The sequence below is a fragment of the Coffea eugenioides genome, chromosome 3, assembly GCF_003713205.1.
Source record: "Coffea eugenioides isolate CCC68of chromosome 3, Ceug_1.0, whole genome shotgun sequence".
NCBI classification, from domain to species: domain Eukaryota; kingdom Viridiplantae; phylum Streptophyta; class Magnoliopsida; order Gentianales; family Rubiaceae; genus Coffea; species Coffea eugenioides.
In genome coordinates this window covers 11524262-11596350 of record NC_040037.1, presented here as the reverse complement: position 1 = coordinate 11596350, position 72089 = coordinate 11524262, and positions in this window count along the sequence as shown.

Sequence of the window (72089 nt, the reverse complement as noted above, 5' to 3'; positions counted from 1 at the left end):
GGCCAGAAGCCGTGCAAATTCCTTATATTTTTCTTAAAAATTCCCTTTTCTTTGACAAATACCACTTTATAATGGCCCTACTACTCAATCACCCCACAATAAGTGCCAATGAACCTAGAAAGTAGGGTTTCACTTTTGGTTTCAAGATTGGAGCAAAATTAAGGTTTTCGCGATTTTCGCCGGATGAATTTTCGGTACGGAACAAGGATCAAATTTGGCGATAAAAGTGAATTTTAAGTGAGAAATAATATGTGACTAGTAGCAATGATATAAGGTTAGTGAATGGGAAGTAAAAACCCTAATACGTGTGTTTTTAAGAAAAACGGCGCGAACCGGCGGGTCCCGCGCACTTCCGATTGAACGCACCACTTGACCACCATTTTTCTTACCATACAAGCTTATTGACTTTTGAGCAAAATATCTTCTTACTTGGCAGCTGCTTTGACCGAAAATTGAGGCTTAAAATAGCAAGGAAAAGAAAGAGAAAAATGAAAGGTGGTGGTGGTGGTGGCGACAAGTGTCGCCACCCTAGAGTTTCTTGACCAAGACTTGGTCTTTCTATTTAACTCCAAAATTTTTCACTTTCCTCTTCATTTCTGCACTCCTTGGCCGAGAGAAAGAAGGGAAAAACACCAAGGGAAGATTTCTTCATTTCTTCTTGAATTCAACTACAAAGTGAGAAAACAAAAGAAATAAACCGATTAAACTCACCTTTGAGTGTTTAGTTAGTGAAGTGTTGGTGAGTTTGTGAAGGGGAAAGCTAAGGCTACACTTGGTGGACACTAATCAAGGTAAGGATGATGAGTTTCCTAATTTTTACTTTCAATCTTGTGTAAATTAGCTTGGTAACTCAAATTTATGGTGAATCATGGATGCTATCATGTTTTGAGGGTTTTTCCCCTTTTGATTATATGAACTAGGGTTTGAGGGCTTGCTGGAAAATTGATGTATGATTCATATATGTTGTAATTAAGGTTATATAAGGAGTTTTGGTAGTGTTGGAAGTAAGAAATCAAGGAAGGTTGCATTGAAAACTGAAAATTCCAGATTTCTGGAAAATTTTTCTTCCTTTCTGCCCGGTTTTTCTACTGCATGTTAGAGGCCGAATTGGCCTTAGGTCAAAACATAAAAGTTGTAGAGAATGATATTTTATAGGTGCCTACAAAATTTAAGCTCAATCGGAGCAACTTAGGTCATGAAAATACCAAAATACCCTTACTATTTTAAGGTTTTTCCCAGTAGTCCGTTTGGTCAGTTTATCCAGTTTATCACGTTTATTCACTAGGATCCGTACTGATTTAGCTTTTTTCCAAAACATGAAAGTTTTAGTATTCTGACTTAGCTTTTAAACGCCTCCAAGAACACCTTAATCGGACCTTTGTAACCTGAGATATGACCATTCCAGTGCAGAGCGGTTAAGTAGCCGACTAGTTAGATTTTGGTTCTGTAAATTGAGGATTTGACTAGGTTGCATTGGAAACTGGACTAAGTGATCTTCATGAAAATTGTATCCCTGTGTCTTAGCTTCGAAACGGTATAAGTTGCGCCTCAATCCAATAAGCGTAGCCTCGGATGTGTTCTTTCCGCAACCACACGTCAAATCTGTCTTTTGCTAGGTTACATTTCCGCACTTGTTATCACTTTGATTTTTGTTCTTATGTTGTTATGAGCCTATGGAATGGCTATTTACTTGAATCTATGATATGTATGACTTGGGATTGGTTGTGGAAAAATAATGAGGCCATAAATGGCTGGAAAATTAGGTAAACACAAGGGGCATGCTGCCAAATTTTCACGAGAAAGATAAACTAGCCTTTGGAGTTCTAGTTCTATATTTGGCAAATTTGACTTGGATACACTGAAAACTAGGTTGAGGTGTCTTCATGAAAGTTGTAACTCTTTGTCTAAGCTTCGAGACCCTACCTAGTACATTTTGATCTGATAACCACAGCTCCAGTTATGGGCAAAATCGTGTAACCCGTTTTGTACCATTTTCATTTCCGCGCACGCCCGATGCATTCCTTTACTGTTTTTCCGCTTTGATCGTTTTAGTCCTTATTTCCATTTGTGATCTAGGGCTTGGACTTGAGCAAGACAATAATAAATGATGGATGAGGTTCGTGAGTCGTGGTTGGTGAGTGATCCCTCAACTATTTCCAAAGTTACTTTTGAACTAATTCTTGCATTTATTACTCCATTGCATATCATTTGGGTTTGGGTGTGTGCCATGACATAATTTGGCTCCAATGAGATCCTGGAAAGTCTTGTGCTTAGAACCAATGTCTCCACTACTGTTTACACATTCTTTGGAGCACGATGGCTCCTTACTTCTGTTTCCCGGTTACCTGATCTAAACGAGCGTTGGATATTTAAGTACAAGAACTTCACTGGCTCACATGAGCAATAAATGAACATTTGATTACTGCATCATGACATCATATCAATGCTTTATTGTGAAATATACTTGGCTGTTGATTTTACTGGTCACTCACTGAGCTTCTAGCTCACCCCCTATTATCTTCTTCTCCCCACAGGGATCGAAGTAAAGGAAGAACTTGTATTTGGATCTTTGTGTGGCTGGATGGCGTACATCTTGTATAGTTTAGATTTGGTTTTGGTTTATGTACTTTTGGACCTGTATAAATATTTGGAATTGAATCGGATGTATATCTACATTCGACGCTTAGACCTAGTTTCCGCTTCGCTTATGATATGTAATTTTTGGAGAATTGGATGTATTATTCGAGTTGTACCTTGTAATTTACTTGAGGAATGTAGTAGTGAGTGAGTCCCGGCGAGAGCTGGGCAGGCGGTCCGCTAAACCCTTTGGTTCGCCTTAGGGGGAGGTGGGGTCGTCACACACAACTTAACCTAATTGGCCGAATTGTATCAAACTTACCGCACTAGCGGGTCCCACGCCCGGTATCCACTTCTAAATTTGTAACGACCCCACCTCCCCCTAAGGCGAACCAAAGGGTTTAGCGGACCGCCTGCCCAGCTCTCGCCGGGACTCACTCACTTACTACATTCCTCAAATAAATTACAAGGTACAACTCAAATAATACATCCAATTCTCCCAAAATTACATATCATAAGCGAAGCGGAAACCAATTCTAAGCGTAAAATATAGATTTACAACTTATTCAATTCCAAATATTTATACAAGCCCAAAAGTACATAAACCAAAACCAAAACTAAACTATACAAGATGTACGCCATCCAGCCACACAAAGATCCAAAAACAAGTTCTTCCTTTACTTCGATCCCTGTGGGGAGAAAAAGATAGTAGGGGGTGAGCTAGAAGCTCAGCGAGTGACCAGTAAAATCAACAGCCAAGTATATTTCACAATAAAGCATTGATATGATGTCATGATGCAGTAATCAAATGTTCATTTATTGCTCATGTGAGCCAGTGAAGTTCTTGTACTTAAATACCCAATGCTCGTTTAGATCAAGTAACCATGAAACAAAAGTAAGGAGCCATCGTGCTCCAAAGAATGTGTAAACAATAGTGGAGACATTGGTTCTAAGCACAAGACTTTCCAGGAACTCATTGGAGCCAAATTATGTCATGGCACACACACAAACACAATGATATGCAATGGTGCAATCAATGCAAGAATCATTTCAAAAGTAATCTTTGAGAAGTAGTGGAGAGATCACTCACTCAAACTATAGTGCTTCAAGTAGTCACGTTCAATTATACTCCAGGTTTGGAGTCCAGATCTGCGATAGAAATCCAATTTGAGAACTTTGAAACACGAGTAAGATTTGAAACTTAAACGTTCCGTTTATTAAGAATCAACCAATTGAAATTCATTTGAAAGACATTCGTGAAACACTTGCTCGCTTTTCAAATCGTAAGGTTTTTGCAGCATATATACTTGGAAACAATACTTGAGTTGAAAGTACAAGGAAATACAAGTTTACATTGGCCATTATATCTTTTCCTCAAGAGTACAAGTTCGTTTAGGTTTTTAACGTATAACCATCGATAACAAAGTAGCAAAAGTTCTCGCTAGTTCAAGTGGTAATCACTTAACCTTCACTCAAGTTGCAAATATAGTTTTCTAGTTCTCGAGTAAAAATTCGGGCAGCATGCCCTTTGTGTTTACCTAATTTTCCAGCCTTTTAGGCTTCATTGTTTTTCTCAAACACAACCCAACATTATACATCTCAGCAATTCATGTCAAGAGCCGTTCCATAGGCTCACAATATCATAATAACAAGAATCGTATGAAGTACAAGTGCAGAAATTCAATTTAGTTCAAGACAGATTTGACGTACAAATGCGGAAATAACATATCCGAGGCTACGCTTATCGGATTAAAACGAAACCTATTCCGTTTCGAAGCTAAGACACAGAGCTACAACATTCATGAAGGTCACTTAGTCCAGTTCCTACTGTAACTTAGTCAAATTCTCGAATTACTACTCCAGAAACCAATTCAGCGGCTGTTTAAACGCAGAACACTGTAATGGACATAACTCAGTATACACAAGTCCGAATCAGGTTTTCTTTGAGGCATTTTAAAGCTACTTCAGAACACTACAACTTTCATGTTTTGGCCCAGAGCTAAATCAGAATGGATCCTGGTCAAAAATCGTGATAAACTGGACTGAACTGAAGAAACGGACTGCTGGGAAATACTTAGAACAGTAGGGGTATTTTGGACTTTTCACGTCCTACGTTGCTCCGATTGAGTTGAAATTTTGTAGACACCTATAAAATTCCATTCTATACAACTTTTATTCTTTGACCTAAGGCCAAAACAGCCTCTAACATATAGATAAAAATTCGGACAGAATGTAAGCTAAAATTTCCAGAAATCTGAAATTTGTAGTTTCTAGTGCAACTTTCCCCAATTTCTCACTTCTCACACTACCAAAACATCTCATACAACATTAATTGTAACATACAAGCATCATACAACAAGTTGGGCAGAATTTCCCAAACCATAGTTCATCACATAAAGAGGGAAAAAAAACTTCCAATCATGCTAGCATCCATGATTCCACTACTACTCAAGTTACTAGACTTAATTTCACCAAGATTGAAAGAAAAATTTAGAGAGATATCATCCTCCTTACCTTGATTTGAGTTCTCCAAGTGTAGTCCAAGCTTTCTCTCTCCAAAATTTCACCACCAATCACTAGCTAATCACCCAAGGAGAAGTTTAATCGGTTTAGTTCTTTGGATTTCTCACTTTGTAGCTTGCATCAAGAAGAAATGAAGAAATTTCTCCCTTGTTCTTCTTCTCTCTCTCTCTCGGCTCCCTTGGCAGAAAATGAAGAGAAATGGAGCTAAGTTTGTCTTATGATAAAGCCAAAAGGATTAGAACTAATGGTGTCCACAAGTTGCCCAACACTTGGCCCAATCTTGGACACTAATTTTTCTCTTTCTTTCCCTTGCTTTCTAGCCACTAATTTCGGTCCCCTTAGCTGTAATATAAGAAGATATTATGTACAAAAGTCAACAAACTTGTTGGGTAAGAAAAATGGTGGTCAAGCAGTGCGTTTAATCGGTAATGCGCGGGTCCCGCCGGATCGCGCCGTTTTTCTTAAAAACTCACGTACTAGGTTTTTCACTTCCCATTCACAAACCTTATATCATTGCCACTAGTCACATCTTATTTCTCACTTAAAAGTCACTTTTAATCCCCAAATTAATTCTTACTCTGTACCGAAAATTCATCCGGCGAAAAATCGCGAAAACCCTAACTTTGCTCCAAACTTGAAACCGAAGTGTAAAACCCTATTTTCTAGGTTTATTTACACTTATGTGAAATAATTGGGTAGTGGGCTTTGATAAATAATAATTTTCAAATAAAAGGGTATTTTAGTCCTTATCGGAAAGCCTTAAAGAGCTGGCTCTTTAAGCTGTTTATGTGGACCGAATTTCTTCCAGATTTATGTGGGCCGGATTCCTCACAAAACTCTATTCACCAGAAATTTTTCCTTTTCTTCTGCCTCGGGGCGTTACAAAATTCTCATAAGCTAACTAATACTCGGAAAAATGATTTCAAAACCATCTTTACTCATAAAATTTATTTTCACAATTTTTGAATAAATAAAATATGGAAAAGCGTGCAATTAGTAGAAAGAAAAACCTATTTGTGTGTATTTAAGTGGATTTGGATGATTGGGGTTGATGTATTTAAGTCAGGGTTTGAATAATTTCCTTCTCATATTTGTTGTATGGATGATATATGATGTATATAAGCATGTATAGGAGGTAGTAGGGGTGTTTCAAGTTCAATTTGTGAGGATTAGCACTTATATGCTTGGAATCCAGATTTCTGAAATTTTAGGTTCCAGTTCTGCCTGTTTCTGTTTGACAATGTTAGAGGCCGGATTGGCATTAGAAAAAAAAATAAAAGTTGTAGAGAATAACATTTTATGGTTTCCTACAAAATTTCAGCTCAATCGGAGCAACTTAGCCTATGAAAAGACTGAAATACCCCTGTTGCCCTGTATTTACCCGAAACTGATAATTAGCTTCTGTAATTGGTTGTTTCGACTGGGAATACTACTGATTTGGGTGCCAACGTCTCCTTAAGAATTATAGCCCTATATCTGAGCTTTCAAATGGATTTGGAATCACTTGAATTGAAGTTGTATGTGCTGAGATATGACTGAATGAATCAGGACTGCCACAGTAAACTTTGAACTGGAAAATCTGGGGTTGTTTTGGTAAATTTGACCAAGATACATTGTAAACTGGACTGAGTAGTCTTCAACAAAGTTGTAGCTCTCTGCCTTATCTTCGAAACAGTATAAGTTTCACCTCAATCCGATAAGCGTAGCTTCAGTTGTGTCCGTTACGAAAAAATACATCAAATCTGTCTTTTGTTAAACTTCATTTCCGCACATGTCGTTAGCTTGATTTTTATACTTGTATTACCTTGAGCCTATTGAATGGCTATCGAAATGAGATTATTTTGTATGTAACTTTGGGTTTGTTTGAGAAAAATATTGAAGTCATAATGGCTGGAAAATGGGTAAACACAAGGGGCATGCCGCCAAATTTTCACGAGAAAGATAAACTAGCCTTTGGAGTTCTAGTTCTGTATTTTGCAAATTTAACTTGGATGCACTGAAAAATGGGGTGAGGTATCTTCATGGAAGTTGTAACCTTTTGTCTAAGGTTCGAGACACCATCTAGTACATTTTGATCCGATAACCACAACTCCAGTTATGGGCAAAATCGTGTAACCCGTTTTGTACCATTTTCATTTTCACGGACGTGCACGTGCATTCTCAACCGTTTTTGCTGTTTTGGACCGTTTAGGTCTACTTTTGGTATTTTGTTACCATTTCGGCCAATTTCGACATTCTTTTGGCCTTAACGTCATTTTTGACCGTTTTTTATTATTTTGACCGTTTTCGACCGTATTCGATCGTTTAAGTTATAAACTGCTATTGTGTGGCCATTTCACTTATGTGTGTATATAATTTGTCAATACAGATTGTGAGGCTTTTGACGGTGACGGTCAAACTCAGTGAATTGTATCGTTTTTCGTGTCAAGCTTTATCAAGTGAGTAATTGGGTTGTTTATTGATGTGAAATTGTTAAAGTGCTTTGTATATGTTAAATGGGTACTTAGGCGAGGGTGTACTTTATCTCACTCGACCTAACCCATCCTTTGTTTTGATTCCCTATGTGAGAATACATGACTTATGTTGAGTATCACCCTTTTGCTGTGTGCTGATGAGGGTGATTACATGACTTGAGTATCACCCTTTTGCAGTGTGCTGATGGGGGGTGATTACATGACTTGAATTAAACCCTATTTGTTGTGTTCTATTTGGGGTAAGTACTTTGTTATGTACTTTGTTGAGAGATACCATCTATTGAGAGATCGAATATCTCAGGGCCTGGTTCCAGCCCGGTTCCAAGGGTTAGATGAACTATTCGAGCCAGCTGGGGTTTGGTCGAAGATAGTTCCATGCTAAACTTGGGATTTAGTTCCTTGTTAAAGCTTTGACGAAAGCTAAGTTATTTTGGTTCGCTCGAGCTGCTGTGTGCTGTTGACTGGCCAGCGGGGGTTGATAAGGTGAACGGGGGAAGTTAAGTGGAGTCTACGGACCATGAGTACTTTGGTTGACGGAGTGTTAACAGGCATTCAAGCTTGGGGAACTGAACTGGCTTTGGAGCCACCCGTATCCTAACCTTGTGATGTTACTTTTCTGTTATTGATGTGAATTATCCTGATTTACTTGTTTAATGATGTGAGTTTACATTTTTACCCCTGATTACTCACTAAGCATATAGCTTACCTCATTCCATTTGTTTACCTTAGTAGGGGGCCGACGCGGGGATCGCTCGGAAAGGTGTTTAGTCTTTTGATTAGAGAATAGTTGAATTTATCCTTGTTATAAGTTGACTAGTAAGATGTATATAGTTATCATGGTGGTTGTACTTATCAGCTTTTCTAGGGCTTACTTTCTGATACTCGTGGTATGTATGACTTGATGTACTAGTTTATGCAACTTTTGAAGCTATTATAGAGTACATAGAACTTACTTTTGGCGGGAACTTTATTTTCTTACATTTTGAGTGAGTGAGTCCTGGCGAGAGTTGGGCAGGCGACCCGCCGAAACCTGGGGTACGCCCTAGGGCGAGGTGGGGCCGTCACAATTTGTCCAGGGCCTGAGCGTAGAAATCCAGAAGGACCTCGCGGTAGCCCAAATTAACGCTTTCAGCGATGCAGTGGAGAAGGCGCAACGAGTAGAGAATGCTAGGCTACAGGTGAGAAACTTCCAGGCGAAAAAATGAGGATTTCCTGGAAGTAGTTTGGGGCAGGGGGATGAGAGTACCCCTTCCAAGTTTGGGCGGGAAACGGGAGGAGAAAGGATGCAGGAAGTGTCACGAGAGGGCCCGTCACGAGGCGGCCAAGTGGGGAGAGGCCAGAGAGGAGGCTCGGCTTCTGCAGCACGCGGACCTTGCGGGTATTGCGAAAAGTCAAACCACGCGGAGGACAATTGCTAGAAGAAGGAGGGAAAATGTTTGCGCTGTGGAAGTGCAAACCATCAGCTCGCTACTTGTCCAGTCCTATCACGAGATGGAAAGGGGAGTCAGAAATCGACGAGGACTAATTCCGAACCGGCCAAGGTGGAAGGGACCAAACCTAAGGTAGCGGCTCGAGTGTATTCACTGGAGCCACAACAGGTCCCCGATTTTTCTGAAATTGAGGAAGGTACGATTTCGGTATTTCATCGATTTACGAAAATCTTAGTAGATCCCGGTGTTACTCATTCATTTGTCATCCCCAATTTTATGTACGGAATAGATACAAAACCTGCTCATCTACCCTACGACCTGAAAGTAGTACTCCTATGGGGAAACATCATTTGAGCACTGGTATGGTTTGTAAGGATTGCCGCGTTTGGGTAGGAGAGAAGGTTTGGGGCATGTGTTGACGCAAAACCAGAATGTGAAATCTTTTGCCTCTAAGAAATTGAAACCCCACGAACAAAAACTATCCAACCCACGATCTGGAGTTAGTCGCAATTGCTTTCGCTCGGGAAAAGTGGAGAAATCATGGGATAGAAGAAACTACCTGGGAGGTGGAAGAAGAAATGCAAAAGAAATATCCTGAACTGTTCGTGAATTAAGGTGAGAAAATTTCGAGGGCGAAATTCTTTTAAGGGGGAGAGAGTGTGAGAACCCGTAAATTTTCTTATTTCTAAGCCTTATTTTAATTATTTGCACGCCTTTTATGCATTTTCTTTATTAGAAATTTTCTAAATAATTTTTATGAGTAAATATAGTTTTTAGAAGATTTTTCTAGTATCGGTTAATTTTTGAGAAATTAAGAGCGTATACTGGACGTGGGACCCCCTAGTGCGAAAAGTTTGAAAAAATTCGACCAACTAGGTTAAGTTTTGGATACTGGGTTTAAATTATCGGGTGCTAAGAGATAATTAGAGATTACCAAGTGGATTGGTGTGAGAGGAAACAAAGTGATATGCATGCATTAAATAGGGTGACAAGTGTCACCATATGATTAAATCTTGCATTTTGACTACTATTCACCTTTTTACCATTTTACTAAATAAACCCAAAAATTGACCAAAAACTCTTCATTTCCAAGCTTCTTGTGGCCGGCCACTCCAAACAAAAAGAAAGGGAAAAGCTCTCCAAATTCTTGCTCCAATCTTGCTCAAATTCAACACACCAACCGTTTAATCTTGCTTTTACTCCATAAAAACCCTAAAGTGAGTGGGTGTGAGGTGGTTAGTGAAGTTGTTTGGAAGCTTAAGGTGCTAAGTGGTCTCTTTTCTTTGGTTACTAAGGTGAGTAGTGAAGGAACCCCTCTCATCTATCTAATGATGTTTAATTAATGACTTGTGGTAGCCTAAGGGATGAGATTAGGTGTTATTTCATGATTTTGGTTGAGATTGATGACATTTTCTATTTAATCATGATTTTTCTGATTTAATATGATTCATATGTTGTGGCCATGGATGATGATTGGAAATGATCTGGAATGAAACCTTAGTGTGTCAATTGTAGTTATTTGCGGAAAATTTCCGCATTGAACAGAAATTTCGGAAGTTAGGGTTTCGATTACCCCCTTTCTGCCAGGTACTTTTCATCATAGTTAGAGGCCGAATTAGCCTTGGGTTAAAAAATGAAAGTTGTAGGGAATGATATTTTAGAGATGCTTACAAAATTTCAGGCCAATCGGAGTAGCGTAGCTTATGAAAAGACTGAAATACCCCTGCTTCCCTGTTTCTACCCGAACTTGATAATTGCTTCTGTAATTGGTTAATTTGGTTGGGAATACTTCTGATTTGGTTATTGACACCTTCGTAAGAAATGTAGCCTGGTGTCTTAGCTTTCGTATGGATTTGGAATCACTTGATTTGGACTTAGGTAGCCTGAATTACGGTTCGTTAACCAGAATGCGGTTTGTTAACCTGTTTTTGCGGTTCTGGTTTAGTATATTGAATTTTTGACCTGGTTGCACTAGAAACTGGACTGAGTAGCCTTCTTCAACATTGTAGCCCTACCTCTTAGCTTCAAAACGGTGTGTATTGCACCTCCATCCGATAATCGTAGTGCCAATGGTGTCAAAACCGCAAAATGATGTCAAAAACTGTTTTTATGGTTTAGAGCTTAATTCCATTTCCGGATTTCCCTGGTTTACTCTAGTGCTTATACATTCTTATGGAGCCCTATTTTGGTAGTATTTGGAATTGGTTTATGACCTGTAATCGAGTCTTATTGTGCTTATTTGAATGTTTTAGGACGTGACGGTGGTCCAAGGCGCTCTTTGGGCGGAAGTTTATGAAATATCATTTGCTTGCTTGGTGAGTATACTACTCACTTGTTTGTTTACAATGTGGCTTTATTATATTGAACTTGATGCCTTGAAGGCTTATTTGCACTGTTGAAACTGATTAAAGTGAGGGTGTACTTGATCGCCCTCACCTCTTTTTTATTATATACGACTGTCTACTGTTTCACTGTGGTACTTGAAATGTACATGGAAAACTGGATTTGGTGTCGTTTGGGCGAGGATCCAACGGCTTTTACTGTTACTACTGAGCTCAACCCCATTGGTAGCCGATTGAATCGAGCCAGCGAGAGCTTGGTCGTGAAAGTTGACGAGCCATGGGGACTGTTATATGGAATCTTGTAGTAGTGAGACTCTTGATTCCGGTATACTCGAGTATTACCAAATTTCTACTGTTTGGAGTTCGGGCCCGGTAGGGGTATATTGGGTGGAAGGAATGGATGTAAAGTGGAGCCTACGGTTGGTTATTCTTAAACATTGACGGAGGGTCAATGAGGTCCGATCAAGAATGCAAGCGAGGAAAGGGGCTTTTGAGAGCCGCCCGTATCCTTTTATCAACACTATTGATGTGTGCCTTTGTTTACTTTTGATGTATTGGAATGAGAAGCTTGATGCTTATATGAACTTTGATGCTTGAGTGATAGTATATCACTGGGCGTAAGCTCACTCTGTTCCTTTTGTTTTCCTTACAGGAAATTGATTACTTTTGGAAAGGTTGTACATGTTGGTTGCCGAGTTGAGCTTATGTAAATGTATTTTTGAGTAGCTCCTTTTGGGCAAAACCCTAACTGTATTTTGATCTAATTATCTCGCTTTTGTTTTGTCAATTACAAACGTATGTATATAACACTGCTTAACCCTGTTTATGGGTCTTATTTGGTTTGGAAATATTTTTTCGAGTTATATGACATGGCACCCACTACTCACCGACGATTTGATTTGCGTTTGGCTATCTTGCGATTCCAGCTTGTGTGAGCACGTTTTATTTTCCCGGAACGTTTTAGATCGCGTTTGTCTGCAACGTTAGTCCTGGCGAGAGTTGGGCAGGCAGTCCGCTAACCTCTTTGGTTCGCCTTAGGGGAAGGTGGGGCTGTCACAGCTTCTTATGAACTGAATGGTTTACAACTGTTGAGTCGACTGTGTACTTTATCGCACTCATTCTCTTTTAACTGATTGTACAACTGAACTGCTTATAACTAAACTGTATTTGTATGACTGGATGTCGTTGGAGTGAATCTCCTCGACTTATAACTGAACTGTGGGGATGCCCAAATCTCAATTGGCCGACCTTGCGACTCGAGCCAGCAAGGGCTTGGTCAAGGAGCTTGGTGAACCATGAGATAACGGTAAGCTTGATCTATTGAGAGATCTTACTTGGCCTACTCACGTAGTAGTGCCTTTTATAGAAGTTCGGGCCCGATGTGGTGTATGGTGGATGGAATTGATGTTAAGTGGAGTTCTATGGACTTAAATGCCGACCCGGTTGATGGAGTGTCATCGCAGGAAGGTATTCGATCAAGCCTTGACGAAGCAAGTGGAACCTAGCTCCTGAGAGCTCCTGTATCCTCATTCAATGTGTTTAATTGAAACTGTGAATTGTTTGAATGTTACAGCTTTATTTGTTGCTTAAATGTTATTGCTATATGAACTATGTGTTTTGCATGTTTTCTTGGCCTTACTGAGCGTTAGCTCATCCCATTAGATTTGTTTTCCTTAGCAGGGGCCGAGATGGCAAAAGTTATGGAGAAGCCGACTTGAGGCACTTTTGATTAGGGTTTTGAATGTATTGGACTAGACATCTTTTGGAAGTTGTGTATTTTGAGAAAGTGGTTGTATTTTGAAACTTGTGATCTAAGATGGAATATTCATGTATGAAAATGACTTCTTGTCCTTATTTCGACTTTCGTTATTAGTCGTTATTCTTTAAGCTTGAACTGGAAGTGTACTGAGTCCTGGCCAGAGCTAGGCAAACGTCTCGCTGATACCCTTTGGTTCACCTTAGGGAGAAGTGGGGGCATCACACATTTGACTATAGTAAATCTCGGAGAAATTTCGCTAGTTTTATACTCAAAACTTGGAGCCTTAGCCTTGACATTTACTATGAAAATGAACGGAGTTTTGGATGGATTTTGACTCCATTAGTTTGGGAAAATGTGAATGTTCTTTATATTTTGACTTTTGGGACATGAGATTTGAAGTTTTAGGAGATAAACCATCTACCATTTTTCCTCGATTTTCATGTCGAAAGTGAAAGCGGTACTTTCTTTTGGAATTGAGATTTCTTACCACGACTCGAATAAAAAATGACCTCCGAGCTCTCTTTGAGCATTATTCCAATGTTTGACCTAGAAAAGCTTCTTTAACTTGACTCAAACTTGTGACCTTGAGAGTGGGTAGTGAAAAAATATTTTTCTTTTTAAGCTTGGTCGAGCATCTAGGTAATTATGATTGTACATGTCTCAGGTGGTCACGAGGACGCCGAAGAGCTCGTCTGACTTATCACTTCACTCTTATTTTTGCCCTTGACTTGTGGTGAGTGTTAAGTGCATGTTAAATGCTTATATGTTTGAAATGATATGCGTACAAGTACTATACATGATACGTGAACTTGCCAAGACGAGGGTGTACTTTATCGCCCTCATCCTCTCTCTCTCCTGATTACATGATTCTTGTTAAATAAATATATGTGACCTGTACTTGTACATGAACATGCTTAACTCGTGAGCACCGAGCGGAAGCATGTACCATACCCTGTTCGGGTGGGAGGTACCTCTCATACCGACTTAGAGCCATAAACAATTCTATGTCGATTGGAGCGATGTCTCATCAACCACTTCTACTTCTGGGGGGCACCCCAACCCATCGGCTAACCTTGTAACTCGAGCTAGCAAGGGTTTGGTCGAGGAGCTTGGTGAACCTTGGGAAATATTATAGTTTGATCTATTGGAGAGATCTCACTAGGCATACTCGAATAATATCACCACCTCTTACATGTTTGGTTCCGGATCCAAGTGGGTGTTATGTTGGATGGATGAAGTAAGTGGAGCACTACGGTCATGTTACTATATGGGTTGATGGAGGGTCAACCCCCAAAGGCTCAATTGATCGAGACGTGGAAATAGCTCCTGAGAGCTCCTGTATCCTTCTTGTGTGTTAAATTCCTACTTGTGCACTTAAATGAAACATCATGTTTAAAGTTGCTTTTAAGCATGTTATTTGATTGATTGGTGTTACTTGCTTGCCTGTTTATTTTCTTGGCCTCACTGAGCGTTTGCTCATTTCTTTAAGTTTGTTTTCCTTAACAGGCTTTGGAGGTGGATTGAAGGACCTAGACTAGCGATTTGGTGGAAGCTAGTATCTTTGTATGAACTTTTGGTGACTCTTAAAGTGTAAATTTGTTACTTCTGGTTGATGAATTGTAATGATAACTTTTACCTCAGAAGTTGTGACTTGTAGATTCGAAGTACTCCTTATTTAGTTGTTGCATGTCTCGTGGCTCTATATTAAGCATGAACGAATGCGTGAGTCCTGACGAGAGTTGGGCAGGCGTCCCGCTGATACCTTAGGGTTCGCCCTAAGGAGAGGTGGGGGCATCATAGAAAAAGGGGAAAGAAAAGGAAAAAACCAGAAAGGGAGAACCTGTGGGAAATCTGGGGAAATCTGGGGAAGGTTAGGAAGGAAAACAACAAAACAAACAAAAGGAAAAAGAAAGACAAAAGAGGGAAGAGAGAATTTTTGCAAAATTTTTTTCAGAATCAGGCTATTTTTTCGTCACATTGAAATGCCATTTTCTCAACTGAATCGATCTCTTCTTGGATATTTGAAATGATCTGGGATATCTATGAAGTGAGGGGAAGAACTTTTGTTCAGCAATTTTTTCGAGATAACATCAGGAAGACATTCAAATCGCAGCTCAAATTGACGAGCTCATCATTGCTGCAATTTTCTGCAACGAAGTTCTTGGCTTCGTTCTTGGAATCAGCACACATTTTTGGGCATATCTCACGTTCAATCGACCATGTAAGCATCTCAGGGTAAATAAGAGAAATTTCGTTTCATTAGGTCACCAATTCAAGAGAGATACACTCTACTCCTTTATTTTGGTTTTACTTGATCCTATGTGAATCTATGTGTGTAATTGTATGTTCTTTGAATGTTTTTTTATTATTTATTTTGTTTTGTTTATTTATTCACTTTATTTGTTTTTGTAATTTTGTATATTTACTTTAATTTAATTTTTTATTATTTGAGAGGCATTTAAATGCCAAATTGTAATAGTTAGGGGGTTCAAGACATGTATTTAGATAGAATATGTAATAGTTAGGTGGTTATTTTATTGTTTTATTCTTTGCCCCTTAGATTGTAGTTAGGGTCACCAAATATAATAATTAGGTCTCTATTTGCTCTTATTTGCTTTGTGTGCTTGCATGCTTGTATGTTTATGTGTTTACTCATTTTCTTAGGATCTTTGCATCTAGATATCATGCTTATGTGCTATGTGCTATATGTGATTTATGTGTTTATTTGCTTTTGTTATGTTTTATATGATTTATTTGATTATAATAAATGCATAATGTCACCACAATAGTCCAAAGCTAGTTGTGGCCCCTTTTTTCCGTCTTTTTCGCTAGTCCAACGCTAGTGAGAATTCATAGACATGGGTTAATCCAACGCTAGACCCTTAGGAACCTTCCATGCGCTAGATCATGTTTGTGTGACAAATCATTACATTTCATGCATATTTTTCGACTTTTTAGGATCCTTATCATTTTGCATGATATTTCCCCTATCTATATCCCTTATCCCTATGTGTGAGACATGACATTAGACTTGCATTTTATTTAAGAAAAGTTAGAAATAGGGTAGATCATTTGCTTGATTAGATTAGGAAAAAACCCTTTAAATATGGGATATGAACGAGTATGGCTTCTTAGCCTCAGCACGCTCGTATTCCCTCTATAAAAGGGAAAATTGAAGTCACGAATGTTAGGCCCCCGCACCCGTTATGATGCATTCTTTTAGGTCATGTATATTTGTATATTATTATTTTCTTTTCTTTTCTTCAAGTATCATATTTTGCATATTCATGACCTCTCCAAAGAGCCACTCTTGGGCATCGCAATTAATGCGATTTACGCCATTTAAACTTTGAAGAGACATCTCGACCCTCCCAATAGCCATTAGGTTTATGTGAGGATCCAAAAATTTTCTTATTTTATCGTATATTATTGGCTTATTTAAATAACTAATTGCCCGTTTTCTTCGAATAATTTATTTCAACTATTTAAACCCATTTACATGGAACTATGACTTACGTATATTTTTAAAATATCTCATTAATAAATTTAAGTTTTGGAAGCTCGTTTAGCGAGATTTAGTGAATACGCGTATGGAGGCAATAGTCGATTTAAGAGTACAATGACCTTGGAAATTTGAGGACTCATGCGTTAGTCTTAAAATAGGTATTTTTATGATTAATTACCCAAGCATTAGTTAGTTGTATTATCGTTACAAGAATTTCTTAGAAATTTCGCATTATCGCGCACAAGTCGAAAGTTCGCGTTTTCGCGCTCGTGACTAATTGAAGGACTTTGGACATTTATTTTTAGACTATTAAGAGTGAATAATAATAGTGATAAAGGAAGTGCATTAGAGATTTAGTACACAAGTGAAACAAACCCAAGAGGAAACGGGCACGAAATGCTCGCATACGCACACTATTGGAGAGTTGACTTTTATGTACAAAAGCTACCAACCATCAAGCTTCTTGAAGAAGCTCCACCATCAGCCTTTCACTCTCTCTCACCTCACTCATGCTGGCCAAAAGTCCATAGGAGGAAGAAGACCAAAACCTTTCACTATATCACTTCATTTCTTCCACCAAATCCACTCCAAATTCATACCACAACTTGCAAACAACTTGGAGATCATCTTGGACTAGGAAGAGGGCTTCATTCTCATGGTTTTCTTGGAGCTCTAGTGACCGAAATTTTCTGGAAAAACATCATCTAGGAGGTAATCATCATCCAACCTTTGAATCTTAGTTTTAGAAATCTTAGTTTTAGTGAGTTAAATTACATTTAGAAGCTTGTAGCTTCATGTGGGTAGCTTTGGTTGGTTGAAAATCATGTGAGTGGGCTCTATGAAATCCCACAATGGACTTGTTGGACTGATATGATGATTTTGGATGTTATTTATGTTGATTAAGTGTTAAACTAGTGGTTAGATGTTGGAAAAGTGGAAAGAAACTCAAAGGAAACCAAAGGGAGGAAGGGGCCGAATCTGCCCTGTTCTTGCCGCAACCTTAGTTCAAAATTTTTGTGATCAAATTGCCTTGATTTTGATATGGATATGTTGTATATGTTGTGTGGAAAGTTTCCACGAAAAATAACTTGATTTGGTTGGCTAAAGGTTGCATTTTCGAAAATTCTTCGAACCTGGAAAACGTGTACAGAGATGCTCTGGCAGCGAACTTTAAATGATCATAACTCTTTGCTCCGATGTCGAAATCGAGTGTCGTTTGCAGCATTTGAAACTAGACACTTCCATTTTTCTAACGGTATGAAATGTATCCCCTGATTCAACTTGAGTGAACCATACTAGCTTTTCAAAATTACCTGTTCTGTTTTGTTACTCTGCTAGAAAGTCAATGAGGTGCTGGGGATTGTTGCTTAAATTTGAGCTAGCTATGGACAGAATTTTAGAACAATTCCTTCTGATGAATTGTATCTATATGAATCTAGTTTCTAACTACACCAACCATGCTTAATTTTAAGTTGAATTGACAGAGTTATGGCCAAATTACAGACCTGCACGAGAGAAAGAAAAACCTAATTTTGGGCTAGCCAATGGCTTATTTCGAATTGGGACTTGTTATTTTGAAACTTTTGGAGTCAATCACCTACCAAATGTATTTTGGATGTTTCTTAGACCTCGTCTTCATAAATGAACTGGATTTGAGTCAATTTCATTGGCCAAAGGTTCGAAAAAAAAGGAAAATGGAAGCATAAGGCAGAATAGCCTTGTATATTCCTAGACCTTTAGTGGTCTTGATAAATGACTTCCCGTATGAATTTTTGCATGAAATTTCACAGAGGAGTAGCCCTTATATGGTAGGGTAATATTACCAAATTTGGTTCCATTCCAAGTCTATTTCAATGCCCAACTGAAGTCCCAAAGTTCATGTTTCAAATCTGGAAATTCTTGATCAATGAGGAATTTTTAGCCAACTTTGAGCTACTATATCTTGGCGCTCAAAACTCTGATTTTAGTTCTGCTTGTTGTTTTTTTAACCATGATTGTAACTCTAATTGAGTTTCAAATTTGAGAGCCTAGTTCACATTTTGTGAATTTTGCCGAATTTCCAAAGTTTGCCAAAAACCAACCCCGAATCTGTCTTGGGAGTCCAAATCAGCAACTTTAAGCCAAAATTTGAGTGTCTTCCGTTTTGAATCATGGAAAAGTGCCTTCTAGGAACCTTTAGTACTTTGGAAGTTGTTTCCAACGGTATCAAGTTTTCCAATTTTGGACCTACGGAGAGTGAGATATGATTTTTCAAAGAATGCACCTCAAATATGGACTTCTGATCTTGAAGGGAATTGAGTTTTTAGAAACTCTCCCTTTCCCCCCGATATTGCTTGACCATTTTACACTTGATTTCAAAGATGAAAATCAGTTTTTCTTGTATTATTAAACCCCACTTTTGAGTCTCGATTTACGAGTAATTAAGGCTCTCTTTCATGATATTTTCTTAGATTGTACAAGGGTACAATCTCTCTCTTGTTAATAAGGGGTTTAAAAGTGATAGTGTGTAATTCTAAATTATTTGCTCAGGCACTCAAGGAGACCTTCAAGAGGATCTCACAAGGAATGCCTAAATACTTGATTGTGCACTACTCTTATTTTGACTAGGTGAGTGTCAAGTGCATGACTTGATGTATTTACTTGATCTATCTTGCTTATATGCATGAATGTTACTTGATGAGACGAGTGTGTACTTTATCGCACTCGCTCTCCTTTACTCGAACTTTACTTGCATTGAACTTGATTTTTTTTTAAGTCGATTGGAGTGAATCTCATCGGCAAAATATACTTGTTTTCATGTGCATGTCGTGTTATCGTGTGTGTCGTGTGTGTCGAGTGTGTCGAGTGGAGTGAACTTCCTAGACTTATGGGGACACCCAATTCTCTTAGCCAATCTTGTAACTCGAGCCGGCATGGGCTTGGTCGAGAAGCTTGATAAACTAAGAGAATAACAAAAGACAACTTGATCTTTTGAGATCTTGTTTGGCATACTCGTGGAGTATCGCCCTTTTCGTGCGTGTTCTTAAAACAAAACTGGATCTCTTGAGGTCTTGTTTGGCATACTCGTCGAGTATCGCCCTTTTCGTGCGCGTTTGGTTACGGATCCGAGAGGGTGGAATGATGGATGGAGGAAGTAATAAGTGAAGTTTTCTACGGACATAATACCTACCCGAATGACGGAGTGTCATCACGAGGGAGTATCGGATCGAGCCGTGGCGAAGCAAGTGGAAATTAGCTCCTGAGAGCTCCTGTATCCTACTCAAGTGTGTTTAATTGTTACTCGTGAATTACTTGACTTTATTGCTTTATTTATGGTATAAATGTTATTGATACTTGAACTACATGCTTGCATGATTTTCTTGGCCTCATTGAGTATTGGGTCATCCCATTAGTTTGTTTTCCTTAATAGGAACTGAAATGGAAGAAGTTAAGGAAGTGCCGACTTGGGGCACTTTTGTATTAATATTTTGATTGTAATCGACTATTCACTTTTAGATGTTGTATATTTTGGAAAAAGTGATTGTAAGTTTGAAATTGTGATGTAAGATTGAACATTTATGTATGGAAATGACTTCGTACCTTTATTCCGATTTTCATTGTTAGTATTAGACTTTAAGTTTGAATTGGAATTGTCTCGAGTCCTGGCGAAAGCTGGGCAGGCGTCCCGCGGATACCCTTGGGTTCGCCTTTGGGAGAAGTGGGGGCGTCACAGTTTAGATTTGCATTCATATAGTGACATCCAAATGTGATAAGTTTTTAGGTTAAATTAAAAATTTTTTTTACTAAATCATGCAACTAACCTTGGTTAGGTTGAAATGGTGTCTTCGATTTTATCCTTACCTTCCCTTTCTTCAACCGTGAGTCCCACGCCTTTTTCTCTTGATTTTCGCAGATTTGGAGTCGTTTAAAAAGGGTTTTTCTCTACTTTTTATTTAAAAAATTCATTTTAGATGACTTGGAACACCTTAACTCAATACCAAGTGGTGACTCCTATTTTTTCCTTAAAACCCCTTTTTAGACTATTATTTTGGGGCCAAAACTGTCGCACTTTAAGTTCCATTTAGGCCCATTTTCTTTGTTTATTTTCTAAAAATCCAAAAACTCATTTTCACTGAAAATTAATCAAAATTCATTTTATAACCCGTAAATTTTATTTTTTTCATTAAAGATGGGGCGCGACAGCTTGGCGACTCCACTAGGGACGTTTAGAGAGTTCGAACACTTGATTTAGTTGATCATTTTTTTCTTCTAACCTTTTTACATATCACATTAGGATGTTCTTGGTTGCATTTTTTCCTTTTTAGGTTTCTTGCATTTCACAAACGCAATCGTCTCGATATCCGTATATGTGATGAATAATGTGTTTATTTTCTTTCATTTACTTATGTTTATCGCGCTTGCATCTTGGGGGGTTAGCCACCCTAGAACTCCCACCCACATTTGATGATATTAAATCCCTCCCTTGAAAAGGAGCACTTCATACATGTATACGTTTTACTTTATAACCCCTCATTTCTTTTTACTTTTAGTGGTTGTCACACCACTCCACCCTATTAGGATTAGGATCGATCCACTTGGACATGTGGCCGTGGCATGACGTGCGCGTAGTAATGTCCGAGGGATCACTCAAACCACCAACTCTTAGGCTTTGGGATTGATGACCTTTCGCCTTTGGTATGAAGGTTTGGGGACCTGAAATTTTATCGAGTCTAGATGCATTAATGAACCCAACCTCATGCATCCATATTAGAAATACCCTAGGATAGAGTCAACCTTACCCGAATAGGAACACTAGACATGATGGGAGGGATTACACCCTTCTTTCTTTAATTACCTTCTATTTTTCATATTATTGTTTTTTGCTCCAATGTGTTATGTGTCATATATCAATTGAACTAACCTTTTTTTGTTCTATTGCATTCATAAGCCTTAGAAATAAGAGTTCTAGCATGATACTCTTTTAGAACCTACCCTCTTGGATAGGTTATTGCACGTTTAAATTTCGATATATTACATTCGTAGGTTAATAATTGCACATCATTCTAGGGCCACCCTGGCATACGAACTGTCCCTTAGGTCATGTTTTCATTTCAAATTGCATATTTAATTGCTTTGATAAATTGACATCATGCATAAACTTTAGAGGGAATGTCACATAGAGAATTCCGTGTTAGGAATAAACCACCTTGTGTCTCGAATATATAATCCAATGAGACTTGCACATTTATATTTTTTGTATCATCCAAAGGGGTAGTGCACAAGGTAAGGTAGGATCCAATCCCTTTCACGATGGCCTCGAAGATGATAGAGCAACTTTTTCACATTAGAATATGAGCATCTAACAATCATCTTTTGGCCATTTTATCAGAATTGGTAAAAATTCCTTGCGTAAAGGACATTAAGTTGAAGAAATTCACAAATAATTCCTCATTTTTGAGACGATAAATATATCGAGACCAAATTTTGATTTTAGAAAACTCATAGACTAATTCATTATAACGAAATTCGTACAATTTGAAAACCACAAATGGGTTGACAATTTAGTCAATTAATCCATTTTACTAGTTTACTCACTTTTAGGGCAATCTAGTCAATTTTCAAAAAAACCATCAATTCCATCCATTTTATTTTTATGAGTTTATTCGCTTCTAGGATGATTCAATCGATTTTTTGGATAAACCATCCACTCCATACAATCTATTTGATCAATTCATTTTTAGGATAATTCAGTCAATTTTGAATAAATCATCAATTTAATTCAATTCATTTGACCAGTTTATCCATTTTTAGGGTAATCCAGTCAATTTTTGAATAAATCATCAATTTCATTCAATCCATTTGACCAGTTTACCTATTTTTAGGACGATCCAGTCAATTTTTGAATAAATCATCAATTTCATCCGATCCATTTGTCCCATTTATTCTCTTTTAGGGTTTCGATTTAAGGTTCACTGAATAAACTAGTAGAGACATTGCAATCTTTTCAAGAGTAGGCTCTTTCACACATCACTTTATGTGTTAATCAAAATAATCAATCCATTCGGACTTTGTTCTCATTTTGTTAAGACAAATGTCTCTTGCCACTCCAATTGACCAAATTTTTCAAATTATTTTTCACTCGAATATCAATAAGTTGATAGGATTCATCAGGTATTATATGGTGCCTACCTTAGAGGATTGCATTTTCATTCTAGGCCAACCCTTGGCATAAAAAGGGCTCTCCAATAGAGCATGCATCCAAATTACTTAGATTTTTACTAACTCGCGTCTTTTTCTTTCTTTTTTAGTAGTTAATCAAGAGGAAAATCTAAAAAGGATTTTTCATAAATTTTCAGGTAATTGCAAATATAGCTACACGAAAAAGCCCCATCATTACACGATCACGTAGCCGAGCTTTGAGAAATAGTGTAAACATGAGTACGCATCCTGATTCATCCGATAGGTCTGCAGCGACGTCATCACCCGGCCTAGATATCAACAATATCCCACCTATCCGTCTCATTACCCATACCATTCATGCCCTCGACCAATTATACGAGCAACTTAAAGCTGTTGGTAAAATTGGCATGGTGCCTCCTAAAACCTACCCTAAGGACATTCCTGTTGGATATGATCCGCAAGCCATTTGTGCATATCACTCTGGATGTCCTGGCCACTCTACTGGTAATTATTGGGCACTAAAGCATAAGATTCAAGAAATGATTGATGCCAGAGACGTAATTTTAAGGAAAAGAGATGAGTTAGGGCCGAATATCAGCAAGAACCCTCTTCTTGAGTATAAAGATACTATAGGGGCAATTACCACTGATGAGGAGTTTGAGGGGCCTGCCAAATACATTCTGGGGGAGAATGAAGTAATTGGAATAGTCCAGAAGCCTTTTTTGCTCAAAGAAGCCATCCAAAACTAGACTGCAAATCACATTTCCTCTCGAAGGGAATTTCGGTAAATCTAAGGGATTACCTTTGGTTGAAAAATATGAAAAAAATCATATGCATTGTTCATCTTTTACCTTTCAGTTTTGTAAATAGTTTTGAATCAACCGTCTTTTCAATACAAGTCTTATATTAAGTAGCGTATATTTTGTTAAATAGCATGACGTTTGGTCTTTTATTTGAAATTCAGTGAAATGCACAGTGTTCATTTTCTAATTATTTTACTTACACATTGCTATATCTATCTCATTCTTTTTCAGATGGCCAAAAATAAAACACATTGACCTTTTGGATATTAATATTCTGGAATTTGATGACTGCAATCTCGATATCTCTCATGAAATCGAAATTATGGAATCAAGAATTCAGGACGAGAGCGATAACGAGGAAGAATCTGAATCATTATTAAAGATTATTGAATAATATGAAAAGAAATTCAAAACGAACTTAGAAGAAATAGAAATCATTAATATTGGCACTGAGGTTGAAATTCCTTCATTGCGCATACTAATGGAGACCAAACTGGATGAAGTTGATTGGATTAAACAACATCACGAGCAGTTGTCTTTGATTGATGGGAAAAGGTTAAATGCCATTTGTTATGGTCAGTGCTATCAAAAGAGAATGGCCCGTGCTTACAACAAGAAGGTCAAACCGTGACTATTTGAAGAAGGAGACAAAGTGTTAAAACGGATTTTGCCAGTGCAACAGGAGGCCAAAGGCAAGTTCGCCCCAAATTGGCAGAGCCCTTTTATCATCCAGAAGGTATTGCCTGGTGGAGCATTTGTTCTCGCAGAAATGGATGAACAAGTTTTCCCTCAACCGATCAATTCGGATATGTGTAAAAAATTCTTCATTTCATAGATGGAAGTTTCCTTTCAGGGTTAATGCGGAGAATGGAATGAAAGTCAGGCCTTCTTCCTTTTCGATTAAACATTCTATCCCTAGTTATCCCTTTTAAACCTTCAGAATAAATTATTTCGTTTGGCAACCCCTGAGGATCGCCAACCCCACATTGGGCAAGTTTGAGTTGAAAGAAAAGGAAAGAAAACCCTCAAGAGGTAAAAAGTGATAGAGGAACAAAAGGAAAAGAAAATTAAAGAAAAAAACCTCGGTTGAGAACAAACTGGGGCAATTTCAGTTTAACCCTAAGTAGAGTTAATATGAAGATGCGATCTCAGGTGATTTAAACACTTATAAAATCTGCCTTCAAGCCTTAAGTTTTTCTTAGCACCTCACCTGACCACATTACGAAAAACTGAAAGTCCTGGCTTCCGTTCTTTGCACTACCTCTTTTAAGAAATTTTCTAATCAAATGGCAAATGATGTCAATACACCTTCACCAAGTTTGTAAGGGAAGGATTGTCGCACTGAGGCCATCATTTCTTAAAACACATTTCTGAGTTGATAAAGTCTATCGGCAAGATTTGTTCATTAGGTGAAAACCCGAAAGGACGCCTTTTCAAAAAAAAAGAGAAAAAGAAAAAGAAAGAAAAAGAAAAAAGAAAAAAAAGGGAAAGAAAAAGAAAAGGAAAAGAAAGAAAAAGAAAGAGAAAGAAAAATGAAAAATGAAAAAAAAAGAAAAAGAAAATAAAAGGTGGGGGTAGCCTTAGTGAAAGCTAGAAAGGGTACTAAGATAGGGTTTTATGTTGAAAAGTGAGCTTGGATTGGAATGGCTAGTGACTCAATTCATTTGAGTTTCTCTTCACGGTTGTGGTTCTGTTGCTAACATCGAACTCTGGAGGAACGATATCCAAAGGGTCAAACGTGGCATTTTGTGTAAGATCAAAGTGTTTTGATTCCTCAAGCATACACTTTTGAGTGTATAGGTTCATTTCTCTAAAATCAATTTTCTTTCAATAACGGTAAATAGTTGCTTTCATGTTACCTAGATTTTCATCATTTTGGTGTAAATAAGATATTTTTTCATGCGTTTCATAGTCTCATTTATCTCTTTGGATTTATCAAATGGCAATCCCTGTGATTTATTGAAAGTACCTGGATACCAAATGCCATATTTGATTAGCATTGGAAGTTAAGGAAACTTGACACAGTCCGCAGAGTAAAGTTGAGATTTCGCTACATCGGGGAAGAATGCTCAAATATTCATGTTTACACATTTCTTGAAAGCGGGATTGATCGGATGGTGGTGGCATTATCTATCATTATGATTATTTCACTTTTGCAGGTCCAATAACATCACACTGGGGCAAATCTTTTTAGAAGAAGTCATATGTCTCTATTTTTGAAATTCTACAAAAAGCATTCTGGAAAAATCTTTTCAATTTATGGTAAGCTCGGGTTTTTATCCCACTGACCGATGTTATTTACGGCAGGTTCGGGTATTTATCTCACTGATCGATGTTATGGCAGGCTCGGATTTTTATCCCACTGATCGATGTTATTTACGACAGGTTCGGGTCTTTATCCCACTGACCGATGTTATTTACAGCAGGCTCGGATTTTTATCCCACTGACCGATATTATTTACGGCAGGCTCGGGTTTTTATCCCACTGACCAATGTTATGGCAGACTCGAATTTTATCCCACTGACCTTTATATGTTTGCTTATTTTAGTTCGCAGCAGAATAACTACAGGTAAGTATTTGATATCTACGTCTTTGTCTCGAGTTTCTGTGAAACTCAGACAAAGAGGCACAAGCTATAAATACCAAAATTTCAATTCTATTTAATTTCATTTTAATTTTAATTTTATTTTATTTTTTTAGTTAATCAAAGTTTGCAAAATGATATTTAGTGTTTTTTTTATTTTAGTAAATTAGGTTCATCAATTTTCTTTTTAAAACATTTTTGCATTAAATTTCTGGAAAAGAAAATTCTTAACAAAATATTTATTTTTAATCTTTTCAAACTCAATTTCTTCAAAATAAATGAAAATTTGCAAGGCAATTTCAATTGGGAATTAACATTTTGTTTACCTTAAATTTGTTGTGAAAAAAATTTTAAAAAAAAGGAAAAACAAAAATAGGTGGAGGGCATGCATGGTAGCTAAGTGTATGAGGTGAGCATTAGCCAAGTGTCTTTTTTTTTGCACAACACATGCAAGGGGTTAGGTGGCAAGATAGGTGTAGAGTTGGAGAAATAAATTGAAAAACAAGAAAAGAAGAAACCAGATGAAAAGCTTCGAGTAAGGAGAAAAGGAGAAGGAAGGAAAAAGGGGTTTCGGGAAGGAAAAAAAAGAAAAGAAATCGAGAGAGAGGGGAGATTGAGAGAGGGGTCAGCTGAAGGAAAAGAGAAAACAAGGGAAGAGGGAGACTGCGGGGGGAGAGCAAGAAGAGGAGGAAAAGAGAGACTGTAGAGAGAGAGAAAAACCAGAAAGAGAGCTTCAGGCAAGAAGGAAAAAAGAAGGAAGGGGAAAAAGGGAGAAAAAAGGGAAAGAAAAGGAAGAAACCAGAAAGGGAGAACCTATGGAAAATCTGGGGAAGGTTAGGAAGGAAAACAGCAAAACAAACGAAAGGAAAAAGAAAGACAAAAGAGAGAAAAAAGGGAAGAGAGAATTTCTGCAAAAAAATTTTAAGAATCAGGCTGGTTTTTTGTCACATTGAGATGCCATTTTCTCAACTGAATCGATCTCTTCTTGGATGTTTTAAGCGATCTGGGATATCTACAAAGTGAGGGGAAGAATATCGTTCAGCAATTTTTCCGAGATAACATCAGGAAGACATTCAAATCGCGGCTCAAATTGATGAGCTCATCATTGCTGCAATTTTCTACAACGAAGTTCTTGGCTTCATTCTTGGAATCAGCACACATTTTTGGGCATATCTCATGTTCAATCGACCACGTAAGCAGTCTTAGGATAAATAAGAGAAATTTCATTTCATTAGGTCACCAATTCAAGGGAGATACACTCTACTCCTTTATTTTTGTTTTACTTGATCCTATGTGAATCTATGTGTGCAATTGTATGTTCTTTGAATGTTTTTTTATTATTTATTTTGTTTTGTTTATTTATTTACTTTATTTATTTTTGTAATTTTGTATATTTACTTTAATTTAATTTTTGACTATTTGAGAGGCATTTAAATGCCAAATTGTAATAGTTAGGGGGTTCAAGACATGTATTTAGATAGAATATGTGATAGTTAGGTGGTTATTTTATTATCTTATTCTTTCCCCCTTAGATTGTAGTTAGGGCCTCCAAATGTAATAGTTAGGTCTCTATTTGCTCTTTATTTGCTTTGTGTGCTTGCATGTTTGTGTGTTTACGTGTTTACTCGCTTTCTTAGAATCTTTGCATCTAGATATCATGCTTATGTGCTATGTGCTATATGTGATTTATGTGTTTATTTGCTTTTGTTATGTTTTATATGATTTATTTGATTATAATAAATGCATAATGTCACCACACTAGTCCAAAGCTAGTTGTGGCCCCTTTTTTCCGTCTTTTTCGCTAGTCCAACGTTAGTGAGAATTCATAGACATGGGTTAATCCAACGCTAGACCCTTAGGAACCGTCCATGCGCTAGATCATGTTTGTGTGACAAATCATTACATTTCATGTATATTTTTCGACTTTTTAGGATCCTTATCACTTTGCATGATATTTCCCCTATATATATCCCTTATCCCTATGTGTGAGACATGACATTAAACTTGCATTTCATTTAAGAAAAGTTAGAAATATGGTAGATCATTTGCTTGATTAGATTAGGAGAAAACCCTTTAAATATGGGATATGGACGAGTATGACTTCCTAACCTTAGCACGCTCATATTCCCTCTAGAAAAGGAAAAATTAAAGTCATGAATGTTAGTCCCCCGCACCCGTTATGATGCATTCCTTTAGGTCATGTATATCTGTATATTATTATTTTCTTTTCTTTTCTTCAAGTATCATATTTTGCATATTCGTGACCTCTTGAATGAGTCACTCTTGGGCATCGCAATTAATGCGATTTGTGCCAATTAAATTTCGAAGAGACATCTCAACCCTCCCAATTGCCATTAGGTCTGGGTTTGCATTCATATAGTGACATCCAAATGTGATACGTTTTTAGATTAAATTAAGAAAATTTTTGACTAAATCACGCAACTAGCCTTGGTTAGATTGAAAGGGTGCCTTGGATTTTATCCTTACTTTTCGTTTCTTCAACCGTGACTCCCGAGCCTTTTTCTCTTGATTTTCGTAGACTTGGAGTCGTTTAAAGAGGGTTTTTTCTCTACTTTTTATTTGAAAAATTCATTTTAGATGACTTGGTACACCTTAATTCAATACCAAGTGGCGCCTCCTATTTTTTTCTTAAATACCTTTTTTAGACTATTATTTTGGGGCCAAAACCATCGCACTTTATATCCCATTTAGGCCCATTTTCTTTGTTTATTTTCTAAAAATCCAAAAACTCATTTTCACTCAAAATTAATCAAAATTCATGTTATAACCCGTAAATCTTATTTTTTTCATTAAAAATGGGGCGCGACAGAGCTGAGCTAACTAACAGTATCCTGCTCGATCTGCTTCCTTCACCACATAGGGTCCTTCTCAGTTCGGCTCCAACTTGCTCGTGCCAGGACCCGACTAACGGAGTTTTTTCGTCGAACTAGATCCCCTGGTTTAAAAGAGAGGTGTCTCATCCTGTCGTTATAGTATCGTGCAACCTGCCCCTTGTTTTTGGCAATTCTTATGGCTGCTTCCTCCCTTTTTTGTTCGAGCAAGACCAGGTTAAGCCGCATTTCACCCTCATTTCCCTGGGCTATGAAGTTCTTCACCCTGCCTGATGGTAAGCCAATTTCCGCCGAAATTACCGCTTCCGCCCCATAAGTTAAATCAAATGGAGTCTCCTGGGGAGCAGTCCGAGGTATAGTTCGGTAAGCTCAAAGTATGCGAGGCAGTTCATCCATCCATTCGGCTCGAGCAGACTCTATCCGAGTCTTTAACCCCTGCAGGATAGTTCTGTTGACGTTTTCCACTTGGCCATTAGCTTGAGGGTGTCCCATAGAAGTGAAGTGCTGCTGAATGCCGAGCTCGGCGCACCAATCCCGGAAGGGGTTCTCGGCGAACTGTCGGCCGTTATCCAAGACTAGAGCTCGTAGTATGCCAAATCGGCAGACAATGTTCCTCCAGAAGAACTTCTGGACCGACCTGCTGGTAATGGTATTGAGTGGTTCGGCTTCAATCCACTTAGTGAAGTAATCTATGGCCACTACCAGATATTCATACCCTCCTGGAACTCGGGGAAACGGGTCAAGCAGGTCGATTCCCCACTGGAAGAAAGGCCATGGGCTCTGAAGGGGAACCATCTCCTGAGTTGGGGCATGATGAACTGGCGCGTGCAGTTGGCTGCATTTTGCCACCAGTTCGGCCGAGTCTCGGAAGATGGTAGGCCAGTAGTACCCGGATAGCATTCCCTTCTTGGCCAAAACCCACGGGCCAACGTGATTCCCATAGATGTCTTCATGTATTTTGCGCAAAATGTAGTCCCCCTCCTCCAACGTCACACACTTTAGCCACGGACGTAGATATGACTTCCTATACAATACTCCATCCGTGAGCACATACGTCTGTGACTTGAGGAGGATTTTTCGAGCCTCTACCTTTTCTGATGGGAGCTCTCCATTGGCTAAGTACCGCACGATAAGGTCCATCCATGAGTTCACTACTTGAATCACTGCTGTGTACAGCTGTTCATACGCCCACCTTTTAACGACCTCTACTAATACTTCTTTGTTCAATATGCTAAACGAAGTGGAGACCAGTTTGGAAAGGGCGTCGGCTCTTTTATTCCGACTCCGAGGAACCTGTTCGAGCGTGAACTGCTTGAACAGACTTCTCGGTTCATGCACTTTGGCGACGTATTTTTTCAGCGGCTCTTCTTTAACTTCATAATTCCCCAAGACTTGGTTCATTATCAGCTGCGAGTCACTATGGACCCTTAGCAATTCAGCCTCCAACTTTTGAGCCACTTCCATCCTTAGCAAAGGTTCATATTCGGATTCGTTATTAGAGTTTCTGAAGTCGAACCTTAAGGCATAAGCCAGTTCTTCCCCCATAGGCCTGATGAGGAGAAGCCCAACTCCGCACCCTCTTTGCTTGACGCCCCGTCGACGTTTAACGTCCAGGTCGGGATGTCCTGTTCGCCGGCTTCTTTGGCCTATTCGGCTTCAGCCCGTTCAGCGCCAGCCCATCCCATGGTCTGTTTGGCCCCTTGCAGCCCAAAGGAGACACCTTTCGCTGTGAAGTCAACCAGGGCTTGGGTCTTGATGGCCGTCCGAGGTTGGAAACCAAGGTCATATTCAGACAGCTCTACAACCCACTTGACCATCCTCCTCGACATATCAGGTTTGGACAAGATCTGCTTCAAGGGCTGATCGATCACCACCACGATGGGATGAGCCTGGAAGTATGACCTAAGTTTTCATGCCGCGTGAACTAGCGATAAGACATATCGCTCCACCGCAGAATACTTAATCTCAGCCCCCTGTAGAGCGCGGCTGACATAGTACACCAGTTTCTGAGCCTTGTCTTCCTCCCGAACTAACACCGTGCTGACTGCCTCCTCTCCTACAGCTAAGTAGATAAACAGAGTTTTGTCCTGTTCGAGAGAAGTTAAGGTCAGTAATTTGGCGATGTGGGCCTTCAGTTCATCGAATGCTTTTTAGTACTCAGAGGTCCACTCAAACTGGGGATCTCTTTTCAGGGCCTTAATGAGGGGGGAACCCCAAACTGCCGATTACGATAGAAATCTGTTCAAGGCTGCCATCCTACCGGTTAGTCGCTGCACTTCCTTAATATTTATGGGGGGAGCCATATCTGTGATGGCCTTTACCTATTCAGGGTTGGCTCTTATTCCGTCTTTGGATATCATGTATCCTAGGAATTTATCCGACCTGACTCTGAAAGTGCATTTCTTAGGATTCAACCATATTCGCGATCTCCGAAGGACGTAGAAGATTTCTCTAAGGTCCGTGATGAACTGCTTCTGAGTTGTGCTCTTCACCAGCATGTCATCCACGTAGACCTCCAAATTTTGCCCTATTTGATCCTTGAACAGCCTGTTTACCAACCATTGGTAGGTCGCGCCGGCGTTATTTAGTCCGAATGGCATAGTGATGTAGCAATAGGTATCGTACTCGGTGATGAATGAGGTGTTCTCCTGACCTTTCTCATCTATGGCTATTTGGTGGTACCCTTTAAAGGCATCCAAAAAATAGAAGATCTCATATCCCGTAGTCAAGTCCACGAGTAGGTCTATTCGGGGAAGAGGGTAGCAATCCTTTGGGCAAGATTTATTCAGGTCGGTGAAGTCCACACAAATTCTCCAGGTCTTGTCGTCCTTTTAGACCAGCACAGGATTGGCCAACTAGGTCGGGTAGTAGACCTCCTTCACGATCTTTGCCTCCAATAGCTTGCCCACCTCCTCCTTAATGACCTCATTCCATTCGGGCGCAAAGTTCCTTTTCTTCTGCTTCACGAGTCGAACGCTGGGATCTACGTGCAGTTTGTGAACTGCCTGTTCGGGCAGAATCCCGGGCATATCCTCCGCATTCCAGGCGAAGATTTTTGTATATTCTGCCAGAAGGGATTCTAGTGCCTTCCTGGTCAGTTGGCTCAGGCACGAGCCGATCCTGACCACACGATCTGGCCGTTCTTTGCTAATCGGTAGTTCGAGCAACCCATCATCTCTCTCCAGTCTTTCTTTCTTCTCTGCTAGCTCCCAAGGCTCTAAGTAGGCCACTTGAGCTACCATCTTCTCCTTGCCCTTGAGAGTTGTGATGTAGCAGACCCAAGCTACCTCTGGATGTGACGCCCCGAAAAGTATGAGTGTGAAAACCCGAAATTTTTTTTAATTTTCTAGGGTTTATTTTATTTACTTGCCAGCCTTTCTACATTTTCTTTATTAGAAAAATTCCCCAGATAAAGTTTATAAGCAAAGATAGTTTGAAAATGATTTTTCTAGTATCGGTTAGTTTTTGAGAAAATAAAAGCGTATTTTGAACGTGGGACCCGCAAGTGCGGTAAATGCATTATATTTTTGACAACTTGTTGGAATTTTGTATTAAGTGATATTATTTTACAAAGTGTTAAGATATTTGTATTGGAGAGACAAAAAGATAAGTTTTAAACTTAAAGGTGACAAGTGTCACTTTCTTACTCAAGGGTGGACTTTGACCATTTTACTACCTTGACTAATTGATTAAAAACTTGACCCAAAATTCATCTTCTTCATAAGCTCCTTGGCCGAACCTCTTGGAGACAAAAAGAGAGAAAAGCTTCCAATTTCTTCCTTCTATTTCTTGCCCAATCTCACAAACCAACCGTTAAAACCGTGATTTGCTCCATAAAAACCTTTCTCTTGGTGGTATTAAGGTGTGTGGTGAAGTGGTTTGAGAAGCAAATGTGCTAAGTTCCTTGGGTTTGCATGGTAAGTGACTAAGGAACCTTTCCTTTGATCTTGATAATGTTCAATTAGTGATTGGTGGTGGTTGAATAAGTGATTTTATGGATGATTTCATGATTTTGGTTGAAATTAGTGAAGTTTTATATTTAATTAGGATTTTTCTGTTCTCATATGATTGTTATTATGTGGTTATGTATGATGATTGGAAATGATAGTTGAGGAAGCTAGAAGGTGGAAAAAGTGGAAGATTGCAAGTAAATTATGTTTTGGAAGAAATCTGGAAAATTAGGGTTCTTGGTTCTTCATTCTGTCCGAAATTTTTGGTCCTAGATAGAGGCCGAATTGGCCTTGGTTCAAAACATGAAAGTTGTAGGTATTGATGTTTTAAGGGTACCTGTAAAATTTCAGGTCAATTGGAGTAGTGTAGAATGAGATAAACCGAAATTACTATTGCTGTTCTGGGTTCATCAGGATGTTAGAACTGCGTCTGAAATGGGTTGTTTTGACTGGAATTGTTTTGGATTTGGGTGTTGAGGTCTTCTGATGAAATGTAACTTGATGTCCTAGCTACCATATACCTTTGGAATTTCTGCATTTGGACCTGTTTAGACTGAGTTGTACTGATTACAGCATAGTGTAATTTGTAAACCTGCAATTACGGTTCTGGTTTGGTATTTGGCATATTTGACTTAGTTGTGCTGGGATTTGGACTGAGTGACCTTCTACAATGTTGTAGCCCTGTCTTTTAGTTTCGAAAAGGTGTATCTTGCACCTTCATCCAACCATCGTAGTACCTTTGGTGCCATTACCGCAAAATGACATCAAAACTGTTTTTCTGGTTTTGAGCTTAACTTTCATTTCCAAACTTTTCCCTAGCTTGACTTGTCTTTGTACTACTTGGAGCTTGCTGAGTGGCTATTGGATGAACTTGTTGTTGTGTGTGTACCTTTGGGACTGGATGAGGAAATAATGAAGCCATGATGGCTGGAAAAGTTAGCAAATTCAGGGGAAGTGCTGTCCGAACTTTGAAGGGATTTGTTTGCATTGAGTTTGTGATCTAAGACTTGGATTTGAGCAAGGCAATGATATTTGATGGATGATTTCTGAGCCATGGAGGTGAGTGACCCTAAACTATTTCCAAAGTACTTGTGAAATGTTTCTTGCATTATTTACTCGATTGCATCTCATGCGTGCTTGCATGTGAATTCATGATATGATTTTGGCTTCAATGAGTTCTGGGAAAGTCTTGTGCTGGACACCAACGTCTCCACTCTGTTTGTGGTTCATGTTCATGTTATCTGGAGCTCAAAAAGGGGCTCCCTCTCTCTGTTTGTGTGTTATGATCTATTTGAGCGTTGGGTGTTCAAGTACTATGATTTCACTGGCTCACGAGAGCACTAAACGAACATTTGATCTCTGAATCATGACATCATCGAAATCATCGAAATGCAACATTGTGAAATATATTTGCTTAATGATTTTGCTGGTTACTCGCTGAGCTTCTAGCTCACCCCAAAAATATTTTATTCCCCTCCACAGGGCTCAAGGCGAAGGAAGGGCTTGTAGTACTTGTGCACTTGACTGGATGGCCTATGTTTTGTACAATTTGGATTTGGAAATCATTTCATGTATAGTTGAGAATTATTTCCGCTTCGCTTTTGACATTTATTTATTGGAGAATTTGATGTATATTGGAGATTTATATTGTAATATTTGAGGTTTATTCTTGTAATTCATTTGAGGATGTAGTGAACGACTGAGTCCCGGCGAGAGCTGGGCAGGCGGCCCACCGAACCCTCTGGTTCGCCTTAGGGGGAGGTGGGGCTGTCACACTGGATCCCCTAGCACCTCAGCTACTCCCACAGACGCGGGGAATTTCATGTTAAGGTGCAAAGTTGAGCAGACAGCTCGGAGTACATTTAGGGTAGGCCGCCCCAAGATCATATTATACGACGATGGTTCTTTCACCACCGCGAAGTTCACTGGGACAGTTCGGCATTTGAGCGACATTTCCACCATGACCATGAGAGTTATCATTCCCTCAGGTTTCATCGATAGACCTACGAAATCAATCAAGGGAGTTCGGACGGGGATGAGCTGCTTGTCTGCCAGTTGCAATTCTTTAAAAGTCCTGTAATATAGCACGTCAATGGCACTCCCATTGTCTATGTACACCTTCTTTACTTTGTAGTTGCACGTTATAACCTCTATCACGATGGCCTCATGATTATTGGAAGCCAGGGGTACTGCATTCTTAGGTCTGTAAATGATCTCTTCATACATCTTTAATCATTTGTTTGGGTTCTCTCTACTAGGGAGTGGGTGGTTGCTCTGTCGAGCTGCATGACTATCTCCTCCGACAGGTTCTCCCGAGATGGTGTTGATTACCCCTGCTAAGTTCTGTACTTCCAATTCGGGAGTTCTGTCTCTAGCACCCCGAGATCGGTCCCGTGAGTAGTTCGCGCGTTCTCATTTGTACTCCCCTCTCCTCTGGTCAGTTTGTCCGTTTCGTATGAACTATCTTAGGTGTCCTCGTTTGATCAACTCTTCGATGTCCTTTTTGAGGTCACAACAGTCTTCGGTATCATGCCCCACGTCACGATGGTAAGCACAATACAAGCGTTGATCTTTTCTATTCTTATTACCAACCAATTTTTGGGTGGATCGAGAGAGACCTTCCTGGTCCATCACGGCGAGGACCTGAGCCTTGGTCGCTGTGAGGGAAGTCCATGCCCTCTCCCTTTCAAAGGACCTGTTCCTTGGCAAATGGTCGAAGGTATTCTTTCGTGCCCGACCTCCTCGCGCGTCCCCTGAGTCTACGTTCTTTCTTCGCCTTTCATCCCTCAGTCTTTCCTACACGCTTTTCAAGCGATTGGCTTCCTCTGCATTAGCCTTCTCGTGAGCTCAATCTAGCATTTTTCGAACTGACTTGGGAGGTTTTTCAATGAATTTGGTGTATAGTTTCTGCGTGAGCAATCCATTGATAAAGGCGGCCATGACAACTTTATCGTCCCGATCCCGAACCTGGAGAGACTCGTTGTTGAACCGCATCTTGTATTCACGCAGTGACTCCTCAGGCTTCTGCTGAATTGTCATCAGGTGAGCAGTGCTCTTAGAGAAGGCTCGCGACGAAACAAACAAGCTACAAACAGTCGCGCGAGGTAGCTAAAGGACAAAATTAACCTAGGGGTAATCCTTGGAACCATTGACGCGCACTTCCTTCCAGGAACATAGGAAAAGTTTTACACCTGATTGCATCAGCAGCTGTTTGTAGGCGCATTTGTGTCAAAAATGCGAACAGATGATCCTCCGAATCCGTGGTCGCGTCGTAGGATTTTATGCTTGGTATTTTGAACTTCGCGGGCAGCGAGTAGTTCTTGATGTTTGGCACGAAGGGGGAGGCAGAATATTTATTCGCCTCCGGATCTAACAACAGGTCCAGTTCGTCCCGTATCTAATACTCTTCTCCCCTTGGAGAGTACTCCCTCTGTGGGATTCCCCAAAAGGGCTCAGGATACTCTGTTCGGGAGTTCATGTGAGACGACTCCAAAATCTCCCTCTAGTCGTGAGGTGACTCCTTTCGTGCCCGTTTCGACCGGGGGCAAGGGCTCCCGGTTCTGGACTGGGACGGTTCTACTATATCATTCTCCGGGACTTTAGGCTCCTGGTCGTGATGGTCTCCGGTCCGACCCTTCACGTAGTTCACAATCACCTCAAAGGTGGGTAGATTTCCCACTATCGCTTGTCGTAGCTGTTCAAGCGAGATCCACGAGAACTCCGTTCCCTCCTCTCCAGGGGTTGGACCCTGATGCAGATCACTACGATCGTTCCTCTTGGATTCACCAGCGTTTCTCTGAGATCTGGTCCTTGGCATGTTTTGCAAGAGAGAGATTGTGTTCCCACAGACGGCGCCAATTGATGCGACTGCCGAGAGCGCGGTCCGAACTGAGCGAACTGAGGGGAGCGAGTTGGTGTCAGCGAAGGGCAACCTGAACTGGCCTATAAAAGAATGAGCGGTGGGGCTAACTCCCCGTTGTGACTCCGACGGTCAAGTTAGTTATAGCTACGAGTAGAGTAATGGTATTGACTACTGTAGACGGCGTACCTTGCCTTTTCTTGTAATGCTATATTTATAAGGCTCTTGATAGTAGTTTCCTTATAGGATTATGAGCCCTACTAGAGAGGGAGTCCTCTTAGGGCTCCGTTTGCCGGCTCCGAAAGGGTCGGGAGCTGCGGCCCACTAGGCACATCCAGCTGGGAGGCGGCGGCCCTGTGCGAACTGTGACGACCCCACCTCCCCTAGGGCGTACCCTAGGGTTTAGCGAGTCGCCAGCCCAACTCTCGCCAGGACTCACTCACGTTTAACTCAAGAAAAGAACTTACAACCATAGAAAAGAAATAATACAACGATTCCAGGCTTAACATATACATTGATGCTCAAATCTAGCTACAAGGCTTATAACGCCCAAATATATCAAGGTGTTTACAATCCAGGTGCAACCAACCCTAGTCAAGCACTAGCGCGAGTACAATTGTAAAATCCAAAAAAAAAACTAGACTACGCTAGCCTGTACAAGTCTCACACCTCGCTCGTGTCCCCTGTAAGGAAAACAAAACTAAAGGAATGAACTAAAAACCCAGTGAGGTTCCATACACATAATCAAGCAATTAAATCCCGGACATTAAACATGTAATAGCAACTAATCCAGAAAACATTTAACATATAAAAGCAATGATAACACACTCATTAAAAGGATACATGCACACGTGGAGCCATTCGTTCATTCATTCGCCAACCATTTTCCTTATTTCTCTAACATTAGAAAACATTTGCAAGTGAAAACTCCACCAATGTTCTTGACATTCATTCATTGATTTAATTTCCCGCTACTAGCCAATTCACTGGTCAGTCTCTACCATTCTTCGTGATCATACTCGAGTATACCAAACATTATCCCAGGGTCACCAGCTGCCCGACCGAGTCCGCTTCTGGCTCGAGTCGACTGGCAACGAAGGGCAAGGGCCCAGTTCAGCCAAAAGGCTTACATTCATGCACAAGTAGCATTTACTCATTTAATCATTGAAAATTTCACGTTCATTTAGGTCGAGTGCGATAAAGTATACACTCGCCTAGCAAAACTTCATTTTAGCAATCATTGAAAACATTTAACATTTAATCAAATATTCACAAATAGTCACATAGTCACTTGTTGTACAAACACACAAGGAACACTCACCAGTTTAAGCAAAATAACATCAAAAGTTTCCTTCCAGATTATGCCCTTGATCACTGACAAACCCTAAGAATAACCAATCCCAAATTGAAGTGAGCAAAGGTAATTCAAAGTTTTCGAGAGAAAACTAACACATTTCATCTTAGTTGATACCAAATCTTGGTCAAAACAACTCATATACTAATAGTGAAATGCATTCAAGGATACATATGTAACTTAAGATCCAACTAACCCTAAACTCAAACCTTACATCTCACTAATATTCATAAAAGCAAGTAATAGAAATTTGGGCAGCATGCCCTTCGTATTTTACTATTTTTCAGCCATTTATGGCTTCATTATTTTCCTCAACTCAACCCAAATTCACACATAAGAAATCTTAACACAATAGCCCTTCAAATAGGCTCAATGTCATACAATTACAAGACAAGTCTAGCAATGCGACCGAAAACCAATTTTAAAGGCAAATAGCTAAACAGCAGATTTGATGTCTTATAGCATTTTGGTCACAACTGAAGCTACGCTTATCGGATTGGGGTACAATTTATGCTGTTTCGAAGCTAAGACATAGACCTACAAGTCTTATGGGGACATCAATAGCCAATTCATTCATTTTCAAGGTCAAAATGTGCAATCTCAGAGAAAATAGTACACTGCCTGCGCAATAGGGCATTTGGCAGTCAGGGGTAATTTTGTCATTTCACATGTTACAGTCCTCTAATTGTGCTGAAATTTTACAGGAAGTTATATAACTCCATTCCGTACAACTTTCATGTTTTGACCTAGACCTGATTCAGCCTCTGTCATACTCGACTATACAGGTCAGGAACAGGACAGATTGACCTACAATTTTTGGAATTTGATGATTCAATGCTTGAAAATCACATTTATGTCTTGAATCACTACCTTGAGTCCCTATCCAAGAATCACAACTGAAAATATCAAACCCTTGCTAAACATTCCATCATATCATGCAAAACTCACTAATTAACCATCATAAACCAAGATTAAGAGCTTCTATCCAAACTTTAGCAAGATTAAGAAGAGAAAAAGGAAAGGCAGCCATGATACCTTCCAATAATTATTTGTAAGTGCGAACCACACCCCATTCTTCTCAAACTTTTAGCACCCTAAGTCTTCCAAGCACTAAAAGGAAAGGTTAATCGGTTTGGCTTGGTTGTTTTCTCTCAAACTAAGATGATTCAAGGTAGAAGTTGGAGTTTTCTCACTTGGTGTTTTCTCTCTTCAAGCTCGGCCAAAATGTGCAGAAATGAAGAGGAAATGAAGTGAATTTGGTGATAAAAATGAAGGAAATTGGTTGGTCAAACAACCCTTGGATGGTTGCCACTACTCACTACAAGATTAAGTCTTTAATTTTTCTTCTTTTTCCTTTCTTTTTGGTCAACATTTTCGACCCTCTCTAGGATAATTAAGGGCTGATATTTCTGAAATATTAACAAGGATATTAAGGTAATAAAGTGGTGTTCAAGTGGTGCACTCATTCGGTAGCAAACGGTGCACGTCGGTTTAAGCCGATTTTCCTTATCTCGCCCTTACTAGTGTTTTAACTTGTGATTGACTAACTTATTAGTAGCACTTCAAACACATACTTTCTCTTATCTAAAACTCACTCTTAACCACCAAATTTAATACACACACCTCACCAATTAGTCATACCACAAAAATACACAAAAACCCTAATTTACACTAACTAAGAAACTAAAGATTAAACTCTTGATACTATGATTTATTGCAACTACGGAGGATGTAAATGAGTAGTAAATCTATTATAAAGTAATTTATTCAAAATAAAAGGGAATTTTAAGAAAATAAGAAGAATTTTGCGAGTTCTCACACTCTCTCCCCCTTAAGAAAATTTCGTTCTCGAAATTTTTAACTTCCATCTCCTCAGAAGACTCCGGAGTCTATTGCTTGTCCAAGGCATATACCCGTGCTGGTACTTTTGGTCGGCTCCCTCTTTCAGTAGCTTGTTTCGGTTTGGTTCTATCCAATTGTTGAACGATATTCCCTCGTGGCTGTTTCTTCGTGCAGTTGCTAATTTGATGATTGTTACTTCCACAAATCAAACACTTTTGCCCTTTCCTCCAACAATCATTCTCAGTATGATTTGCCTTCCCACAATATCCACAGGCCAAGTGAGAAGCCACTTTTTGGCCTTCGCGGGAAATTTTCTCTTGTCCTATTTGACTTCCTTTTGTAGGCCCTTCATCTAGTGCTCCTAGTGTCCATGATGGGTGAGGTAAATGGTTCACTTTTTGAACTTTGGAAGGCATTACCTTTTCTCTAGGTTCCTCATGTATACTACTAGATGTACCCCTTTTTCGTGTTTGGAAAGCTTTTATTTGTGCCTTCGCATTCTCAATTCTTTGAGCTTTCTCAAGAGCTTCCGTAAAAGTATTAACTTGAACAGCCGCTAAAGCTTCCTGGATTTCCAAATTTAATCCTTGTATAAACCGTCTCACTCTCCTTCGCTCCGTAATCACTAATTCAGAAGCAAATTTAGACAGTTTAGCGAATTGTGTTTCATATTCGGCCACACTCTGGGTTCCCTGATACAACCTAATAAACTCATTCTCTCTCTTTTCTTGGACCAAAGGTGGGAGGTATTTCTCATTAAATTCCCTTATAAAATTTACCCATGTCCATGCAGTCTGTTCTCTCTCCCACTTTGCCATAATAACATTCTACCATGCCTGGGCCGGTCCCTCGAATTGAAATATAGCAAAGTTCACCTGTCTTTGCTCCGTGTAGTTCAAAGCTGCAAAGATATTAATCATAGCCTCTAACCACTGCTCAGCTGTCTCCGGATCAGGCCCTCCAAGGAATTTAGGAGGAACAAACTTTTGATACTTCTCCAGGGCCCTGTCCTCTCCTATCTCGGGGTTCCGGAGTTGATTCACTGACATTTGGCCTTGTTGGTCTACCATTCGCGCTAAGATATTGATCATTTGTTGTATCGTTGTCGCCCCTTGGTCCCCTGCTTCAACCTTCGGTCCACGATCTTGCTCAGCTGCTATTTCTCTTTCTTCTCTTGGTTCTTGAGCTTGCCTAGCCCTACGGCCACAACTAGCTCAACGTCCACTACTACGTCTCCCCACCATACACTTTTCTCTCTTTTATTTTTTTCCAATGGTGATATAGTACGTAAACAAAATAAATTGGCTAAAGTGGCAAGATAAAGATAATTTTAAACCATAAAACGAAGGATAAGGAAACATGCTTAGCACATCTATAACATACCAAATTCACAAAGATACATAGCAAGTTGAACAAAATCAAGTGCATCAAGTACTATACATGTAAGCATTGACATGTCACGAGCAAAATACATACAGTGGCAAAACAAGAAGAAAAACACGACATGCCATCCCAGCCACCCTAACTTACATCCTACAACATCAAGGTCTTACGTTTCTACCTTAGGTCATCACTAAACCAACTGATTTCACTTTTCTCTGGCTGATATTATCCCACACTCGGTTAAAATATTCTCCGTCTGATCTCTCACTTCTCTTACTACCCAAACTAAACGTCCATTCACCTCTTGCACTTGCTCTCGCAAAACATTAGACGGTTCTTGTGTGACGGCCCCACCTCCCCCTAGGGCGTACCCCAGGGTTCGGCGGGTCGCCTGCCCAGCTCTCGCCAGGACTCAGTCGTTCACTACAGTCCTCAATTAAAATCGGAATAAATCACAAGAATAAATTGGGCAGCGATCCAAACTTAAAGCGTACATTGTCATCCCAAAAGAAAGTATAAAGATCGAATATACAAAGGTTCTCAATCCTTCATGCGTCCAGCCGGTGCCAAGCACTAGGGCGAGAACCATTACAAAAAACAAAAGAACTAGACTAGGCTAGTCTATGCTCTCATCCTGCTCGTCGTCCCCTGTTAAGGAAAACAAAACTAAAGGGGTGAGGTAAAAGCTCAGTGAGGTTCCGAACACATAGTCAGATAGTCAATTCAATACATTAAACATGGAGTATCAATAATTCAAGAAAAATTTACAATGGAAAGCGATAATAACACATTCATTAAAAAGGATACGGGCTCACATGGAGCTATTCATTCGTTCGTTCGTTCTCCTGACATTTCCCCTTATTCCTCCAATTATTTGAGAATTTCCTTTTTGAGAAGTAAAACCCTCGTGCCTTCGTTCGTTTATTCATCCCCTTCCGGACGTTGACCGGACACCACCCATCCGGACGTTGGCCGGACTCCACCTATCCGGACATGGCCGGACTACAAGGTAATACTCGAGTATACCAAATTCACCCAGGGTCACCATATCGCCCGACCGAGTCCGCTTCTGGCTCGAGTCGATCGGTAACGAAGGGCAGGGCCCAATTCAGCGAAAAGGCTTACATCATGCGCAACTAATGTTTCAATCATTAAATCATTGAAAATTTCACATTTCATTTAGGTCGAGCGCGATAAAGTACACACTCGCCTAGAAAATTCGTTTTGGAAATCATTGAAAACAGTTAACACGTCATCAAACAACAACAACAAGTCATGAAGTCATGGAGAATATAACAAACAAGAAACACTCACCTATGTATGCAAAACAACGGGTAAATATCCTTCCGGATATTATCCTCAGTCACCGAGAAAACCTAAATTAAACGAGAAAGAATATTACAGATCATCTAGTACAACAATTAGGTACAATCAACGAAACTCGACAATTATTGAGTAGAACGGACAAAAAGATTTTAAAGTGAAATGAGGACATTTGGACCCGTGGACAAAATAACTAGGGTTTCATAGACCAATGGTAAGTATACCAATTCAAATAGAAACTTAGTCCTCGAGCGAAAATTTGGGCAGCATGCCCTTTGTATTTTCCTATTTTTCAGCCATTTATGGCTTCATCCTTTTACTCAATCAAACCCAAGGTTATCCATAACACAATTTCAGTTCAATAGCCATTCCATAGGCTCAAAACAATACAAGAACAAAATTAAGCTAATATCAAGTGCGGAAATGAAGTTTACAAAAGACAGTTTTGACATCATTTTGCGGTTTTGGCACCATTGGCACTACGATTATCGGATGGAGGTCCAATACACACTGTTTCGAAGCTAAGAGATAGAGATACAATGTTGAAGAAGGCCACTCAGTCCAGTTTCTAGTGCAACTAGGCCAAAAATGCAGGAGACTAAACCAGATCCGCAAAAATAGGTGAACAAACCGCATTCTGGTTAATAAACTGTAAGTCAGGCTACCTAAGTCCAAATCAAGTGATTCCAAAGCCATTCGAAAGCTAAGACATCAGGATACATTTCTTCAGAAGACCTCAACAACCAATTCAGAAGTATTCCCAACTAAAATAACCCATTACAGAAGCAATTCTCAAATTCAGGTAGAAACATGGCAGCAGGGGTAATTTGGTCGTTTCTCAGGCTACGTTACTCCGATTGAGCTGAAATTTTGTATAAACCTATAAAATACCATTCTATACAACTTTCATGTTTTATGTCAAGCCTAATTCGGCCTCTAACATGGTGAAATAAAACCGGACAGAAAGAGGGGAAATTTTTCCAGAAATCTGAAATTTTTTGGTTTCAATGATACTCTCTTCATTTCTTGCTTCACTTGCTACCAAAACCCCCTAAATAATCTTGGATACCACATATATTAACCATACACCAAGTTTGGGCAGAAATTCATCAAACCCTAACTCATGTACCCACAAGGAAAAACAATACCCAAGGCATGATAACAACCATTATACACCACAATTTTGAGTTGCTAAGCTAATTGGAACAAGATTAAGAGTAAAATTTGGGGAAACCATCATCCTTACCTTACTTAGTGTCTTCCAAGAGCAACCCTAGCTTTCCCCTTCAAAAATTCACCAACACTTCACTAAACTAACACTCAAGGATAACTTTAATCGGTTTAGTTTTCTTTCTTCCTCACTTGGTGACTAGATTTCAAGAAGAAATGGTGAACTCTCTCTTGGGATTTTTCTCTCTCTCTCTCTCAGCCAAGACCAGAAAAAATGAAGAAGAAAGATGGCTGAAATGAAGGATAAAAAGGCAAGAAAAAAAAATTAATCAAGGAGCCATGAGGTGGTGACACTTGGCACCACCAAAGCCATGCAAATTTTTCTCTCTCTCCCTTGCATTTTTGGCCACAAATTTCGGTCAAAGGCAGCTGGAAATGAGGGGATATTTTGCTCAAATATCAATGAGCTCATGTGGTAAGAAAGTGGTGGTCCAGTGGTGCGTTCAATCGGTAGTGCGCGGTACTCGTCGGTTCACGCCGTTTTTCCTTAAAACACACGTACTCGGGTTTTTTCTTCCCAATCACTAACTTTTTATCATGGCTCCTAATCACATATTATTTCTCACCTAAAAGTCACTCTTAATCACCAAATTTGAATCCTTGCTCCGTACCGAAAAATCATCCGGCGAAAAATCACGAAAACCTTAGTTTGCTCCAATCCTGAAAACGTAGAGTGAAACCCTACTTTCTAGGTTCATTTGCACTTATTGGAGAATGATTGGGTAGTAGGGCTTTAATAAATGAATAATTTCTAAATAAAAAAGCATTTTTGAGAAAAGTATAAAAAATTTGCGAGTCCTCACATCTTGTTCCCCGCGGTGGAGATCTCACGTCCTTAGCATTACCTTCAACTCTTGAGTATTCGGGTACAAGAATCCGAAATAAGATAATTCACAACTCGAGCCAGCCGGTCCCAAGAATAAATCACCACATTTGAGATTCTTGCCCGACATACATATCTAATTTTCCCCAAGTATCAAAATAAATGGTTTATACATATCACATTCATGATTCACAACTTATGCTTTAAAATACTACTTAAGCCTTACTCATTCACTGGTCCAAACTCACCCCGTGCAGAGACCACGTGAAGTAGTTCTAATACCACCTGTGACGACCCCACCTCCCCCTAGGGTATACCCTAGGGTTTAGCGAGTTGCCAGTCCAGTTCTCGCCAGGACTCACTCACGTTTAACTCGAGAAAAGAACTTACAACCATAGAAAAGAAATAAAACAACGATTCCAAGCTCAACATATACATTGATGCTCAAATCCAGCTACAAGACTTATACATGCCCAAATATATCAAGGTGTTTACAATCCAGGTGCAACCAACCCTAGTCGAGCACTAGCGCGAGTACAATTGCAAAATTCAAAAAAAAACTAGATTACGCTAACCTGTACAAGTCTCACACCTCGCTCGTATCCCCTGTAAGAAAAACAAAACTAAAGGAATGAGCTAAATGTGACGCCCCCACTTCTCCCAAGGGCAAACCCAAGGGTATCGGCGGAACGCCTGCCCAACTCTCGCCAGGACTCGATACAATACCATTTCAAACTTAAAGGGACAACAATTAAATACACAAGTTGAAGTAGAGAAAATAAGTCGCTTCCATGCATAGATATTCAATCTTACATCACAAGTTTCAAAGTATATCAACTTCCCCAAAATATACAACTTTCAAAAGATGTCTAGTCAAGTACATTCCCAAAATTCTAGTCAAAAAAGCCATCAAGTAGGCTTTTCCATAATTCCTTCCAATTCAGCTCCTGTTAAGGAAAACAAATCTAACGGGGTGAGCGGATGCTCATGAGGCCAAGAAAAAAACAAAACATGCACATACGAACACATAGTTCCAGTAAAAAGTAACGATAACATCTGTACAAGAATTAAAGTAAGAAAGTTCAAGTAATTCACAATGTCTAATATAACACATATGGGAGCTCTCAGGAGCTAATTTCCATTTGCTTCGCCGGGTCTCGATCATATACCTCTGCGTGATGACACTCCGTCATCCGAGTAGGTATTTTTAGTCCGTAGAACTCCACTTTACTTCACGAATCCCGTTCACCATTACACCCCCTATTCCGGGCCCACTCATCATTTAGAAGGCGATACTACTTGAGTATGCCAAGCGAGATCTCTCAAATAGATCAAACTTTACGAATAATCTCATGGATCACCAAACTTCTCGACCAGGCCCATGCCGGCTCGAGTTACAAGGTTAGCCTATGAGTTTGGGCATCCCCCGAATATGAATACGAATACGAATATGAATACGAATATAAGTCGATGAGCAGCGCTCCATTCGACGATTCCAAATGCTTACCACAAATACGAATTATGAATACGAATCATAAGAATAGAAGTCGATGAGACAACGCTCCAATCGACGGTTTCAAGTATGATGCACATAGCCAAATTCGAATAAAATTTTCATTTGAAAGAGAACAAGTGCGATAAAGTACATACTCGATTCAAAATTTCCAATTTCACATAATTGATGCAAAATAATTAACGTATTTAATCACATAACATGCACTTGACACTCACCAATCAAAGTAAGGGAGTAAGTGCTCAAACAAGTGTTTAGGCGTCCGCTTCGAGATCCTCTTGAAGGTTCTCTTGAGCGCCTGAGCAAATAATAATTGCCTATCACATACTATTACTTATAAACCCCTTGTTAACAAGGAAGATTGTACACTTGTACAATATTAAGAAAATGTCATGAAAGAGAGCGTTAATTACTCGTAAATCAAGACTCAAAAGTGGGGTTTAATAACATAAAAGGAAAAAATGATTTCTTCCATGAAATCAAGTTTAAAACGGTCAATCAACTTCAAAGGATGGAGAAGAGTTTCTAAAAACTCATTTCCCATCAAGTCGGAAAATTTCAGTTTTAAGTGACAATCTTTGAAATTTCATATCTTTCACTCAGTACGTCCAAAATTAGAAAACTTTGTAGCGTTGGAATCTTGGTTCAAAGTAATAAAAGTTCATAGAAGACACTTTTCCAAGATTCTAAACAGAAGACATTCAAATCTCAGCTCAAAGTGGCTGACTTGAGCATACAAGACAGTTTCGATCATGTTTTTCGGCAAGCTTTGGAAATTCGGCAAAATTCACAGGAAGTGAACTAGCCTCTGAAATTTGTAAAACAATGAGAATTTTGATCAAGGTTTCAATTAAAAAAATGTAATTACATTCGGAGTTTTGAATGTCAAGATATAGTAGCTCAAAGTTGGAAAATTTTCATTACTAAACAGTGAATTTTCCAGATTTGAAAGTAAACTTTGGGTCATTATTTGGGTATCGAAATGGTCTTGGAATAATACCAAATTTGGTACAATTCAACTTCCATATGAGGACTAATTCTCTATCAAATTTCATGTAAAAAATCGTACGGGAAGGTAGTTAACAAAACTACCAAAGTTCAAGAATTTCCCAAAGCAAATCTGCCTTCTTGTTTTCTTTTCCTTTTCAAACACTTTACCCTATAAAATCAGTCCCATTTTGGTTCATTTGTGAAACCAAGGTCCAAGAAATATTTCATAACCAATTGGCAGTTGGTTGACATCAAAATTTCAAAATAAAACATCTCACAAACAACCAAACCAGTCGGCCAGCAAAAAGTAGGGTTTTCCAGCTCAGATTCAGTTTAAAAAATGTACCATATCTCACTCAATACAACTCAGAATTGAGAATGGTTGATGGTGTTGGAAACTAGAATCATAAAGCTACATTTCATCAGAAGAAGTCATTTTGAAAATCAGTTCATAGGTAGTTTGAATTCAGGCAACAAGATGCATCTTACCACTGTCATTCGAACAGAACAAGAAACTTTGGTGAATCATTACGGATCACTCAGTTTGAACTAGATGGTGCATTTTATACCGTTGGAAAGCTACAAATGTCTAGTTTCAAATGCCATAAACTACACTTGATTTTGACTTTTGTACAGAGAGATATGTTCAATTAAAGAGATACTGTTCATCAGCCCAGAACACGTTTTCCAGTTTGCCTTTCATTTTGAAATTTCAACTTTTACTCAACCAAATCAATTGATTTTTGGTAGAAACTTTCTACACACACTATATAACATATATACATCAGTTTCACAATCATTTGAGCCCCCAAAATTTAAAATACAGGTATGGTAAAAACAAGACAGATTTGCCTAGCATTCCTGCGAATTTTTTTTCGATCTTTCCTTTGATTCTCTATCCACAATCATCTTAAACAACACTTAAACAACTCAAACCAAGCATTATATCATCATATCAGCCCATACAACCAAGGTGGGAATTCATAGAGCCCACTTCAACCATTCCAATTCAAATAATAACATCAATAATGAAGCTACAAGCTTCATAGCCAAGATTAAACCCACTAAAGCCAAGATTAAAAGATTGGATGATTACCTCCCAATCCTTGAGAGAAACCAGAAATTTTTACACCTCTAAAGCCCAAGAAATACCGTGAGATGATGCCTATCTCCTAGCTTAAGTGAATCTCCAAATGATATGGAAGTTGTGTGACGATTTGTGAAGGATTTGGAGCAAGAATTGAAGTGAAATTGTGAAGAGCTTTTCTTCTTGTTCCTTGCTAAGTTTTGGCCAGCTATGGTGAGTGAGGAGAGAGAGAGAGCTGATGAATGAAGCTTCTTGGAGAAGCTAGAGTGTTTGTGGTTAAAAGTTTGAGCAAAAGTCAACTACGAATAGTACTCTCGCGCGCACGTGTCATGTCCGTTTTCTCTCGGGTTTGTTTCACTTATGCACTAAACCTCTAATGTACTTCCTTTAACATTATAATTATGCACTCTTAGTAGTCTAGTATTAATTTCTTAAATCTCCATTGGGTCGATTTGATGCGAAAAACGCGAACTTCCAATTCGCATGTGATAAATCGAAACTTAAGAGAAATTCATGTAACGATAATATTGTCGCGCCCCACTTTTTGAATGATGTTGAATTGTGTTGTGGTGTGTGTGGTGTGGTGTGAACGTGTGCAAAATGAAAATAAAGGCCATGGGACTTGATAAAGCGACGGTTTGGCCATATAAAGTTCAAAAAGGGTTTTTTTGAAAAATGGAGTCGCCACTTGGTATAGAGTTAGGGTGTACCAAGTCACCCAAAAATGATTTTTGTTTTTGAATAAAAAAAAGTAAATAAACCCTTTTTGAGAACTTTTGGGTCTGCGTAACCAAAAGAGGGATCGGGGGTCACATTTGACGAAGGGGAAGGCAAGGATAAAAATCCAAGGCACCCCTTCGACCTAGCCAAGGCTAGTTGCGTGACTTAAACCAATTTTCCTAATTTTTCTACCCAATGTATGTTCGCACGTTGGATATGACTATATGAATGCAAAACGGAAAGGAAAATGCAATCCTAAATTCTACGATGTCTCTCGTGAGGCTTTTGGTCCCAAACCACATGAATTGTGGCGGCCAACAAAGGAAAACCCCCATAGAGGTCGATTAATGCAAATGAGACTCAAATGTGCAAGTGTGGAAGTGTATGAAAGAAATTAAAAATCCAAGTGTTTGTGTGCAAGTGTATGAAAAGGTGCACGTGTGCAATTGTATGAAAATTCCAAGTGTTTGTGTGCAAGTGTATGAAAAGGTGCACGTGTGCAATTGTATGAAAATTCCAAGTGTTTGTGTGCAAGTGTATGAAATATAGTGATAAGTGCATATAGGTGTAATTAAATGCAATTTTGTGAAGTAGAAATCAAAATGAACAATAAGGAAAGGAAAATGTGAATTGAAAAGAATGAGTGAGTGATAAATGAGAATGAATGAACCTAAGGGAATGCATCAGGTCGGGTATGGGAATGACTCCTAACTTGTCGACTTCGATTTTCCCTTTGATTAGAAGGCAAAACTAGCGTGCTAAGGCTATCGAGTAGCCACACTCGCTCGTTTCCCTTATCAGAAGGGGACCCTCAAGCAAATGGACCCTACAACTATCATGATATGCAAAAATCCTAAAATGAAGGGAAAGGGGGTTCGAGGAGCATGCCAAGTGATAAAACTAAGAAAAAATGCATGATATGTGGTGAACAAGCAAATGATATGCTAATGAGGGGAAATCCCTAAGGGTCTAGCGTTGGACTAGCCCATTCTATGAATTCCGACTAGCGTTGGACTAGCGGAAACGTACATTCATCCATTCCATTCATTCATGGCTATGAAAGCAAGTAGACATGCCAAAACACTCGTAAACACGTAACATGTAACACTTAGCATGCTCGACTAGATGCAAGATCCTAATAAAGCAATTAAACATGTAGCAACAAAAACAAGCAACCAAGGGGAAGGGGAAATGGACCAGATGCTCTCTGAGCGCTATCTATTACAAGCCAAGAGGTGTACACATACCCCATAAAAGCATAAAGGGGAAGGAAAAATGGACCAAATGCTCTTCGAGCCCTATCTATTACAAGCCAAGAGGTGTACACATACCCCATAAAACTTAAATAAAAGTAAAAGCAAGTAAATGCATGCAAGGAGGTAAGGAAAGCGAAGTAGGCATGCATATTCACATAACACGTAGGAGCACGTAGGGTCAAATGAAGTGCAAATGAAGAATAGAGTGTACCTCCCTTGAAGCGACGCCCTAACGTAGTGAAATTACTAACTTACCCTCCAAAATAATAAAGAGGTCAAGGTACCACTTAAATAATCACAAAAGATAAAAATAAGCATGAATTTGAATCAATTAAATCATGTCAACAATCCACATTTAAGAAGTCAAAAGAAGAAAGGACTTGATTGCAAAGATTGACAAAATTTTGGGACCAAAATTAAAGTAAAATAAAGTTCATGGACCTATTTGCAATTAAACTAAAGATCCAATTGAAAGAAGTTGAAAATATCCAAGGCCACAGCACAGTTAAGGAGAAATTCAGGGACTGATTTACAAAATTGTTTTCTGGCTTCTTAATGGACCAAACCATTGGGCCATTTCCTTTATTTGTTTGGGCCAAAGCTTCCAAGCCCAATCGGAAATCCCAAAACAAAAGGGAATGGGCCATTGTCACCCTTCTTGGGCCAAGATCACTTGGCCCAATCGGAAGTCCAAGGAAAAAACGAGTGGGCTAGTATTATTTTGGCCCAAAAATTAGCCAACCAAAACACATGGACCATGACCCTCTAGCCCAAGCCAAAAACCCAAAAATGAAGTAAACCCTCTTACACAAACCCAACTAAATATCATTAGCCAAACATAAATCTAAGCCCAACAAGATAACAAACCAACTAAAATTATTTAAGCCACAAATATGATCTAAAACCCAAAATAAATGTATCCCAAAAAGTCACATAAAATAGGCAAACATAGGATTAAGCTCAAGAAAGGCAAAATGGATTTGATTTTTCCAAATTTTGAGGCCACGGTGAACAAGGGGACTTGAGTGATTAAAATGCAACAAAAGCAAGGACCTAAAGTGAGACCTCCAATCAAATGATAAAATTCACAAGAAATGAATAAAAACCCCATCTTACAATCGAATGGCAAAATTCAACATTCCACTAAAGTTTCAAATCAAAGCTATAAGTCTATAAAGGTTATTAAAATCTACAAAATCATTCTAAACTCACTAAAAGTTTTACCCAAAATCATATCAAAGCATGTCAAGAACAATTAAAATTCTAGAATGACACAATTGATTAAATTACTCAACTAATTGGACCATAACAAGACAAGAGGGAACTTAGGGGGTTAAAGTGCAAGTGTTTTAGGACCTAATTGCAAGCACATGGAATGTGATTGGGCCCTAATGCATTGCTGCAAAAATCACAGGGACCCAATTGATTAGTTTTCTCAATTTTGTAGGTCAAAATAGCATAAGGTGAAACTTGAGGGAGTTAAGAGGCAATTTTGAAGAATTGTTCCATGCATGCACGAAGAAAATTTCTGCAACAAACAAAGATGAAACTTGCTGCATTTCCGTTTCCTTTTGCATCATTGCAACATTCCATTTCCAACTGAAAACAGCAAGCATCAACGAACACCAAGCTATCATAAGATCCAAGCCTCCTAACTCAAATACTAGATCTTAACCCATGTAATTAACAAACAAACCCAACCAAAATGATTGGATAGAAATGCAGCAAAAGATAGGATGACACTAGCAGCAAATTTTCCAGCTATGACTTTCATTCCATTTTGTGTTCATTCTAATGCAACTTTTCCATAAAAAAAAAACTAGCTCCTACCCCAACCCAACATCAAAGCCTTGATTCCAAATAACGAACTCACGGAAACTCAACATTCAAACAAACCAAGAAAGAAAAGAAAAACTGAGAATGGGAACATGTAAATCTGGAAAATTTCCTGCGGTTGCTTCCTTGAACAGCAAATGCATCAATTTTCTTATAAAACACACACAGGCCATCTAAAAACGATGAAATGTGCGCTGCATATTGAACAAAAAGAAAACAACAACCAATGGACAATCACAGCATTCGAAATATGCATTTTGTTCCTACTTTACTACAAGTGCAACCATAAAAACAACGGAAGCAACGTGAGGACTTCCGGCAAGCTGATATTCATACGAAAAGAATGCAACAAAACTCATTTTTCTGTCAACTAAACCCGCATAAATCCCCATAGCACCATTGTTAACATAACCCAAGATATCACATATCAAAGCTTGATCTCCCAAATACAAACATCAGGTAACAAATAATCCAATAAAACCCAACCAGCGGCTGTTCTAAGAAGCAAAATGATAAGGCGAACAAAATGCATCAAAGTCTTTGACATATTTGGAAAATCTGAGCTTACGTGAGAAATAAAAGGCAAAAGAGTTACCTTTAGCACTTTACTAGGTCCAGTAAGCAAGGCGAGATTGAAAAAACCGCATCCAGATACCAATTTCGAAGCGTCAAATTTCTGACGACCTTGCTACCAGGGAGATGAAGTTTGGAGAGAATGGAGACGTCCGTTCCAGGATGTTTCTCAATAAAAATCGCTCCTTTGATAATGTAGTTTACCCAGAAACTGAGATCTCTCCTTGAGGAGCCCTGGGGAGATCAGAATGAAGCGGGAAAGTTGGCTGAAACGAAACCCAGAAAATTTCGTCGCAGCGGCATGCGGCAGGGACAAGCTCACGACTTGAAGCTTCGATTCAAGGGTGTTTCAGTGGTTTTTTCCAGAAATGTTCAACACAAAATCTACTCCCCAAATGACGCAGATTATTCAGAAATTTAAATAACCTCAGACAAAGCTATATCCAAAAAGAAAAATGCATCCGAGGGAGGCTAAAAGGTCAGCCTTTTCCCGTCGAAAAATTTTCTGCAAAGCTGCGCCTTTCTTTCTTCTCAGAACTCTCTCTCATTCTTGCTTTTGCTCTCTCCAAATCCTTCCCAGCCGTCACTCACTTTTCCTCTCCAGCCTTAGCCGTCACGCCTTCCTCTGATTCTTTCTCCAACTCCAGCCGCCAGAACCTCTGGAGTTTTCTGTTTCCCTCGCCGTTGTTCCTCTTCGATCCTCCTCTACAACCCAGCCGTATCCTTTTCTCCTCTGCCCTTTGTCAAAACCCAGCTCTCCCTCGCGGACTCAACAAACTCTTCCTTGCTAAACCTAGCCGCCCCCTCAAACTCTCTCTTCCTCCAAGATTCTAGCCGTTCCTTTCTACTTAGCTCTTTCTCGGTTAAAACCCCAGTTCCTTCTCGCTTTTTGTTTTCGTTTTTTCCTGAAACCCTTCTCTCCCTTGCCTTTTCTTGCCCGTCTGTTTTTCTTTTTCAGCTCCCAGCCGTCACCCGATGCTCAGCTCCCTTTCTTTTTCTTGCCCAAACCCTTGCTCAGTTTTCTGTTTGCCTATCGATGCCCCCCCCCAAAAAAACTCCCTCTTGCGGCTGATGTTTTTCTTTCTTTTATATGGAACTCCAAGGCCCTTAAACCCTCCACTGAATGGTCAGGATGAAGGCCAGCCTCTGCCTTCATCCTGCCCTTCAATGGCACGTACGAAGTTAGCCCTTTGCAAGCTGCCAAAAATGCAGCTTGCAGGCCACGATACCTTTTTTTTTTTTTTCTTTTTTTTTTCTTTTTTTTTCAAGAAAACTAATACAACTTGATAATTACAGAAATGATAATAACAAAATTACACAAACCAGGTAATAATAATTATAACAAAACAAAAATAATTTTAAACAAAACACTAAACAAAATGGCCATTTTTTAATTTTCAATTTTTCTCTTTTCATCATTTTCTTTCTCTCAAAATAACTTAATAAAAATAACTAAAGTGCCCAAAGATTGAATTTAAAGAAATAAACATATTTTGGTGAACAATTTTTCCTTTTTTCCTTTTTCCTCTTTTTTTCATTTTTCCAATCCAACTAAAGCCTATTTTTGAATTTTTCTTCTTTTCCTCTTTTTCTTTAATTTCTTTTTTCTCCTTTTTATGATTTTGCATTTTCATTTTTCTTTCAAGAAAGCAAAAAAAACAAAATGACTAAAATGATTTTTCTTTTCTTTCTAAAAACTCTATAAACTTAAAAACTAAAAAAACAAAAAACTAAAAACTAAAAACTAAAATCTAAAACTTAAAAGTGATTAAAAACCTAAAATGACAAAATAAAAATGAATAGACAAACTAAAAGGGCAAAATGAATAAAACTAAAATAAAATAACAACTAGAAATGCAAAACACACAACAATGAACTAAATGCAAGCGATCTAAAATAAAAATCATGAAGTAGATGCCACATACAAATTATTCAAAATTTGGTGTCTACAGTTTGCCCCTCTTTGTCTGAGTTTTGAAAAAACTTGAGGACAAAGAAGTAGACACCAAATACTTACCTGTGTTATTGGGCTGCAAAAGATTCCAACGAACAAGAATTCTAAAAAATGGGACTGACCCGAACATGAAAAATAAAACGGGACTGACCCGAACAAATTCGGGACAGAGAGTTTAAACGGGACTGACCCGAACAGGATTTACGGGACTGACCCGAACAAATTTAAACGGGACTGACCCGCAACAGAATTTAAAATTGGGATAGATCCACGGGATAGACTCGAACAGAATATTTAAAATTGTGATAGACCCACGGGATAGACCCGAACAGAAATGTAAAATTGGGATAGACCCACGGGATAGACCCGAATAGAAATTGTAAAATTGGGATAGACCCACGGGATAGACCCCGAATAGAAATTTAAAATTGGGATAGACCCACGGGATGTTGTGAAGTTGGCGGCACGAAATCCAGGCCCAACGTGATTTTTGGAATGTTGGCGGCACGAAATCCAGGCCCAACTTGATGTTTGTGAGGTTGGCGGCACGAAATCCAGGCCCAACTTGATGTTTGGAACGTTGGCGGCACAAAATCCAGGCCCAACAGAATTTTTGGAATGTTGGCGGCACGAAATCCAGGCCCAACTTGATTTTTGGAATGTTGGCGGCACGAAATCCAGGCCCAACTTGATTTTTTTGATGTTGGCGGCACGAAATCCAGGCCCAACTTGGTTTTTAGAATGTTGGCGGCACGAAATCCAGGCCCAACTTGGTGTTTAGAATGTTGGCGGCACGAAATCCAAGCCCAACGTGGTGATGTGAAGTTGGTGGCACGAAAACCAAGCCCAACTTGATGTTTGTGAGGTTGGCGGCACGAAATCCAGGCCCAACTTGATGTTTGGAACGTTGGCGGCACAAAATCCAGGCCCAACAGAATTTTTGGAATGTTGGCGGCACGAAATCCAGGCCCAACTTGATTTTTGGAATGTTGGCGGCACGAAATCCAGGCCCAACTTGAAAAAGTGTAAGTTGGCGGCACGAAAACCAAGCCCAACGTGATAAAGTGAAGTTGGTGGCACGAAAACCAAGCCCAACGTGATAGAGTGATGTTGGCGGCACGAAACTCAAGCCCAACGTGATAGAGTGATGTTGGCGGCACGAAACTCAGGCCCAACTTGATATTTGGAATGTTGGCGGCACGAAATCCAGGCCCAACGGGATTTAGTGAATGGTCAGTGGGATAAGACCCAGTCCTGCCATCCAATTGGTCAAGAAATTGAATTTGATTTGTCAAGAAGCAAGAAATTAAATTTGACTTTCCAAGAGACAAGAATTTGAACTTGATTTTTGATTTTTGACTTTTGAATTTTTCGGATTTTTGAAAATTTTTTTGAATTTTTGAATTTTTGATATACGGGAGAATCTTTTAAAAAATGATTTGCCCCAGTGTAGGGCCCTTCTCCCTTCTTTCTCCTCTCTTTCTTCGGCATCGGCCTTCCATATCACCAGACGCTCTTTCGTCGATTTCAACTATGAATACCTGCACAGGGCTTACATGCACTCAAATGAGCGTGACTGATTTGAAAAATGCATTATTTTGATTCTTGGACGAAATCCTCAATTGGACTACAAAAATATTTGCCCCTGTGTGGGCTTATTTTGCGAAATTTTGCAAATAAAAATTTTGCCCCAGTTTGGGCCCATTTGATTGCAAAAATTGGTTTAGATGATTTCCCATTTACTTGAACAAAGAAAAACCGCACTTTCTAAAATTTAGAAAAGAGTGCACATATACAACAATGTGAAGAAACTTTAATCGTCAAGTTTGAACTCATGCAGAAATTTCATGATGAATTCCTCGAAATAACACCAAATTTAAGAAGAAGATTTCTTCCTTACTTTTAGCATTGGTGCTTAGGGTAATGGGTCACCACTTCTGGTTGACTCATCTTTTCAGGACCAATCAAGTGACTTTATTTTTGAAATGGCTAAGGAAATGGGAGATAAGAATCTGTCTCATTTTTGTGCCCCAGTTGTATGTAATCCATTCAATGTCACATCTTAGTGAAAGCAAAGAGTTTGTTACCCTTATTTTCAAGAAAACTTAGTCAAGATACAAGCTTTCTAGGCTTGTAACGTATGAACAGAAGTGATAGCTAAACATGTGGAAACGGGTTATGCCCTTATGATCACAAATGATTTGATGAATTTCTTATGAGCATGATCCTCACTTTGGATTGTCATGAAAGAATAAGTCAACGATGGACTTTATTAGCTTGTAATTTGGCTTGAAAACGATAGTTTAAGACTTTCAAGGATATTGCACCATAGATCGCATTTTTTCCAAAATTGCCCCTATTTTGAAATCAAAAGATCTCAGACTTTGTTTGCATTTTTCTCATCACTCACCAGAGACTTCAGCGCCGAATTTTCTGCATTTTCTTGCATATACTTTTCTTTCTTTGCTTTTTGCCTCTTTTCCCTTTCCCTCGAGCTGATGGGTTTTCACATGGTGAGTAGCATCAAACTCATACTAAAGCAATTCAGAAATACAGCTAAAATTTTCCGGCATCAGAAATTTTCTTGACAGGGCCATTGCAAAGAACAGAAGTCAGGACTTTCGGCTTTTGTAACGGGGTCAGGTGGGGTGCTTAGAAAAGTTAAGGCTTGAAAACGGATTTCAACACTGGTTTGAAGAATCTGAGATCGCATTGTTGCGTCAACCCTATTTTAGGGTAAAATCAGAATTTGCCCCAGTTTTTGCTCAATTGAGGCTTTTTCTCTTTCATTTTCTTTTCCCTTTTGATTTTTCGGCCTTTTGCCGTTCTTTCGAACTTTCACAAAATTTGCCCCCAGTTTATTTTTGAACTGAGGTTCTCTTCTCTTCCCTTGCCTTTTGATTTTGTGGCTTTTCTCTTTTCACTTCTTGAAGTTTTTCCTTTCTTTTGCAAACTTGCCCCAGTGTGGGGCTTGCGATTCTCAGGGGTTGCCAAACGAAGTATTTTATTCTGAAGGCTCAAAAGGGATAACTAGGGATAAAGTGTTTGATTGGAAAAGAAGATGGCCTGACTTGTATTCCATTCCTTACAACAACTCTGAAAGGAAACTTTCGTTAATGCGAAATTTTTTGCATGTATCTGAATTAATTGACTGAGGAAGACCCTTGCTCATCCATATTTGTGAAACATAGGCGATTCACATGGACAAAAACCCTTCCTTTTCTTTTTTCAAACTTGGAACCCAAGTGGAATCAAATTTCCCCAATTTGCAGTTCCCTTCTTATTCTAGCATTTTTGCTTTTTCCCTTTTTCCTTTTTCCTTTTTTTGTTTTTTTTTGAAAATTCTCCAATCTCCCTCCCCAATGTGGGGTACGACCATGAGTGCATTAGAAAAGAACCACCAATTTTAGCTCAAAATGGGGATGCAAGGGGTGATCAGTGTTTAGGTTGTAGAAACGACGGCCAAAGCATCATTCTTACACCTCATGACAACCAAAGTAACGAAACGGTTATTGAAAATCCATTCCCCTATTTGATATTTGAAAATTTTCCAATATAGGGTAGTGATCATTAGGGCTCTTATCTGAAACGAAATTATTCTTTTCATAGGCTCAAATGGGAGAGCAAGTGATAAAAATCTGTATAGATAGTGAAACAAATGCTCAAAGTATCATTCCAAATTTTCAAAACAAACAAGAATAATGCACATTTTTGCTTTCACTTAGATGTGAATTGAATCCGGTTAAACTAATGGGGATTTTTCCAAGCAAAGATTGTCCCAATTTGCAATTTATCAATCAATGTGACTGACTTTATTTTGGGGTTAAATGAAGGAGAAAAGGTATCTCATTGGGCCTTTTGAGTGACTATCTTTTTAGCACTCTTATTGGATGACTCGGATCAACAATCTGGTGTACATAAGGATTTTGGAAAGCAGACACTTGTGATCATGAAGCTTCTCAATTTGGTCTTACTTCTTAAAATTCATGAAATCTCCAATGAATAAGAATAAAGAATGAAATGTACAAAAATTTCTCATTCAATTACGACACAAATGAGAAGAGAGAAACTTGTAAAGAGCTCCACATATTCACTTTTTGTCTCCTTTTCTTTTTGGAACAAAATGTATTAACAAATCAAATATAGAAAATTTTCCTTTGGAAAACAATTACAACATCTCTCAGAGGCTTTAGCGTAGAGCTTCCAGATAGATCATTTATGTTTTCATCGTAGGATCTGCCCAAGAATCAAATAACACTTGTACTCTTCAAACTTTATTGGATTAAAATTATCATCAGATATAGAAGAATATTTTTGCCTTATTGAAACATTTTTATGAATGCAAGGGAGGGGGGAAACAAAAGAAAAATACCCCGAGTTAGTAGACAAAACTGCAAAATCGGTATGCATGTCCTATGGGGGGAACCCTTTTTATGCCAAGGGTAGGCCTAGCATGAAAATGCAATCCTCTAAGGTAGGCACCATACCATACCTGATGGATCTGATCAACTCATTGAGCGAAAAATAATTTTGAAAGAATTTGGTCAATTGGGGTGACGAGAGATTTGTCAAAATGAGGTCAACGTCCGAATAGATTGATCACCTTTGATTTGCAAAAGGCACGGGTTTGACCTTGACGAACCTCCCATCGAAAAGATTGGAATTCGTTTTAACAAATTTTCTCAGTGAATTACGGGTCAAAACCCTAATTGATCAAATGATTGGATGCAATGGACGATTTTTCAAAATTGACTAGATCTCCCAATTTGGAATTTGACAATGAAATCCTAATAGGGCAAATGGGTTGAATGAAATTGACAATTTATTTAAAATCGACCGAATTACCCTAAAAGGGAAACAGGTCAAATGAATTGAATGAAATTTATCCGAAATTAATCAGATCACCCTAAAAAGGGTAAATTGATCAAATAGATTGAACGAAACATGATTTATTCAAAATCGGCTCGGTCGCCCTAAAAATGGGTAAATTGGCCAAATGAATGAAATTGAATTTGATTTATTCAAAAATCGGCCGAATGACCCTAAAAAGGGTAAATTGGTCAAAAGACCCTAAAAAGGGTAATTTGGTCAATTGAATTGATAATTTATTCAAAAGCGACCGAATGACCCTAAAAAGGGTAAATTGGTCAAATGAATTGAATGAAATGAATTTATTCAAAAATGATTAGATTGAACTAAAATTGAATGAATTGGAAAAAAGTGGATTGGATAAGATGGATGATTTGTTCAAAAATCGATTGAATTATTCGCCCACTGGGTGGTTTCAAGAAATCATTACAATGCCTTGGTCTATGAGCCTCTAAAATCAAAATTTGGCCTCTATATTTATCGTCTCAACAATGAGGAATCATTTGTGAATTTTCTTCGAATTAATGTCCTTTTACGCAAGGGAATTTTACCAATTTTGAGAAAATGGCCAAAAAGTGATTATTAGATGCTCATATTCCAAAAATTGCTTCATGAAAAATGATCGGATCTTTACCTTACCTTGTGCACTACCCCTTCGGATGGTACGAGAAAGGTAAACGTGCAAGTCTCATTTGGATTATATATCCGAGACATGGGGTGGTTCATTCCTAACACGGGATCCCCTAAATGGCATTCCCTTTCTAGGGTTTATGCATGATGCCAATTTATTAAAGCAGTAAAACATGCAATTTGAAATGAAATCATGATCTAAAAGGACCTTTTATACGCCAAGGTTGGCCTAGAATGATATGCAATTACTAATCTATGAATGCAACACACCAAAATATTTAAACGTGCAATAACCTATCTATAAGGGTAGGTTCTAAAAGGAGGTCGTACCAGACCTTTTATTTGCTAGAGTTTGTGAATGCAAAAGACAAAAGACAAGGAAACGTGAGTTCAACACATAACACATAACACATTTGGACAATTAGATAATATAAAAAGCAACAGAGACAGATAAGGAAAAAAAAGGGATGGGACCCCTCCCCTCGTGAATAGTGTTTCCTAATTTCGGGTAAGGCCGATTCTACCCTAGGCAATGCTAATATGGATGCATGAGGCTGGGGTTCGCTAATGCATCTAGACTCGATAAGCTCAGGTCCCCGAGCCTTCAGACTTAGAAACCAAGGGTCATCAATCCCAAGGTTCTTTGTCGGTGGCTCGAGCGATTCCCCAAACACCGCTACGCACACATCGTGTCGCGGCTACGTGTTTGAGTGAATCTATCAAAACCTCAATCTTCGACCAAAAGCTAAAGGCTATCAACCAATAGCTTTAAGTGGAAGATTGAGTGACCCATTGGAACATGCTACACACACATCGTGTCGTGATCACATGTCCAAGTGAGTCACCTAATCCTAATAGGGTGGAGTGGCGTGACAAGCCACTAAAAGAAAAATAAAGGGATAAAAGAAGTAAAGCGTATGCTCGCATGCTAGTGCTCGTTTGGAGGGGAAGGGTCAAGAACCAACGCGAGGCTCTAGGGTGACCCATACCTCCCAAAATGCAATGCAAGCGCGAGATAACAAGTAAACATACATTCAATCAACCAATCACACATCCGTGAGCGAGGGAGTAGTTTGATACGCATACGAGGACAAAAAGCCCTAAAATGAGAAATGCAACTCTAATATCCAAATGCAATGCATAAAAAGGGTAGAAAAAGGAAACGAATGGCTAAGTCAAATGCTTGGACCCACTTAGGAAGTCCCCAGTGGAGTCGCCAACTGTCGCGCCCCACTTTTCGATTCGAATTGTGATGATGATGTGTGTGGTGTGTGAGTAGTGGAATGTGAACGTGTGTAAATGAAAAGTAAAAGGCCATGGGACTTTGGAAAGCGACGATTTGGCCAAATGAAATTTAAAAAGGGTTTTTAAATATAAAAACGGAGTCGCCACTTGGTATAGATTTGGGGTGTACCAAGTCACCCAAAAAGTGTTTTTTAAAGACAAAGTAGTAAAACCCTTTTTAAAACGACTCCTAGTCCACGTAAGCCAAAGAAAAAGGTTCGGGGGTCACGTTTGACAAAGGGGAAGGCAAGGATAGAATCCAAGGCATCCCTTTGACCTAGCCAAGGCTAGTTGCGCGACTTAACCCTACCTTTCCTAATTTTCTACCCAATATATGTTCGCACGTTGGATATGACTATATGAATGCAAAACGGAAAGAAAAATGCAATCCTAAGTTCTACGATGTCTCTCGTGAGGCTTTTGGTCCCAAACCACATGAATTGTGGCGGCCAACAAAGGAAAACCCCATAGAGGTCGATTAATGCAAATGAGACTCAAGTGTGCAAGTGTGAAAGTGTATGAAAGAAATTAAAAATCCAAGTGTTTGTGTGCAAGTGTATGAAAAGGTGCACGTGTGCAATTGTATGAAAATTCCAAGTGTTTGTGTGCAAGTGTATGAAATATAGTGATAAGTGCATATAGGTGTAATTAAATGCAATTTTGTGAAGTAGAAATCAAAATGAACAATAAGGAAAGGAAAATGTGAATTGAAAAGGATGCGTGAGTGATAAATGAGAATGAATGAACCTAAGGGAATGCATCAGGTCGGGTATGGGAATGACTCCTAACTTGTCGACTTCGATTTTCCCTTTGATTAGAAGGCAAAACTAGCGTGCTAAGGCTATCGAGTAGCCACACTCGCTCGTTTCCCTTATCAGAAGGGGACTCTCATGCAAATGTACACTATACCTAGTATGGGATGCAAGACCTAAAGTGAGGGGAAAGGGGAATCGAGGAGCATGCCAGATGATAAAACTAAGAAAAAATGCATGATATGTGGTGAACAGGCAAATAGTGCATTAATGAAAAACAAAGGAAAAATCCTATTGGGTCTAGCGTTGGACTAGCCCTTTCTATGAATTCCGACTAGCGTTGGACTAGCGGAAACGTACATTCATCCATCACATTCATTCATGGTTATGGAAAGCGAGTAGACATGTCAAACACTTGTAAACACATAGCACATAGCATTTAGCATGCTCGACTAGATGCAAGAACCTAATAAAGCAATTAAACATGTAGCAGCAAAGACAAGCAACCAAGGGGAAGGGGAAATGGACCAGATGCTCTACGAGCACTATCTATTACAAGCCAAGAGGTGTACACATACCCCATAAAAGCATAAAGGGGAAGGAAAAATGGACCAAATGCTCTTCGAGCCCTATCTATTACAAGCCAAGAGGTGTACACATACCCCATAAAACTTAAATAAAAGTAAAAGCAAGTAAATGCATGCAAGGAGGTAAGGAAAGCGAAGTAGGCATGCATATTCACATAACACGTAGGAGCACGTAGGGTCAAATGAAGTGCAAATGAAGAATAGAGTGTACCTCCCTTGAAGCGACGCCCTAACGTAGTGAAATTACTAACTTACCCTCCAAAATAATAAAGAGGTCAAGGTACCACTTAAATAATCACAAAAGATAAAAATAAGCATGAATTTGAATCAATTAAATCATGTCAACAATCCACATTTAAGAAGTCAAAAGAAGAAAGGACTTGATTGCAAAGATTGACAAAATTTTGGGACCAAAATTAAAGTAAAATAAAGTTCATGGACCTATTTGCAATTAAACTAAAGATCCAATTGAAAGAAGTTGAAAATATCCAAGGCCACAGCACAGTTAAGGAGAAATTCAGGGACTGATTTACAAAATTGTTTTCTGGCTTCTTAATGGACCAAACCATTGGGCCATTTCCTTTATTTGTTTGGGCCAAAGCTTCCAAGCCCAATCGGAAATCCCAAAACAAAAGGGAATGGGCCATTGTCACCCTTCTTGGGCCAAGATCACTTGGCCCAATCGGAAGTCCAAGGAAAAAACGAGTGGGCTAGTATTATTTTGGCCCAAAAATTAGCCAACCAAAACACATGGACCATGACCCTCTAGCCCAAGCCAAAAACCCAAAAATGAAGTAAACCCTCTTACACAAACCCAACTAAATATCATTAGCCAAACATAAATCTAAGCCCAACAAGATAACAAACCAACTAAAATTATTTAAGCCACAAATATGATCTAAAACCCAAAATAAATGTATCCCAAAAAGTCACATAAAATAGGCAAACATAGGATTAAGCTCAAGAAAGGCAAAATGGATTTGATTTTTCCAAATTTTGAGGCCACGGTGAACAAGGGGACTTGAGTGATTAAAATGCAACAAAAGCAAGGACCTAAAGTGAGACCTCCAATCAAATGATAAAATTCACAAGAAATGAATAAAAACCCCATCTTACAATCGAATGGCAAAATTCAACATTCCACTAAAGTTTCAAATCAAAGCTATAAGTCTATAAAGGTTATTAAAATCTACAAAATCATTCTAAACTCACTAAAAGTTTTACCCAAAATCATATCAAAGCATGTCAAGAACAATTAAAATTCTAGAATGACACAATTGATTAAATTACTCAACTAATTGGACCATAACAAGACAAGAGGGAACTTAGGGGGTTAAAGTGCAAGTGTTTTAGGACCTAATTGCAAGCACATGGAATGTGATTGGGCCCTAATGCATTGCTGCAAAAATCACAGGGACCCAATTGATTAGTTTTCTCAATTTTGTAGGTCAAAATAGCATAAGGTGAAACTTGAGGGAGTTAAGAGGCAATTTTGAAGAATTGTTCCATGCATGCACGAAGAAAATTTCTGCAACAAACAAAGATGAAACTTGCTGCATTTCCGTTTCCTTTTGCATCATTGCAACATTCCATTTCCAACTGAAAACAGCAAGCATCAACGAACACCAAGCTATCATAAGATCCAAGCCTCCTAACTCAAATACTAGATCTTAACCCATGTAATTAACAAACAAACCCAACCAAAATGATTGGATAGAAATGCAGCAAAAGATAGGATGACACTAGCAGCAAATTTTCCAGCTATGACTTTCATTCCATTTTGTGTTCATTCTAATGCAACTTTTCCATAAAAAAAAAACTAGCTCCTACCCCAACCCAACATCAAAGCCTTGATTCCAAATAACGAACTCACGGAAACTCAACATTCAAACAAACCAAGAAAGAAAAGAAAAACTGAGAATGGGAACATGTAAATCTGGAAAATTTCCTGCGGTTGCTTCCTTGAACAGCAAATGCATCAATTTTCTTATAAAACACACACAGGCCATCTAAAAACGATGAAATGTGCGCTGCATATTGAACAAAAAGAAAACAACAACCAATGGACAATCACAGCATTCGAAATATGCATTTTGTTCCTACTTTACTACAAGTGCAACCATAAAAACAACGGAAGCAACGTGAGGACTTCCGGCAAGCTGATATTCATACGAAAAGAATGCAACAAAACTCATTTTTCTGTCAACTAAACCCGCATAAATCCCCATAGCACCATTGTTAACATAACCCAAGATATCACATATCAAAGCTTGATCTCCCAAATACAAACATCAGGTAACAAATAATCCAATAAAACCCAACCAGCGGCTGTTCTAAGAAGCAAAATGATAAGGCGAACAAAATGCATCAAAGTCTTTGACATATTTGGAAAATCTGAGCTTACGTGAGAAATAAAAGGCAAAAGAGTTACCTTTAGCACTTTACTAGGTCCAGTAAGCAAGGCGAGATTGAAAAAACCGCATCCAGATACCAATTTCGAAGCGTCAAATTTCTGACGACCTTGCTACCAGGGAGATGAAGTTTGGAGAGAATGGAGACGTCCGTTCCAGGATGTTTCTCAATAAAAATCGCTCCTTTGATAATGTAGTTTACCCAGAAACTGAGATCTCTCCTTGAGGAGCCCTGGGGAGATCAGAATGAAGCGGGAAAGTTGGCTGAAACGAAACCCAGAAAATTTCGTCGCAGCGGCATGCGGCAGGGACAAGCTCACGACTTGAAGCTTCGATTCAAGGGTGTTTCAGTGGTTTTTTCCAGAAATGTTCAACACAAAATCTACTCCCCAAATGACGTAGATTATTCAGAAATTTAAATAACCTCAGACAAAGCTATATCCAAAAAGAAAAATGCATTCGAGGGAGGCTAAAAGGTCAGCCTTTTCCCGTCGAAAAATTTTCTGCAAAGCTGCGCCTTTCTTTCTTCTCAGAACTCTCTCTCATTCTTGCTTTTGCTCTCTCCAAATCCTTCCCAGCCGTCACTCACTTTTCCTCTCCAGCCTTAGCCGTCACGCCTTCCTCTGATTCTTTCTCCAACTCCAGCCGCCAGAACCTCTGGAGTTTTCTGTTTCCCTCGCCGTTGTTCCTCTTCGATCCTCCTCTACAACCCAGCCGTATCCTTTTCTCCTCTGCCCTTTGTCAAAACCCAGCTCTCCCTCGCGGACTCAACAAACTCTTCCTTGCTAAACCTAGCCGCCCCCTCAAACTCTCTCTTCCTCCAAGATTCTAGCCGTTCCTTTCTACTTAGCTCTTTCTCGGTTAAAACCCCAGTTCCTTCTCGCTTTTTGTTTTCGTTTTTTCCTGAAACCCTTCTCTCCCTTGCCTTTTCTTGCCCGTCTGTTTTTCTTTTTCAGCTCCCAGCCGTCACCCGATGCTCAGCTCCCTTTCTTTTTCTTGCCCAAACCCTTGCTCAGTTTTCTGTTTGCCTATCGATGCCCCCCCCCAAAAAAACTCCCTCTTGCGGCTGATGTTTTTCTTTCTTTTATATGGAACTCCAAGGCCCTTAAACCCTCCACTGAATGGTCAGGATGAAGGCCAGCCTCTGCCTTCATCCTGCCCTTCAATGGCACGTACGAAGTTAGCCCTTTGCAAGCTGCCAAAAATGCAGCTTGCAGGCCACGATCCCTTTTTTTTTTTTTTTTTTTTTTTTTTTTTTTTCAAGAAAACTAATACAACTTGATAATTACAGAAATGATAAAATAAATAATAACAAAATTACACAAACCAGGTAATAATAATTATAACAAAACAAAAATAATTTTAAACAAAACACTAAACAAAATGGCCATTTTTTAATTTTCAATTTTTCTCTTTTCATCATTTTCTTTCTCTCAAAATAACTTAATAAAAATAACTAAAGTGCCCAAAGATTGAATTTAAAGAAATAAACATATTTTGGTGAACAATTTTTCCTTTTTTCCTTTTTCCTCTTTTTTTCATTTTTCCAATCCAACTAAAGCCTATTTTTGAATTTTTCTTCTTTTCCTCTTTTTCTTTAATTTCTTTTTTCTCCTTTTTATGATTTTGCATTTTCATTTTTCTTTCAAGAAAGCAAAAAAAACAAAATGACTAAAATGATTTTTCTTTTCTTTCTAAAAACTCTATAAACTTAAAAACTAAAAAAACAAAAAACTAAAAACTAAAAACTAAAATCTAAAACTTAAAAGTGATTAAAAACCTAAAATGACAAAATAAAAATGAATAGACAAACTAAAAGGGCAAAATGAATAAAACTAAAAAATAACAACTAAAAATGCAAAACACTCAACAATGAACTAAATGCAAGCGATTTAAAATGAAGTAGATGCCACATACAAATTATTCAAAATTTGGTGTCTACACACTGGCTAGTTCTCCACCAACCTTCATGGTCATACCCGAGTATACTAAACATTATCCCAGGGTCACTAGTCGTCCGATCGAGTCTGCTTCTGGCTCAAGTCGACTAGCAACAAAGGGCAAGGGCCCAATTCAACCAAAAGGCTTACATTCATGCACATGTAGCATTCAATCATTGAAAATTCACTTTGGCTTGGGTCGAGTGCGATAAAGTACACACTCGTCCATCAAAAATCGATTTAGCAATCATTAGAAAACATTTAACATTCAATCGAATATTCACAACAAGTACACAATCATTAATACACAAACATGCAAGAAACACTCACCCTAAGCAAGTCACGTTTTATCAAAATTCAGTTCAGGACCGGTACCTTGGCCACTCTCGAAATCTACAGTCAAATATGGTCCACAAAGAGCCAATCATACACAAGTGCAAGCTGCATAACTTATATTTCTATATCAAAGGAAAAAAGCATGAAAAGTATACTAAGTCATATAGGCAAGGTGCACGCATAATTTGTAAAAGAAAATAATAAAAAATGGTTAAGTTCAAAGATCATATGTGCAACTAAAAACCATGTTTTGAATACTTGTTTAGAATGTTAGAAATCAGGTTTAGAACACTTGAGAAGTACATGTTAAGTCGGACAAGGAAACGGAAAACAAGAGAAAGGTAGTAAGAAACAATGAAGATTGCAGCTTTGCCATCCTTTGGTGTTTTGATCACAATGAAGCTACACTTATCGGATTGAGGCAAATTTTATGGCGTTTCGAAACTAAAACATCGACCTACATTTCCAATGAAGACATTGACACCCAGTTCTCGCATTTTCAGGGTCCAAGATGGACGGTCAGAAGCACATGAAAAACAGGTCAAGAAAGTTCAAGTTTTTGTGCAGTCAGGAGTGCTTTGTCCAAATCGTAAGCTAAAATGATCCAATTGATCTGAAATTTTACAAGCAGAAATTAACTCAAATCCCTATAACTTTCATGTTTTGTCCAAAAGCTGATTCAGTCCATGAGTCAGTGAAATTCGAACCTCAAGTTGCTACTTCATCCAGTAAAAGACAGAACAGGTATGCAATTTCAGTCAAATTTGAAAAATCACAGATATTCATGAGAATTGAGAAAAAAGCTGAAATTTTCATGGTTGATAGTATTCTGAATCTAGTTTCAAACGCAATAAACAGAACTAAATTCTGTCTTTTCTACAACGAGATATAGCATATTTCCTAAGGCTACCCAAGGTTTCCCGTGGACAAAATTTTCAGCGGCACCTCCTTTGTGTTTACTACTTTTTCCAGCCAATTCAAGGCTTCATTCTTACCACAAAATAGCCTCAACTCAAGCATATACATACTAAGCCAATAACTCACTAAATCAAGCATATAACCATCGCCTACTCAAGCTAGAAAATGAAACCCTAAGCTGAAATTTTCACCAATCTTCACAAATCTATGTTATCTTCCATAAAACTTCCAATTTCAAGTCATCTTCCCAATAAATTGCAAGAATAGAAAGAGACGGAAGTTTCTCAACTTCATACCTTCAAACCTCCAAGGAAAATACAAAAATAAGAGCTGTCCTTCCCAACTCAATCCACTACAATCCTTCTTGCTCCCTTGATGCAACTTTCTACGGATTGATTTAGGGTTTTAGGTTGATTTCCCTCCAAATCAAATATGATTAAAGATGATAAATTGATGGCTTTTCTCTCCTTTCCCTCTCTTGAAGTTGACCACCAAGAAGAAGAAAGAAAGATGATGGATTTTTGGCACAATTTTGCAAGATAAAGACTAAAATTAGTCTTGGTCAAAGGTAGCTAGATCATTAACACTCGTCACGCTACCAATTTGTCTTTCTTTTCCTTTTCCTTAGTCAATAATGGTGGCTGACTTAAGGGTTAATTTAGGGAGGATTAGGTGAAATAAAAACAAAGAGATTAGGGTAAGAAAGTATTGGTCAAGTAGTGTACTCAATCGGAAGCAAACGGTGCACGTCGGTTCAAGCCGATTTTCCTTAACTCTCGCGTACTTGTGTTTTAACTTATGGTTCACTAACTTATTAATAGCACTTCTAATCACACACTTCCTCTATTGATCTTGGTCCCGAACTTTTGATGTTTACAAAATAATTGGATGATACTAATATCTCTTCAAGAAATACTTTTAGCTATGAAGAAAATCTGATTCAAAGATCAAGAGCATTTGAAAACGATAAAGAAAGTTGAAAGCTGTCGGATGCTCACAAAGACGATATCGGATGTCTGATAAACAATGCAACTCTTCAGATGCATGATGAAATCTATCACCGGACGTCCGAAAGAATTAAGATATTCCCTCTAGCTCACTGTCTGGTTTCGGACGGAAGTACCGGACTTCCAATAGGATCCTTCAAACTCGACGAAAGCTGTCGGACGCTCACAAAGACAATACCGGACATCCGATAGAATTGAGATAATCCTTCAAACTCTCTGTCTGCTATCGGACGCAAGTATCGGACGTTCGATAAAATCCTTCAAATTCTTTGTCTGCTATCGGACGGTAGTACCGGACGTCCGACACTCCTAACGACTATTTGACTCTTCAGCTACTTTCTATCCGTTGGAAGCATTAATGAAGCACTTTCTTGGTCTCATATAAATAGAGCATTGTCAAAAACTTCAAATAACTTTTGCACACTGAAGATACAAAAGATATAGAATAGTTTTAGTGAGAAAACACTCTCCAAGGAAGATTTGTAGTCTTGGTGGTGTGAAGTTCATTGTAAGCTTTTCATTTGTGAGTGAATACTTCAATAGTGTAGCTCTGTGAGGCTTGTCCTGAGGGATAGTAAAACTTCCTAACTTGACCAAGTGGAGATTGGGGCAAGGAGGAAGTGAGCCTTCCTTTGTACATAAGATTGGTTGTATTTCATCAATTTGAAGAAACTTGTTTGAATTGATCTACAAGTTCAAGAGGAGTTTGGTAGTCAATTGGTTTGCAATTCTTCCCTTCTTATTTATTTATTGTTGTCTTGTGATCTTTAAATTGCTTATATCTTCTACTTCTCTCAAGTGATATTATTCATTCATTGATTGATTCATTGTGTGATCACTTAGAAAAGAGGGTAAATTTCATATTGAGCAAAAAGTGCCCATAACTTGATTAGTTTTATAATCAACCTAATTCACCCCCCCTTTTAGGTTGTCTTCGATCCTTACATCCTCCTATCTAAAACTCACTCTTAACCACCAAATTTTGTACACACACCTCACCAATTAATCACACTACCAAAACACGTAAAAACCCTATTTTACCCTAACTATAAGACTAAGGGTAAAATTATTAATTCTATTATTTAGTACAACTAATGAGGGAGTAAATGAGTTGTAAAGATATTATAAAGTAATTTATTCAAAATAAAAGGAAATTTAACGAAAATATGAAGAATTTTACAAGTCCTCACAGCCAAACCATTGGTGTCGTTATCTAGATCGTGTCGAAGTGCACATCACATCAAGGTTCCTACATTTTAGGGAACCTATGGTCGGCACTCAAGCTTGCATTGCTGGCCGAATTTATTCCTAGACTTGTAATGACTAAACATGACTCCAAAATGACGAAATAAACGACTAAACAAATACTAAAACTAGAAAGAGGTCAATCGTTGTCCTCCTTGACTTGAACAACATGGACGGCCTTCATTCCTTCATGCTCAAGTCCCTCAATGACCTTGGTGATAATTTCTTGGCTTTGCACCTCATGAACAAGCCCTTGAAGTTCCTCTCACATCTTCTTTGCTCGAGCTCGCATCACGGGTCCTAGATGAATTCGAATTGTACTCAATGGTGTCTCTTGGTTAGTATCATCCCCTTCAAATTAGCTTCATCGTCTGCAAGAAAAGGAGATAGATCAAAGACATTGAATGTAGTGCTCACATTGTACTCACCGGGAAGGTCCAGCTTGTAAGCATTGTTATTGATGCGCTTGATAACTTGAAATGGCCCGTCTCCTCGCAGGAGTAGTTTATTGTGCCTTTGGGTAGGGACCTCTCCTTGCGCAGATGCAACCACACCCAATTACCAGGCTCAAACACCACGCGTTGGGGTCCCTTGTTAACCCGTTGAGCCACTTGATCCATCCTTCGCTCAAAGTTTAAGCGGACCTGCTCATGCATTTTCTTCACAAAATTTGCCGGTTGAGCACCATCTAAGTTAATTCGCTCAGAAGAAGGTAATGGTGATAAGTCTAGTGGAGTTAAAGAGTTAAAACCATAGACTATTTCAAATGGTGAAAAACGAGTAGAATTATGCACCGTGCGGTTGTATGGAAACTCAACATGGGGTAAGCACTCTTCCCAAGTTCTAATATTTTTCCTAATGATGGCACGTAAGAGTGTAGACAAGGTGAGATTGACGACCTCAGTTTGGCCATCAATTTGTGGGTGACTAGTAGTAGAAAAGAGCAATTTAGTACCCAATTTTTCCCACAAAGTTTTCCAAAAGTAACTCAAAAATTTGACATCCCTATCAGAGACAATTGTTCTAGGCATGCCATGCAATCTAATGATTTCTTTGAAAAACAAATCAGCAATGTAAGATGCATCGTCTGTTTTGTGACATGATATAAAATGTGTCATTTTTTGAAAATCTATCAACAATAACAAAGATGCTATGATTACCCCTTTTGGACCTAGACAACCCCAAAACAAAGTCCATAGACATATAGGTAAAGGGCTATAAAGACCATAGGGCTGAAGTTTAGACTTAGCTTTATAGCAAGTGATGCACTTAGCCACCATTCGTTCCACATCTCGCTTCATTCTTGGCCAATGGAAGTGTTCTTGAAAGATAGCTAAGGTTTTAGCCATGCCAAAGCGTCCCATCAAGCCACCTCCGTGTGTGAGATCCCGATTCGTCCTTAATTTTG